Source organism: Mobula birostris, chromosome 3 (genome assembly GCF_030028105.1).
Source record: "Mobula birostris isolate sMobBir1 chromosome 3, sMobBir1.hap1, whole genome shotgun sequence".
Lineage (NCBI taxonomy): Eukaryota > Metazoa > Chordata > Chondrichthyes > Myliobatiformes > Myliobatidae > Mobula > Mobula birostris.
In genome coordinates, this window is record NC_092372.1 from 223369776 (window position 1) to 223436330 (window position 66555).

The 66555-nt window shown below is 49.2% G+C and overlaps 1 protein-coding gene across 3 annotated transcripts; it reads right to left on the bottom strand.

Annotated features, from left to right (window-relative positions):
* Positions 1 to 12009: 12009 nt before the first annotated feature.
* On the bottom strand, positions 12010 to 59572 carry naprt (nicotinate phosphoribosyltransferase). 3 transcript variants are annotated; one of them, XM_072254214.1, is made up of 13 exons: positions 59116 to 59572; positions 55738 to 55865; positions 51797 to 51879; positions 49542 to 49672; positions 40045 to 40160; positions 37459 to 37655; positions 35290 to 35430; positions 35121 to 35205; positions 34559 to 34639; positions 27939 to 28041; positions 25919 to 26076; positions 17352 to 17459; positions 12010 to 13040 (listed from the first exon to the last, which is right to left on the bottom strand). In XM_072254214.1, exons 1-13 carry the CDS (start codon positions 59321 to 59323, stop codon positions 12951 to 12953), a joined length of 1629 nt encoding a protein of 542 aa, XP_072110315.1. In that variant the 5' UTR covers positions 59324 to 59572; the 3' UTR covers positions 12010 to 12950. The 3 variants fall into 3 exon arrangements, with proteins under 3 accessions (XP_072110315.1, XP_072110317.1, XP_072110318.1); XM_072254216.1 differs by lacking the exons at positions 25919 to 26076; positions 27939 to 28041; XM_072254217.1 differs by lacking the exons at positions 12010 to 13040; positions 17352 to 17459; positions 25919 to 26076 and adding an exon at positions 27147 to 27346.
* Positions 59573 to 66555: the final 6983 nt, after the last annotated feature.

The window sequence follows — 66555 nt, forward strand, 5'->3', positions numbered from 1 at the left end:
AACCTACATCCCAAAACTCTGACCCCTCATCCCCAACCTACACTCCCCCTCCTCACCCCTCATCCCCAACCTACATCCCTGAACTCTGACCCCTCATCCCCAACCTACATTCCCCCTCCTCACCCCTCATCCCCAACCTACATCCCTGAACTCTGACCCCTCATCCCGATCCTACACTCCCTGACCCTTCATCCCCAACCTACACTCCCCCTCCTCACCCCTCATCCCCAACCTACATCCCTGAACTCTGACCCCTCATCCCCAACCTACACTCCCCCTCCTCACCCCTCAACCCCAACCTACATCCCTGAACTCTGACCCCTCATCCCGATCCTACACTCCCTGACCCCTCATCCCCAACCTACACTCCCTCTCCTCACCCCTCATCCCTATCCTACACCCTTGACCCCTCATCCCTATCCTACACTCACTCTCATCACCCTTCATCCCCATTCTACACTCCCTGACCCCTGACCCCTCATCCCAATCCTACACTCCCTGACCCTTCATCCCTATTCTACACCCCTGACCCCTCATCCCCATCCTACACTCCCTCTCCTCACCCCCAACCTACACTCCCTCTCCTCACCCCTCATCCCCATCCTACACTCCCTCTCCTCACCCCTCATCCCCATCCTACACTCCCTCTCCTCACCCCTCATCCCCATTCTACACTTCCTGACCCCTGACCCCTCATCCCCATCCTACACCCCCTGACCCCTCATCCCCATCCTACACTCCCTCTCCTCACCCTTCATCCCCATCCTACACCCCCTGACCCCTCATCCCTATCCTACACCCCTGACCCCTCATCCCCATCCTACACTCCCTCTCCTCACCCCTCATCCCCATTCTACACTCCCTGACCCCTGACCCTTCATCCCTATCCTACTCTCCCTCTCCTCACCCCTCATCCCCATTCTACACTCCCTGACCCCTGACCCCCATCCCCATCCTACACTCCCTCTCCTCACCCCTCATCCCCATCCTACACCCCCTGACCCCTCATCCCCATCCTACACTCCCTGACCCTTCATCCCTATCCTACACCCCTGACCCCTCATCCCCATCCTACACTCCCTCTCCTCACCCCTCATCCCCATCCTACACCCCCTGACCCCTCATCCCTATCCTACACCCCTGACCCCTCATCCTCATCCTACACTCCCTCTCCTCACCCTTCATCCCCACCCTACACTCCCTCTCCTCACCCCTCATCCCCATCCTACACTCCCTCTCCTCACCCTTCATCCCCATCCTACACTCCCTCTCCTCACCCCTCATCCCCATCCTACACTCCCTCTCCTCACCCCTCATCCCCATCCTACACCCCCTGACCCCTCATCCCCATCCTATACTCCCTGACCCTTCATCCCTATCCTACACCCCTGACCCCTCATCCCCATCCTACACTCTCTCTCCTCACCCTTCATCCCCATCCTACACCCCCTGACCCCTCATCCCTATCCTACACCCCTGACCCCTCATCCCCATCCTACACTCCCTCTCCTCACCCCTCATCCCCATTCTACACTCCCTCTCCTCACCCCTCATCCCCATCCTACACTCCCTCTCCTCACCCTTCATCCCCACCCTACACTCCCTCACCCCTCACCCCCACTCTACATCCCTGACCCCTCACCCCTCATCCCCACTTGTAGCTCCTCACCACATACAAATCCTCACCATCAATAGTAACAGGAAGCAGTGCAGTTAGTCTTCCTAAAGTCCATCACCTTCCCCTTTGTCTTACTGATGTGGGGCTGCAGATGATTCAGCTTGCACCATTTGACAAAGTCCCACACCAGAGCCCTGTATTCATCCTCCTGTCCTCCCTTTATACACCCAACTATTGCTGCGTCATCAGAGAATTTCTGCAGATGACATGACGCAGTGTTTTATCTAAAGTCCAGAATAAACAGGAAGGGAGTCAATACAGTCCTCTGTGGGGCCACAGTGCTGCTTATAGTCATGTCTAACACACTGCTCTGAAGCCGCACGAACTGTGGTCTGCTGGTCAGGTAGTCCATTATCCGGGATACAATAGAAATGCCAGCCTGCACGGAACGAAGCTTTTCCCCCAGCAATGAGGGCTGTTATGGTATTGAAGGGACTTGAGAAATCAAAAAACACGATCCTCACAGTTCTGCGCTGCTTATCCAAATGGGAGTGAGCTCTACTCAGCAGGTAGGTGACAGCATCGTCAGCCCCAGTGTACTCCAGGTAGGTAAACTGCAGAGATTGAGGGCTAATCTGACCAGGAGTCGGAGATGAGCCAGCACCAGCCTCTCCAGGGTCTTCATGATGTGTGAGGTCAGGGTCACTGGAATGTAGTCATTCAAGACTTTCTGTTGGCCCTTCTTGGGTACTGGGACCACACATGTTGTTTTCCACACAGTCGTGATCCTTTCCAGGCTGAGACTCAGACTGAAACTGTGCTGGAGAACTGCACACAACTGCTCAGCACATTCCTTCAAGACCTTGGGGTTCACACCATCCGATCCCAATGCTTTGCCGTGTCTGAGTTTCCCCACCTGCTTAAGCATGGTTGGGACTAATGCCCTTCAATACAAGGAACATTGTAGGAAAGGCGGTTGAGCTGAGGTCTTGAATCAGCATGTGGAATTATGACATTGTAGCCATTAGTGAGACCTGGTTGCAGGAGGGGCAGGACTGGCAGCTCAATGTTCTAGGGTTCTGTTGTTTTAGATGCGACAGAATGGGAGGGATTGAGGGAGGAGGTGGTGTTATTAGTCAGGGAAAATGTCGTAACAGTGGTCAGACAGGACAGACTGGAAAACTCGTCCAGCGAGGTTTATGAGTAGAACTGAGGAATAAGAAAGGTATGATCACATTATTGGGATTATATTATTGACCACCCAGCAGTCCACAGGATTTAGAAGAACAAATTTGTAGAGAGATTCCGGACTGTTGTATGAAATATAAGGTTGTGCTAATAGGTAATTTTAAATTTCCACATATTGACTGGGACTCCCATACTGTAAAAGGACTATATGGGATAGAATTTGACAAATGTGTCCAGGAGCGTTTCTTTAATCAGTACCTAGAAGTCTCAACAAGAGAGTGTGCGACACTGGACCTGCTATTAAGGAATGAGAGGGGACAGGTGACAGAAGTTTGTGTTGGCGAAAACTTTGCATCTAGTGATCATAGTGTTGGCGCGTGGCCAAGTGGTTAAGGCGTCAGTCTAGTGATCTGAAGGTCGCTAGTTCGAGCTTCAGCTGAGGCAGCGTGTTGTGTCCTTGAGCAAGGCACTTAACCACACGTTGCTCTGCGACAACACCAGTGCCAAGCTGTATCGGCTCTGGTGCCCTTCCCTTGGACAACATCGGTGGCGTGGAGAGGGGAGACTTGCAGCATGGGCAACTGCCGGTCTTCCAAACAACCTTGCCCAGGCCTGTGCCCTGGAAAGCTTCCAAGGCAGAAATCCATGGTCTCTCGAGTCTAACGGATGCCTATATAAGAAGTGATCATAATGCTATTAGTTTCAAAGTAAATATGGAAAAGGATATATGGAGTCCTCAAGTTGAGATTCTGGAAATTGGAGAAAGGCCAATTCTGATGGTATCAGAAATGATCTGGCAAGTGTAATTGGGACGGGCTGTTTTCTGGCAAAGGTGTACTTGGTAAGTGGGAGGCCTTCAAAAGTGTAATTTTGAGAGTACAGAGTTTGTGTGTTTCTGTCAGAATAAAAGGCAGGAGTAACAGCAGGCAGGAACAAATGAGGTTTGAGGGTATAAGACAAGGGTCCCCAACCTCTTTTGCACCGCGAACCGGTTTAATATTGACAATATTCTTGCGGATCGGCCGACCGGGGGGTGGGGTGGGGTGTTCAAGTAGGGTTAAACTCACCTCAACATGTCTTTTACAGTTAGGGTTGCCAACTTTCTCACTCCCAAATAAGGGACAACAGTGGCAGTCAAATCCCGGGACACTTTACCCCAGGAAAGATTACCATGACCATGAAGCCTTGCGTGGGTTCCTATGTGCGCATGCGTGTACGTGCCGATTTTTCTCCTCCCCACCCCACAAATCGGTTTTGCCTTCATCTTCCAGACTAGACTGTATATACATTATGTCTACTTTATATAGGCTGTGTATTTATCATATCCTTCCTGCTTTTACTATATGTTAGTGTTATTTTCGGTTTTATGTGTTATTTGGTATGATTTGGTAGGTTATTTTTTGGGTCTGGGAATGCTCAAAAATGTTTCCCATATAAATTAATGGTAATTGCTTCTTCGCTTCACGCCATTTTGGCACGAAAGGTTTCATAGGAACGCTCTACCTTAGCGGGAGAAATACAAGACAAACCAATTTAGCCCAATATACGGGAAGTCCCGGCAAATACGGGACAGTTGGCAACCCTGTGTTCAAGTTCAACAGTGTGTGACGGAATGAGGAAAGGTGCAGCTGACTCATATCGTTTCCTCACAGCCTGGTAGCACATTTCTTAAATACTACAAGAAATGCAAGAGATCACTTAGGAAGGAAATCAGGAGGGCTAAAAGAAGACACCAGGTTGCCCTGGCAGAGGGTGAAGAAGGGCTTCCACAGATATATTAAGAGCAAGAGGATGGCAAGGGACAAAACTGGCCCTCTGGAAGATCAGAGTGGTAATCTGCATGGAGCCAGAAGAGATGGGGGCGGGGGGGGTTCCTATGAAACCTTTCATGCCAAAATGGCGTGAAGCGAAGAAGCAATTAAATGGATTTTTTGCATCAGTATTTACTCGGGAGTTGGACAGAGTCTATAGAAGTGAAGCAAAGCAGCACGGTTATGGACCCTATACAGATTACAGAGGAAGACGTGATTGCTGTCTTGAGGTAAATGAGGGAGGATAGATCCTCATGGCTGAGAACATAGACTGAGGGGAGATTTGACAGAGGTATACAAAGTTATGAAGGTATAGACAGGGCGAGGAAAGAGGACCGGGTCGAGACAAAGAGACTTATGGAGAACAGGAGTTCGGTGGGTAATAAAATGGACAAGCTCACAGTGCTAGCCAGGTGTCAGAGAACATTTCGGGAGTGCAGTGTTATGTGTTTCACTGGAACGAGGCTGCACGAGGACATACCTGATCAAAACTTCTCCATGGACGGCTTCCAGACCGTTCGGGCTGACTGGAAGTGCACTGAGAGCGGTAAGCGTAAAGGATTTGGGTGCTCACTGTTCTGGTTAACAACAGATGGTGCAATCCGGGTCATATTACGATCGAGGAACGTGTTTGTAGACCAGATATTGAACTTTTTGCTATTGGACTCCGGCCATATTCCACCGAGATACAACACTGGGCGACAAGGAAGGTTGTTCCTGCCTGGGGCCATCGAACTTTGCAGCTCCTCCCGTGGAGGGTCAGACACCCTGAGCCAATAGACTGGTCCTGGACTTATTTTCCATCTGGCATAGTTTGCATTTTGTTGTTTGATTGTTCGTGGTTTTTGTATTGCTATATTTATGCTCTATTCTTGGTTGGTGCAGCTGTAACGAAACCCAATTTCCCTCGGGATCAATAAAGTATATCTATCTATCTACCTATCTAAGTGCAAGCTCTGTGGTTGGGTGAGAATACAACTAGACGTCACGGGTTAAGGGTGAAAGGTGAAATGTTTAAGGGGAACATAAGTGGGAACTTCTTCACTGGGAGGGTGGTGAGAGTGTGGAACGAGCTGCCAGTGCAAGTGGTGGGTGTGGGGTCGATTTAAGAGAAGTTTGCATAGGTCCATGGATGGGAGGGTTATGGAGGGCTGTCGACTGGGTGCAGGTTGACGGGACTGAGTAGATTAATGGTTTGGCACAGACTAGATGGGCCAAAGGGCCTGTTTCTGTGCTGTAATGTTTTATGACTCTAAAGGCCTATTAAAATAAAAACTTCATGCTATTTTAAAAAGTTTCTTCCCCCAGGCAGTTAATCTAATTCACCATTCTAGTTCCCTCACCCCCCCATCTGTTACCCCATGTCTGCATGTAAACACTTTAACCACTTTTTCTAATGCTGTTGACACTGTAAATAATGCTGTTATTTATGTATTAATACACATTTTATTTCCATATCCATGCTTTAACCCCTAACTTATTTTTATGTAATTCTTTCTAACTGTTGAATGTTGTGGCCGATGAACAGAACTCTGAAATTTCACAGTTGTTCCTCAATCACACTTCATTTACTCGTGCACAAGGAGAGCAGCCAGGCCTCTCACCAAACTCTTCTGAAACCTGAACAGAGAAATGCCATTTTTATACAGAACTGATGAGCATTTATGGGTACTGCTCACTTGATAAAGTGTATATGTTCAAATTCCTTATTTGTATGGCCAATCACCATTCAAATACAGGCTTTAAAATTAATAAAAACTACAAGTTAACAATCAATAATACCTTGAAATCAGTAAAGTAACCGTCCCCCAGTTGGTGTGTGTCTTGCATCGTTTGATTACAGGCGGGTAGGTGGAGATCAGCCATGATCTTATTGAATGGCGGATCAAGCTCAACGGGCCAGATGGCCGACTCCTGCTCCTATTTCTTACGTTTCTTAAGTTCATCCTTATCTTGTCTCAGTATGCCAAATGGCCCCAGTCTCTTGCTCTGCAAAGGGAAGCTATGTTCTTCAAATTCACTCAGACCCCGCGTAACGCTACCCTGCATAGTGCTGATTCATTACAACACAGTTATTCAATTCTTTAGTGAAATTTTTAAAAAAATGACAAAAATCATAAACACTTAAAACTTCTCGAGTGGCCACCCTTACAGTAAATATTCAATCAGCCAATGAGAGCACTTTACACACGCTCTGGGCCATGTACACATATTAGTTCACACTCTGCCTCCCCCGCGTGTGTACACGTTCTTAATCCCTTGCCAATTTATTCCATTTTTTCACCCATTCTACCCGGAAAAAGACCTGTAACTTGCAGTAAGGGTAGTATCTCAGATATGTCAGAAAAGCATCAGCATGGATATGAAGCTGCAAAGTGATATGGCGTTTGGAAGCTGGTGAGTGTCGGGTTGATGTTGGCACCTCTTCGAAATTAGCTATGTCAATGATCAGATTCATTTAAAAAGAAATGCAGACAAGATAAAAGCTTCTGCGACGACGACCTCAAAGTTGTCAGTTAATAGCGAAGAGCTTCGAGAATTGGCAGAGCAGCGCCTCCTGGGTGAATCTGAGGACACGGATGGAGAAGAGGAAACACCAGCAAGGAACCTCACCACAAAACTCCTCAGCACTAGCATCACTACAATCACACAAATGGACCAGTTCATCGATAATGACCCCGACTGGGAGTGAAGCAGTAAGGCAAAGAGAGGTGTTCTTGACATGAGTTCCTGCTACTGAGAACTGCTTCATGTGTTTGTTACTCCACAAATTACTGTGTTTACATAAAATATCATATCTCGGGTTTGGATTTTTTTAAAATCAGGCACACATATCCATTTATGTAATGTTATAATGACTCTGCATAGTGCTGATTTACACAGCACTTCACCTCTGAGGAATACATCCTCAGTGTTAAGCAGGGTCTGAGTGTACCCCCCTTCTCTGGGTTGTCTGCACACTCTCTGTAAACAATCCTTGCCTGGACATTACCGTAACCTTTACTTTGTCACAACTTCCACAGCTGTGCGGCGCACCAACACGTGGGTATCAGTGTGTGGTTGAATGAGAATTAAACTTGAACCTGACCTAGTGTACTGGGATGGATACCAGAGGAGTGCGCGTAATGACTTGTTTATAACAAGTGCGTTATCAAATGGTCAGTGTGCGAGCCACTGGGCGGGCAAGAGGCATAATGGAGGCCAGGGGGCATAATGGGTGGGAGCACTGCCTACTGGGTTGGAACGAGGTGGAATGGAGACCATGGGGCACAATGGGTGGGCACACAGCCTATTGGGTCGAAACAAGGTGAAATGGACAGGGGGCATAATGGGTGGGCACAGGGCCACTGGGTTAGAACGAGTTGGAATGGAGACCATGGGGCACAATGGGTGGTGTACCGTACAGCCCACATTATAATAAGGGACTACTTTATGCTTTAGTAACGCATCATTGCATGCGCTATTAGGCGTGTATGTATCTGTATGTGTGTGTGTGTGTGTGTGTGTCAAAGTTCAGACTCTACCAGTAAAGAATCATGAAACTTAGTTCCAGTCTCCAGCGTTTTTATTAATAACTTATGTAAGGGTTTCTTCTTTCATGTTAACTGCTAAGCCTAATAAAATGGCTTCTCTGTGGTGTTAACTGCTGAGGTAGGGGTTCTCTGTAGCAGCATGTTTGGGTTATACTTAGAGATAACGAGATTTGTACTCAGTTGCTAACCAATGGGAGAGATGTTATTCTTTCTTGTGTATCTGAAAGCTGCTGTTTGCGCAGGATCTGGGGAGAAGGCACCGTGGGGATGAGAGAAGACGCAGACAAGGAGATGCTGTGAGCTGGCCAATGGAACGGACTCCGAGCGGGGGCTCGGGACCCGGCGGAGTTCAGAGGGAATCGAATGGTGGACCGAGGATATTGCATGAGCTCCAACGTGGTGCACAAACTGTCTATTATTCTTGGCGCTTTTTTATTTTATATTTTGGTTCTCCACTAATCCCTTAGTTCAAGTAAGAGTTATAAAATCTTAATTATTTAACCACATCCTGTGTACGGCTTGTCATTACGGGGTACTGATTTGAAACGGGACGCATTGCGCAGCATCCACCCAAACAAGATTTCTAAGGTTTGGCAGAGCAGGGGGTTATCACCCCGAGATCATGCCACTAGGCAAAACGAGTGTTACAATGTGGGGGCTCCTCCAGGATTTGATTCAGTGGGGTGCTGTGTGATCGCCCTGTTTAAATCAGTGCTGAGAGATTTCCTGGTGGTGGCTGATGGAGTAACAGCAATCTGCCGTTGCTCCAACTTTAATTATCTTACTATTTCCAACCTGTCTCGAAACTTATTTTTTAAGTGTGATATTCTTTCATTATGGATACAAGGAGGGCCAGAGGTACTAAAAAGGATGATTTCCTTGCTTCTTTGGATTCTATTATGGACTTGCTGCAAGGTCATACACGAGAAGCCTCTGAGAAGTTTCAACAGTTCAGCTCTGAATTTAGATGGTAAATTTGGATTCTATTCAACAAACTCTTAATGAACACGATAAACATATAATAAATAACGAAGACATTTTGGCGTCTCTGGAAACAGAGGTGGATGATTTGCAAAAGCTTTGTGAAAAGCAATTGAAGTCCAATGAAAAGTTAAGACAGAAGATCATCAACCTAGAAAATTGAAGTAGAAGAAACAACCTACGGGTTCTGGGTCTTGAAGAATTAATCAAAGATAATCATCCTGTGGAATTTTTTACAAGCCTTTTGCAAGAATTATTTCTGGAGGTTTTGACGTCTGTGCATATGATTGATCGAGATGACAGATCTCCTGCATTTAGACCTCCTAAGGGTCAGAGACCAAGATCAGTAATAATCTGTTTTCAGGAACTTAAAACAAAGGAACTCTTAATTCACGTATCTTGTCGAAGAGGCATGATTGATTATAATGGTCGCAAGATTAGAATTGTCAAAGATTACTCGTCTGAGGTTACGCAGGAACATGTTAAGTTCAAAGAAGTTATGTCCAAGCTTTTTAATAAGGGTTTCAAGCCTTCCCATGGCTACCCAGCCCGACTCAGAATCACACTAAAAGATGGATCTTTCGAATGGTTCGGTTCAACTGTTGAAGCACAAAGGTTTTTAAAATCCAAAGGCTAAATCCGAAGGCTAGCTGTTTAGTTTGTCCTTACAAGAAGACACAAGATTAAATGAGAAACTTTTAATTCGCAAATCCCGTTGAAGGGGCATGATTAGTTATAGGGTGGAATATTAAGATTCTCGGAGATTATTCGCTTGAGGTTATGCAGGAACGTGCTAAGTTTAAACAAGCTTTGTTGAAATTTTTTAAACAAGGGTTTTAACCCGTCCCTTGGTGACCCAGTTTGACTGAAAATCTCATTAAAGATGGATCCTTTGAATGGTTTCGTTTGAATACTGGGGGGTTGTCTGTAGTTGTAGATGCCGACTTTCTATTGGTCGGTCTTTCTTTGGGAGGTGGGCGGGGGTATGGTTTTTTTTCTCAGAAGCTGTTTTCGAAGTCTTAGCCAACTTGTTGCTTGGTTACCATTTCTCAAGGTTTATGGCTTGGTTTTACTTCCTTTAAATAATATTAAAAATGGACCAAACTATTAATTTACTTAGTTTTAATGCGAAAGGGTCAAATCACCCTGTTAAACGTAATAAGATTTTTGCTTATATTAGGAAATTTAAGGTCCCTAATATTTTCTTACAAGAAACTCACATACGCAAATGTGATAATCCATGATTTTTTAGCCGTTGGAACGGACTTTGTTTTCATTCTTTTTTTCAGGCCAAATCTAGAGGAGTTTCGATTTTTATAGATAATACACTTTCCTTTGTCCAACATAAATTAGTGTCTAATACTAATGAACATTTTGTTATAGTCTCAGGAAAACTAGATAATAAATTAATAGTATTTGCCAATGTGTGTGCCCCAAATGTAGATGACCCAGGATTCTTTGAGCATTTTTACCAGATCTGAATCTTTATTCTTTGGTGATGGGAGGAGACTTTAACTGTTGGCTAGACCCAATTTTAGACTGATCATCTTCTAAACCAGTGTTTCTTAATAAATCAGTTTTGTTTATTCAATCTTCTCTTAGGAGGTCACAGGTATGACATTGAACACAAGGGGACCAAGCAACATGGCAATGCAGATGGTTTGTCACGTTTACCACTGCCCACTTCAGAGATAACGACACAAATGGTGTTCGTTAGAGGTCTTTCACACAACAATAGTTGAACAATTACCAGTGACAAACAGCCTCATTGAAAGGGAAACACACAATGACCCTACGTTGTCAAAAGTGTATGACATCACGGTAAAGGGATGGCCAGCACGGGGTAACACATTGTTTCTAGCCTTCTCAGCAAGGAAGGAGCAGTTGTCAGTGTGTCGAGGAACACTAATGTGTGGTTCACGAGTTGTGATTCCTCCCAAGCTACACACCAGAGTGCTGGAGGAACTGCACAAGGGGCACCCGGGTACCGTGAAAATGAAAAGTCTTGCCTGTGCTTATGTGTGGTGGCCAGGAATCGATAAGCAGATTGAGAACTTGACCAAGAACTGCTCTGCATGTCGAAAGATCGAGAACTCACCATCACAAGCCCCTCTCCATCCATGGGAGTGGCCCTCATCACCATGGCAACGAGTGCACATCGACTTTGCGGGACCATTCATGGTATCTTTTTAATCGCCGTTGATGCACATTCCAAATGGCCAGAGGTCATCAAAATGAAGACAACCACATCGGAAAAGACCATTACAGTTGTAAGGGTTTCTTCTTTCATGTTACTTGCTATGGCTAATAATGAAATGGCTTCTCTGTAATGTTAACTGATGAGGTAATGTTCTCTGTAGCAGCATGTTTGGGTTAAAATTAGTGATAACGGGACTTCTATTCATTTACTAACCAATTGGGATAGATGTTATTCTTTCTGTCTATGTGAAAGCTGTTAGTTTGTGTGGGCTTGGGGGAGAAGGCACGAGGAGGATGAAGAGAGAAGACGTGGCTTGAGGAGACAGTTGCCGGATCCGCTGGGCCTGGGCTTGGGGCTGGAGCCCAGGGGTCGCTCAGCGAAAGGGAATCCGTGAGCGCCAACGTTTGTGCACTGGACATGATTATGAGATTATTGGCACCTTTTATTTGTTTTCCTTTTCTTTTGTTTCTCTACTAACCCCATACTTAAACATAAAAAAGTTGATACACTATTAAAATAAAAGGGGAGGAGAGTACTGTATAGCTTACATTATAATAAGGGACTACGTTATGTTTTAGTAACACATTGTTGCATGTACTATCAGGCACGTATGGATCTGTATGTGTGTGTGTCAAAGTTAAGACTCTATCAGTAAAGAACCATGAAACTTAGTTCCCGTCTCCAGCGTTTTTATTAATAAATTAGTTGTGTAAACAGGCCACATACACAGCAGGTGGGCACAGGGCCTACCAGGCTAGACCGAGGCGGAATGGGCGAGCCATGGGTCACTGGAGCTGACCACCTGTCACAGGAGCAGGTCAGAGGACAGAGTCGTCATCAAAAGCCCCTCCAGTCTCTGATAATTGGAGGGAATTGGTTAAGGTGAGAGGAAGAAGGTTTAGAGTGACTGACACAGTGGCCATTGCCTGAGGAGGCAGAGACAGTGACAAGCCCACGAATCTCCAAGGGAGGGGCAGCTACAGACCCAATGTGTGTAGACAGGATTGGCGTAGAGAGTGGTGGGTGCGTAGTACACCTGGTCCGAGGTGGTGGTAGAGGCAGACGCATTAGGGACAGTTAAAAGACTATTAGGTAGGCACATGGATGAAAGAAAAATGGAGAGCTCTGTGTTTTGCAGTAGGTAAGAAGCCAGTGAGCTGAGAGGCCTGTAGTGTATAACAACTTTTAACAGACAGTTGGACAGGTACACAAATTGGAAAAGGTGAAAAAGTTGTGTGTCAGACATGGTGAAATGGGTCTAGTTTGGAAGGGGTTTCCTGGCTGGCATGAATCAGATGGGCCGAAGGGCCAGTTTCCCTGCTGAGCAAACCTGACATTTTAGAATCAACCACTGCAGGTGAAATCGCTTGGTTGCGCTCCCATTGGCTGCACTGCTGACCAATGGGGGAGCAGGGAGCAGGGCAGCTGTGGGTTCAGGAAGTCATATGACACCCATTATCGCCAACCCCATGGACAGTGGCGGGGGGTGGGGGGGGGAGGTCGAGCCCCTTGATCTGTGTCTGAGAACCTGGAACAAGTGAGGTGATGACTCCCCTCTCCAGGGGATTGGCTCTAAGGCTCTGAACGCATCTGATTTCACATCCCAGTGGAACCGAACTTTACTCTGCGCAGTGGGACTCCTCAGGGACAGGGGCCCTCTCCTGTGCCAGCTCGCTCAGTAGCCTGTGAAGCTCCATCGAGATGGCAACCTGTAGAAGACAGAGAAAGTCCTGCATTTAAACAGCCGCTAAATCAGGTGGAGGAAAGAAGCTACAACTTTGCAAATCTCCGTCTCCAATTCAGTGGCAGGAGGGTCCTAAATGGAAGTGAAACTGATGGGGGAGGGGTGGCTGGACCTCACTGAAACCTACCAGATACTGAAAGGCCAGGGTACAGCAGACATGGAGAGGACGTCTCCCCCAATAGGAAAGTCTCAGATCGGAGGCCACAGCCTCAGAATGAAGGGAAGTCCCTTTAAAACTGAGGTGAGGAGGGATTTCTTTAGCCAGAGGGCAGTGAATCCGTGGAATTCGTTGCCATGAGCGGCCGTGGAGGTCAAGTGATTGAGGGGGTTAAGGGTTAAGGGTTACAACGAGAAGGCAAGAAAATGAGGTTGCAGCTCCTCTCTGTGTAAAAACTTGCCCCGCAAGTTTTCAACTTCCCACCCTCAACTTAAGTGCATGCTCTCTAGTATTAGAGATTCGTCCCTGGGAAACAGATACCGTCTGTCTGTTCTATCTATACCTCTCATAATCTTATAAACCTCTGTCAGGAGTTAGTCCCAATGAAGGGCCTCGACCTAAAACATCTTCTGTCTACTCCTCACCATGGATAACGCCTGGCTTGCCAAGTTCCTGAAGCATTCTGCGTGTTATTCTGGGATTAGCTAAATTAGTTCGGCACAGCATCGTGGGCTGAAGGCCCTGCTCCTGTTCTTTGTTCTAATTTTAGAATGGATTTTATAAATAATGTCATTTAGGAAGCATTTAATCCTCTATGTTATGTTTTGTAACAGGAAGACATGGGAGTCCTTAATGTTGGTCTAACTTCATGTTTACTTTAAGCAAGGTGCCCAACATGAGGCCCAAACCCTTGACCCTGGGATCGAGAGCCCCACACTCGACCTACTGAACTAGCCGGGCCCATTATTCTTGGCTACTGGGACCAGTGGTGTTGCCCCTGGGCTCCACTCAACCTCAGAAAGAATTCCTCCAGCCTCCGTGCCATCTAGCTCACCGGCCGCTTAATCGCGGATGATGTGAGGAACCGGATGGACTTTTGAAAACTTTGTGGCATCCATTTAAAGTGACACTTTATGATGACATTTTAGACTTGTCTCACTTTAGTAATCTCCCCTCAGTCCCACAGACTGCCCCCCAGGTTCTATCTCCCCCCCACCACCACCTTCACACTCTAGGAACAACCTACAGTGGCTGATTCACCTGCTGACGCACATATCATTGGAAACGCGCGGACACAGCGCCATAGCTCAGGATCGAAACCGGGATCTCGGGAGATGAGAGGTAGCAGCCCGACCCGCCACGCCACTGTGTCAGCCTGGTGAATGTGCCCAGGGTAGGTAACTGGACACAGTCATTTGCTGAGAGTTTTGTACCACTCATTACCGATGACTGTGTCACCACAGCACAGGAACAGGCTGTTCGGCCCAACTAGCTCATGGCTGCAGGACCGGACTGTTCCAGGGTGGGTACTCAGGATGTGCATGGCACAACTGGCTGGTGTGTTTACAGACATTTTTAATCTCTCCCTCCCCCATTGTAGAGTGCCTTCCTACTTCAAAACATCCACCATTGTTCCTGTTCCTAAAAAGACCAAGGTAACATGTCTGAACGACTGGTATCCTGTTGCACTCACCTCAATAATAAGCAAATGCTTTGAGAGGCTGGTCAAGGACTACATCTGCAGTTTGCTACCACCCACACTGGACCCCCTACAGTTCGCCTACTGACACAACCGATTGGCAGATGACACAATAGCCACAGCTCTACATACCGTCCTTACACATCTGGAGAAGAAGGATGCTTATGTGAGAATTCCCTCCAGGCTCGACAAGAAGCTCAGAGAGCTTGGCCTTGACCCTGCCTTGTGCAGCTAGATCCTGGACTTCCTGTCAGATTGCCGGCAGGTGGTAAGAGTGGGGTTCCTCACCTCTGCCCCTCTGACCCTCAACACAGGAGCCCCTCAGGGCTGTGTCCTAAGACCCCTCCTGTATACCCATGAACGTGTCACCACCCACAGCTCCAATCTGCTAATTAAATTTGCCAATGATATTACACTGATTGGCCTTATTTCAACCAATAATGAGGCAGCCTACAGGGAAGAAGTCATCACCTTGACACAGTGGTGTCAAGAAAACAACCTCTCCCTCAATGTCACAGAAACAAAGGAGCTGGTTGTGGATTACAGGAGGAATGGAGACAGGCTAACCCCTATTGACATCAATGGATCAGGGGTCGAGGGGTGAACAGCTGTGTGGTGAAAAAAGCACAACCGCGCCTCTTTCATCTCAGACGGTTGAAGAAGTTTGGCACGAGTCCCCAAATCCTAAGAACTTTCTACAGGGGCACAATTGAGAGCATCCTGACTGGCTGCATCACTGCCTGGTATGGGAACTGTACTTCCCTCAATCGCAGGACTCTGCAGAGAGTGGTGCGGATAACCCAGCGCATCTGTAGATGTGAACTTCCCACTATTCAGTACACTTACAGAGACAGGGGTGTAAAAAGAGCCTGAAGGATCATTGAGGACCTGAGTCACCACAACCACAAACTGTTCCAGTTGCTACCATCCGGGAAACAGTACCACAGCATTAAAGCCAGGACCAACAGACTCCGGGACAGCTTCTTCCACCAGGCCATCAGACTGATTAATTCACACTGATACAATTGTATTTCTACATTATATTGACTGTCCTGTTGTACATACTATTTATTACAAGTTACTATAAATTGCACATTGCACATTTAGATGGAGACATAGTGTAAAGATTTTTACTCCTCATGTATATGAAGGATGTAAGAAATAAAGTCAATTCAATTCATTTCAATTCCCATCTCAAACTGGTCCCATTTGCCTGTGCTTGGCCCATATCTCTCTAACCCCTTCCTATTGTTGTAGCTTTTCAATGGTTAATATACCTGTCCTAGCCACTTCTTCTGGCAGCTCACTCCATATATGAGCCACACTCCATGCGGAAAAGCTGCTTCCTGGGTCTGTTTTAAATCCTTCCCTTCTGGATTGTAATTCCCTTTCCCTGGTGAGTACATCTGCGAGCGTTCACCCTGCCCGACCCAATGATGAGATACGCAGGTGCTGGGTTAACCGCCTGCAGCTTTTGATAGACTATGGATCACGGTCTCTTTGGGGTTTTTGCCATCGCTTGCATAGTGGGGGTTGGGGGGGGGGTCAATGATTCCTCTGGCACAAGTGGGGGGAGGGGGAGGGTTGGTGCTTGTGCATGGGAGGGGGCGGGGAGAGGGAGGGGGGCTTTGGGGTTCTGATGTTCCTATCATTCAGTCTTTGGGGTTTCTTGCTTCGTGGATGTCTGTGAAGAGTAAGAGTTTCAGATTGTATACCGTATATGTTCTCTGATATTCGAGGATGTCTGTGAAGAGTAAGAGTTTCAGATTGTATACCGTATACGTTCTCTGATATTCCAGGATGTCTGTGATGAGTAAGAGTTTCAGACTGTATACCGTATACGTTCTCTGATATTCCAGGATGTCTGTGATGAGTAAGAGTTTCAGACTGTATACCGTATACATTCTCTGATATTCCAGGATGTCTGTGACGAGTAAGAGTTAGAGGTTGTATATTGTATACATTCTCTGATATTAAATGGAGCTATTGAACCATTTTGACTTTATACACCTCTGTAAAGTCACCACTCAGTTCCCCACCTTCTAACAACAAAGTCCCAGCCTGCCCAACCTCTCCCTATAACTCAGACCCTCAAGTCCTGGCGCCGTTTTTGTAAATCCGGTAGCATTGCTGTCAGCGCAATCACTTTACAGCGCCAGCAGACAATGACTGCGGTTTGATTCCCGCTGCCATCAGTAAAGGGCTTGTTTGTTCTCCCTGTCATGTGTGTTTCCTCCGGGTGCTCTGGTTTCCTCCCAAATTCCAAAGACATAGGGGTTATGGTGAGTGAGTTGTGGGCACGTTATGGTGTCCAGAAGCACGGCGACACTTGTGGGCTGTCAACAGCACATCCTTGGACTGTGTTGGTCGTTGACGCAAACGAAACACTTCCCGTGTGTTTTCATGTTTGGACGTACACGTGACAAATAACGCTAATCTTTATCTTCATCTTAAAACATTGCTGGATTGATTTGACAGAAATGATGTACTTCACTGTATGTTTTGATGTACTTTTGATAGATAAAACTAATCTTTCTCATTCAATTCTACTCCGCACTCTGGACAAGGAAGAACGTTCTGAGTAAACACTTCACTGAGCCAACACCGAATCCGGGGCAGCGGCAGATCTGGTCTCCTACCTGGTACGGGACTGGCTCCACAAGGCATTTGTGCTGGGCGGGGAGCTTGCTCAGTGAGTCCTGGGCATAGCTCCTGATCTCCGTCATGCTGGGTGCATCCCTGGACATCTGAAACCAAAAGGGATGCAGAGTTAGAACGGGAGGTGTTGGTTCCATCCTGCCTTCTAAGACCATAAGAGCAGAATTAGGCCATTCGGCCCATCGAGTCTGCTCTGCCATTCCATCCTGGCTGATTTATTATCCCTCTCAACCCCATTCTCCTGCCTTCTCCCCGTAACGGAGATGAGGCTGAGTACAGGGCTACGGTAGGAAACTTTGTCACATGGTGTGAGCAGAATTATCTGCAGCTTAATGTGAAAAAGACTAAGGAGCTGGTGGTAGACCTGAAGAGAGCTAAGGTACCGGTGACCCCTGTTTCCATCCAGGGGGTCAGTGTGGACATGGTGGAGGATTACAAATACCCAGGGATACGAATTGACAATAAACTGGACTGGTCAAAGAACACTGAGGCTGTCTACAAGAAGGGTCAGAGCCGTCTCTATTTCCTGAGGAGACTGAGGTCCTTTAACATCTGCCGGATGATGCTGAGGATGTTCTACGAGTCTGTGGTGGCCAGTGCTATCATGTTTGCTGTTGTGTGCTGGGGCAGCAGGCTGAGGGTAGCAGACACCAACAGAATCAACAAACTCATTCGTAAGGCCAGTGATGTTGTGGGGATGGAACTGGATTCTCTCACGGTGGTGTCTGAAAAGAGGATGCTGTCCAAGTTGCATGCCATCTTGGACAATGTCTCCCATCCACTACATAATGTACTGGGTGGGCACAGGAGTACATTCAGCTAGAGATTCATTCCACCGAGATGCAGCACAGAGCGTCATAGGAAGTCATTCCTGCCTGTGGCCATCAAACTTTACAACTCCTCCCTTGGATGGTCAGACACCCTGAGCCAATAGGCTGGTCCTGGACTTATTTCTTGGCATAATTTACATATTACTATTTAACTATTTATGGTTTTATTACTATTTATTATTTATGGTGCAACTGTAACGAAAACCAGTTTCCCCCCCGGATCAATAAAGTATGACTATGACTATGACTACTATGACTAACCTTTGATGCCTTGACTATCAAGAACCTGTCAACTTCCACTTTAAAAACACCCAGTGACTCGGCCTCCACAGCCAACTGTGACAACGAATTCCGCAGATTCATCACCTTCTGACTAAAGAAATGCCTCCTCATATCTGTTCTAGATGTACATCCCTCTATTCTGAGGCTGTGTCCTCTGGTCCTAGACTCTGCTCTACTCCCACGTTTCCTGCAACTGAGAGGTGTCCAGCAGAATGGGCCCTTTGGCCCACTCTGTCCATGCTAGCCCATCCACACTAATCCCATTTAATCATCACAGCTCCAGAGATACGACATGGTAACAGGGCCACCTGGTCCAATGAGCCCTACTCCTCAGTTACACTCACGTAACCAATTAACCAATGAGCACCTACTGCTAGTTACGCCTGAGTAACCAATTAACCAATGAGCACTACCACTCAGTTACACCCGCGTAACCAATTAACCCACTAACCCGCATGACTTTGGAATGCGGGAGGAAACCAGATCACCTGGAGGAAACCCACGCGGTCACAGGGGGAACGTACAGACGGCGACGGGAATTGTACCCGGATCGCTGGAGATGTCGTTCATTATGGGCCGTGTCGTATGACGTGGGTGATCATGGTCTTTGACCATGATTGCTCTTGGCCAATTTTTCTAAGCAAAGTTTGCTATTGCCTTTTCCTGGGTGAGCCCAACCATTATCAATACTCTTCAGAGATTGTCCGCCTGGCGTCAGTGGCTGCAGAACCGGGACTTGTGATCTGCACCGGCTGCTCATACGACCATCCACCACCTGCTCCCACGGCTTCACGTCACCCTGATCACGGCGTTAAGCAGATACTACACCTAGCCCAAGGGTGACCTGCAGGCTAACGAAGGGAAGGTTCACCTTACACCTCCTTAGGTAGAGACGTATCTCCACCCCACCAGATGTAATAGTGACATGGTCAGATCAGCCATCATCTTACTGAATGGCGGGGCAGGCTCGAAGGGCCAGATGGCCGACTCCTGCTCCTGATTCTTATGTTCTTAAGTTAACCTCTACACTCCTGTGGCAATGTGCCATGAAATTTGTTGTTCTGTCGCAGCAAGACAAGAAAATTACTGTAAGTAATAAACATAAGAATAACAACTGCAAAAGAGGAATAGTGAGGTAGTGATCATGAACTCTTCAGGAATGTGGTGGCGGTGGGAAAAAACAGTTCTTGAAACACTGAGTTCTCGAAATGTCGATTGTACCTCTTCCTAGAGATGCTGCCTGGCCTTCTGCGTTCACCAGCAGCTTTGATGTGTGTAGCCTGAAACACTGAGTGTGGGTCTCCTCTCCAACAGTAAGAATGAGAAGAGGGCATGCCCCAGATGGTGAGGGTCCTTCGCGATGGACATCACATTCTTGAGGAATCGCCTTTTGAAGATGCCTTTGATGGAGCTGGCTGAGTTTACAAGCTTCTGTAACCTCTTTCGATCCTGTGCATTGGAGCCTCCATACCAGGCATCTACTACACCTGGTCCAGAGCTTTAGGTGTCTTGGAGATGGAACCCTTCAACATTCTGCAAGTCTCTGCCTCATCAGGCAGTGTGTTCCAGATTGTAACCTCCCTCTGGGGGAGAAATTCATCCTCAGATCCCACGTGAGGACCTGTGTGTGCCATCTGGGTTTGGACACAATGGGAAGTGTTTGATTACTGCCACACTGGCCCTGCAGACCAGTCACATCAAGGTGGCACAGGGGGAAACAATCACAGAATGCAGAATAGAGCGTTACAGTTGCAGAGACAGTGTAGTGCAGGCACACAATAAGGTGCAAGGCCGTGACGAGATAGACAGTGAGATCAAGAGCTCATCTTTTTGTACCAGGGAACTGTTTGATTGTCTTATAACAGCAGGTTAGAAGCTGTCCTTCAGCCTGGTGCTACGAGATTTCAGGCTTTTGTATCTCCCGCCCAGTGGCAGAGGGGAGAAGAGAGAATGTCTGGGGTGGGAGGGGTCTGTCATTACGTTGGCTGTGTTACTGAGGCAGCGAGAAGTACAGACAGAGACCAGGGAGGGGAGGCTGGGGCCCCGTGACGTGCTGAACTCTGTCCACAACTCTCTGCAGTTTCTGGTGGTCCCAGGCAGAGCAGTTTCTGTACCGAGCTGGGAAGCATCTAGACAGGATTTTTTTATTATGGTGAATCAATAAAAATTGGTGAGGGTTAAAGAGGATGTTCTGAATTCCGTTAGACTCATGGGGAAGTAGAGCTGGCTGTGGATTCTATGTGGTTGGACCAGGAGAGGCAAGTGGTGATATTCACTCCTTGGAATCTACCTCATTATGACCTTGTACCTTATTGTCTGTCTGCACTTTCTCTGTAACAGTAACACTCTACTCTGCATTGTTACTGTTTTCCCTTACGCTACCTCAATGCAGTGATGGAATTATCTGTAAGAATCAAAGTGCAGAGTATGTGTACAATGTTGAGACTCATTTCCCTACAGGCAGCCACAGAACAAAGAAACTCAACAGAGTTCAATTTTTAAAAAAAGACTTGTCAAACACCCAATGTGCAGGGGAGAATAAACAAATCGTGCAAACAATGAAAATAAGCAAATAGGAATCAGAATTGAATTTCACCAAAGTAAGTCCACAGCCACAAAACCAGTCATCACTACATGCTAACGCTCAAATCGAGCAAACCTGGGGTTGATCCTCGCTCAGAGACCCTGGTCCTGTTGCTTGATACACTCTCAGGCCTGGACCCTGCCACCTTTCCAGTTCGGCCCAGCAGTTAAATCGAGCAAACCTCGGGTCTTACCTCAGAACGGCATGGAAAACAAGCTTTTATTTAAAACTGAAGCTCGGTACAGGTGACAGTAATATACAAATTTACCGACGTTATTTAGGGACGGCAAGCAGCCTTGTGTCCTCAACAGCAGTGTGAAGGTTTTCACTGTTGAAGGAGGTTGGGCAGGTTGTTCTCCCCCGAACATGGAGGACTAGGTACGACCAGCAAACTGAAGAATGTCGCAGGGTAGAGAGGGTGAAAAGCTGGTCTGTTTCCCCTGGAGCAGGGGGGATTAGGTGGCGATATCATTGTGATTATTAGCTATACTATCAGGTGTACTGAGGCACAGTGAAAAGCTTTTTCAATATTCGTATAACAGCATGATAGAAGCTGTGCTTGATCCTGGTGGTATGAGCTTTCAGCTTTTGTATCTCCTGCCCAAGGGAGGAGGGGAGAAGAGAGAATGTCTAGTGACGGGCTGATGTTCACATTCCACTCAGACAGATCATGAATGTAAGGAACGACAAGCCAATGATTGAGTACAAATGCAGACAGAGCAAAGACTAATTGTACCACAGAAGCAAAATTCAAAAGGGTGAAGAATGCAGGACTGAAGGTGCTGTATTTAAATGTGCACAGCATTTGGAATAAGGTGGACGAACTCGTGGCGCAGTTAGAGATCGGTCGGTATGATGTTGTGGGTATCACTGAGTCGTGGCTGAAAGAAGGCCATAGTTGGGAGCTTAACATCATAGGATAGACTTTGTATCAAAAAGACAGGCAGGAAGACATAGGCGGTGATGTGGCTCTGTCGGTAAGAGATGGAATTACATCCTTAGAACAAAGTGACAGGGTCAGAGAATGTTAAAGCTTTGTGGGTAAAGCTAAGAAACTGCAAGGGTAAAAAACCATTATGGGAATCATATATAGGCCTCCAAATAGTGGCCAAGATGTGGGGTTGAGACTGCAAAGGGAGCTGGAAAGAGCATGTAATAAGAGTAATGACACAATTGAAATGGGGGACTTCAATATGCAAGGGGACTGGGAAAAAAACAGTTTGGTGTTCAATCGCAAGAGAGGGAATTTGTTGAATGCCCACGAGAAGGCTTTTTAGAGCAGCTTGTGCTCATGCCTACTTTGCCTCAGTCTTCACCGTGGAAGACACTAGCAGTGTGCTGGAGGTCTGTGAGTGTCAGGGAGCAGGAGTGAGTGCCATTGCTATTACAAAGGAGAAAGTGCTGGGCAAACTCAAAGTTCTTAAGGTGGATAAGTCACCTGGATCAGATGGACTACATCCCAGAGTCCTGAGAGAGGTTGCTGAAGAGATAACAGACGCATTGGTCAAGATCTTTCAAGAATCACTTGATTCTGGCATGGTCCCTGAGGACTGGAAGATTGCAAATGTCACTCCACTCTTTAAGAAGGGAAGAAGACAAAAGAAAGGAAATTATAGGCCAGTTAGCCTAACCTCAATGGATGGGAAAGTGTTGGGGTCGATTATTAAGGATGAGGTTTCGAGGTACTTGGGGACTAATGATAAAATAAGTCAAAGTCAGCATGGTTTCTGTAAAGGGAAATCTTGCCTGACAAATCTGTTAGAGTTCTTTGAGGAAGTGGACAAAGGAGAGGCGGTGGATGTTATTTACTTGGATTTTCAGAAGGCGTTTGATTACGGTGCCACACATGAGGCTGCTTAACAAGATAAAATCCTGTGGTGTTACAGGAAAGTTACTGGCATGGATAGCGGAATAGCTGACAGGCACCAATGACTAGTGGTGTTCTTCAGGGGTCAGTATTGGGACCACTGCTTTTCACAATGTTAGTCAATGATTTGGATAATGGAATTGATAGCTTTGTGGCAAAGTTTGCAGATGATGCTGTTATATACCCCTAGGGTTCATTTTTTCTCTGGACTGTCACTTTAAAACAGAGAGAATGAGACTGACTTTTGGGACACTGTTGGATTTCTGCTGACTGCAAAATTGCTTGGTTACTATGGTGAGAGAGGTGGAGTTGTTTGATGGACAATGAATATTTATGGTTTTTCGCAGTTTGTTTTGAATAAGCAAGGTCAGATGATCCTCTTACAGACACACATACAGAGACACAGTTCAGAGTTGAGATGGTTTCGATCAAGGAAAGACACCAGTGAGTGGGGTCGCTGGTTTAAACTTTCAGTAGCCCAAAAGGGGCGAGTTGAGATCGATCCAGAGTATTGATAAACGACTCTCACAAAATACTGCAACTAGAAGAAGTTTGCAGAGAAAGAGGAGGGGAGAGAAAGGTTTGAAACAGAAGAAACCTAGTGATAAAGAGATCACTGTTTGGACTCTCTCCAAGTAGCCCGTAAGGGTGAGTTTGATTCCATTCGGATACGAAAGTGTGATTGTCATGTAGTTAACCCACAGGAGTGGGTTCTCTGGTGAGGGGAAAACCTTTGTGAATACCACCTGTGTGTTACCCTTTGTCTGGGTGTGGTAGTTCACTGAGAAAGGCACCCCTGTGGCAAATCACTGTTGGAGTTATTTCGTATGTCGTGGAACTGGATAAGTGGTTATCACGTTGTGTGTTTGGGGTAACCGTGTGGAATCTACCGGTGTGTCTACCCTTGCCTGGATGGTGGTTCCCTTGAAGATGGTCCCCTTGGTGATAAGCTACTGTTGGTGATAGTTTGTGTGTGGAGTGGAACAACTTCAGAGATAAAACCTACTGCTTTTGTTATTTTGTATTGCTTTCGTGGAATCTGTGGAATCTCGACTTAATTGCCTTCTCACAACATTCGCCTTTGGATTCCAAATATCTCACATTAATTAACCCGAGGATTGAACTGAACTTTCTTATATACCATCGTAGGACTGTAACTCTTGCCATCTTGAGCTTGAATAAGTTTGGGAACTTTATCTCTACACCTATATATGCATAACACTGCTAACTTTTCATCACCTGGTTAAGTTACTATATTTAGTAGTTATAATAAAGGTAGTGGATTTTAACATCAAAAACAGACTCCAGGTGTGTTCCATTGCTGCTGATACTTTTACAGTGTTGCGTGTACGTAACAGATACGAAGATCGGTGGAGGGGTAGGTAGTGCTGAGGAAGCAATGCGATGGCAGCAGGACTTAGACAAAATGGAAGAATGGGCTAAAAAGTGGCAGATGGAATACAGTGTTTGAAATGTATGATAATGCATTTTGGTCAAAGGAACAATGGTGCAGACTATTATCTAAATGGGGAGAAGGTTCAAACATCAGAAATGCAGAGGGTCTAAGGAGTCCTCGTGCAGGACTCCCAGAAGGTTAATTCACGGGTCGAGTCTGTGGTAAAGAAGGCAAATGTAAAGTTGGCATTTATTTCAAGGGGAATAGAATATAAAAGCAAGGAGATAATGCTGAGCCTTTATAAAACACTAGTCAGGCCACACTTGGAGTATTGTCAACAGTTTTGAGCCGCATATCTCAGAAGGGATGTGTTGTCACTGGAGAGAGTCCAGAGGAAGTTCATGAAGATGATTCTGGAATGAAGGGGTTAACACGGGGAGCATTTGGCAGCTTTGGGCCTGTACTCACTGGAATTTAGAAGAATGCAGGGAGAGCTCATTGAAACCTACCAAATGTTGAAAGGACCAGATAAGGTGGATGTGGAGAGGATGTTTCCTCTGGTAGGGCTGTGCAGAACTAGGGGGTGACCTTTTAGAACAGAAGTAAGGAGGAATATTTTAGCAAAAGACGGGTGAATCTGTGGAATGCTCTGCCACAGACTGCGGTGGAGGCCAAGTCCGTCGGTATATTTAAAGCCCAAGTTGGTAGATTCCTGATCGGTTGGGACATCAAGGGATATGGTGAGAGGGCAGGTGTATGGAGTTGAATGGGATCTGGGATCAGCCATGACAGAAGAGCAGAGCAGACTCGATGGGCTGAATGGCCTAATTCTGCTCCCTTGTCCATGGTTTTATGGTCACACTGAGGCAGATTGGGAGATCAATGGTTCATCGTAACTGAAAGAGAGATCCATTCAAGAGACTGGTAGGAACGGGGTAGAAGCTGTCCTTGCGTCTGGTTGTGCCTATTTTCAGCTTTTTCTATCTTCCATCTGAGGAGAGGGTCTTCGTTTAAGCTGGCTGCTTTCTGAAGGCTAGATTGAGGGATCAAGGTTGAGATTATGAGGGGTAAAGATAGGGTAGCTGCAGGAATCTTTCCCCCAAATCAGGGATTGATAAAACTAGAGGGCATAGATTTAGAGTCAAGGGGAACAGATGTCCGATTAGAATAAGCACAAGAGTTTTTGGAAATCCAGAGAACACACACAAAATGCCGGAACTCAGCAGGTCAGGCAGCATCTACGGAGTGGAGTAGCAGTCGACGATCTGGGCCCAGACCCTTTATCCGGTCTGGAAAGGGAGAGGAAGAAGCCACAATAAGAAGGTTTGGGGTGGGGGGTGGAGAGAAAGGCGGCTGAGTGGAGGAGGGGGATGAAGTGAGAAGGTGGAAAAGATATTAGGCTTTAGAATTGTTACTTTCCCTGTAGTTCAACTTTCCTATGCTTGCTTATAATTTGTAATGTGTAATTGTTCGGTGAATTTTCCAGTAATGGTCGTGTAGCCGATTCTGTATCTTTCTAGAAGCTTCTTGCTTTCTCGGTAGCTGTACAAACCGCTCGCCTGCCACAATGCTGGGGTGCCGTCACTCACCTGCCCGCGCTCGTAGTAAACGTGGTGAAGGAGCTCCACTCTGGTTGCTGTCACTGGGACAGCCCCTCCTCCGGGACGCAGGACGTGACACCAAACCTCCTCACCAGCCTCGGGCACCGGCTCACTGGCCAGCATCAACAGGTCGAGAAAGGGGCTTCCTGAGGGCGAGTTAGTGAGAGGGAGAACTCTCATTAACTTTTATTCGATTAGGGTGTACGATTGTTATTTGTTATTGCAGTTTAACTTTCTTACGAACATAGACCAGTACAGGACAGGAATGGGCCCTTCAGTGCACGATGTTGTGCTGAACCAACTGGCCAATCAAACTAACCCCTTCTGCCTACACAATGTCCACATCCTCCATCTCCCTCACATTCATGTGCCTTTCTAAACGTCTCTTAAAAGTCCCTCAAGTATCTGTCTCTGCCACCACCCCTGGCAGCTCATTCCACCACTCTCTGTGTAAACAGAACTTGCCTCTCACATCTCCTTTGAAATTACCCCCTCTCGCCTTCAATGCGTGCCCTCTGGTATTAGATATTTCAACCCTGGGAAACAGATACTGTCTGTCTACTCTATCTATGTCTCCGATAATCTTATAAACCTCTATCCGATCCCCCCTCAGCCTTCGCCGCTCCACAGAAAACAAGCCAACCTCTTGTTACAGCACATGCCCTCTAATCCGGACAGCATCCTGATAAACCTCTTCTGGATCCTCTCCAAAGCCTCGACATCCTTCCTACAATGAGATGACCAGAACTGTCTGCAACACTGCAGATGCAGCCTAACTAGAGTTTTATAAAGTTGCAAAGTAACTTCCTGAGTTTTGAACTCAATGTCTCGACTGATAAAGGCAAGCCTTTTTAACCAAGGGACACCCAGTGCTTGGTTATATTTTTATATAATCACCCCTATGTGTAATTGTTCACTGAATTTTCCAATAATTGTAGCATAGCTGGTTTTGTATTTTTCTAGAAACTTCTTAGTTTTTCTGTAACATGGGTCATGCCACTTGAATCTGGCAATTTCATAGATTAATTGTCGTCGTTGGAATAGTGTCATAGAAAAGTGCAGCACAGAAATAGGCTCTTTGGCCCATCTAGTCCATGCCTAACCATTAAATCTGCCTACTCCCATCGACCTGCACTGGGACCATAACTCTCCATACCCCTGCCATCCATGCACCTATCCAAACTTCTCTTAATTGTTGAAATCGAGCTCACATGCACCGCTTGCGTTGGCAGCTCGTTCGTTCCACACTCTCACGACCCTCTGAGTGAAGAGGTTTCCCCTCATGTTCTGCTTAAACTTCTCATCCTGAACCCTTGGTTGTAGTCCCAACTCAAAAAACAAGAGAAAATCTGCGGATGCTGGAAATCCAAGCAACACACACAAAGTGCTGGAGGAATTCGGCAGGCCAGGCCGCATCTATGGAGAAGAATACAGTCGACGTTTAGGGCTGAGACCCTTCATCAGAACTGGAGAAAAAAAGGTGAGGAGTTAGGGGGAGGAGATGGAGGGAGGGGAGGATGAATCACAAGATGATGGGTGAAGTAAAGAGATAAGCTATTTCAGCAGCCTTTTCCCCAGGGCTGAGGAATCACAGACTAGAGAGTGTAGGCTGGGATCCAACCTGGTTCTCTGGAATTGTGAGGCAATGGCTCTACCCAAGGGAGACCTTGAGGCCACTACCAGGGGCTCTGGGGAAGTGTTGACTCCCCAAGGGGAAAGCACGTCAGGCAGCGTCTGTGGAGGAAGGACCTTGCTTTGGGTCCAAGAGTGCAAAGGGGAGTGACGAGGGGGAGGATGAGACAGGCACTGGCGGATGCTATCACCGAATGGTGCATGAACCCAGGAACACTGCCTCAATATTTTTGCTCTCTCTCTGCACTATATATATTTCTCATTGTCATTTAGAGTACATTTTTGTACTGCACTGTACTGCTGTCGCAAAACAACAAGTTTCACAACTTATGTCAGTGATAATAAACCTGATTCTGATCCGGCCCCGAGCACTCACCGTCAGCCCTGAAAAATCTGTAGGCAGTTTTCTTCCCCGGGAGGGTCATCTTGTCCTCATCCTCAGTAAGCTTCATGCGGGGTTTGCTGTTCACCTGCGTCAGCTGCAGAGGAAGGAGCAGGTCAGCCACTGGAAGGCAGGAACTCCCCCAATCCCGGGGAGCACGGCTGTAGATCACTGGGAAGTGACCCATCAATCCCAAAGTGGGGACTGGCCAAAGAGCGGGCAGCTGAGTGGCCATCTGACCACTGTGTCCACAACCACCTCTCCTGTCCTGTCCCGGACGGGGGGGGGGGGGAGCTGGTCCACAATCCGTCCCAATAAATGAGGGGGCTCCCTTTCCCAGAGCACAATTCAAAATTCAAAGTTATAAATAAATCTTGGCATGTGGCCAAGTGGTTAAGGTGTTCGTCTAGTGATCTGAAGGTCGTGAGTTCGAGCCCCAGCCGAGGCAACATGTTGTGTCCTTGACCAAGGCACTTAATCACACATTGCTCTGCGACGACACTGGTGCCAAGCTGTATGGGTTCTAATGCCCCTCCCTTGGACAACATCGGTGTCGTGGAGAGGGGAGAGTTGCAGCATGGGCAACTGCTGGTCTTTCACACAACCTTGCCCAGGCCTGCGCCCTGGAGACCTTCCAAGGCGCAAATCCATGGTCTCATGAGACTAACGGATGCCTATAAAAAATAAATCTATATTATCTTACCATATACTCTCTTCATATTCATTTTCTTGCAGGCATTTACAGGGGAAAAAAGAAATACTATAGAATTTATGGAAACAACTGTACATAAACAGTTCTGAGTTGTGGTGAGTGAAGTTATCTACATCTGGTGTTGAAGGGTAATAACAGTTCCTGAACTTGCTAAGACTCCTGTACCTCCTTTCTGATGGTAGTAACGAGAAGAGAACAGGGCCTGGATAGTGGCGGTGTAATGAGCTCTTCAGACCTGTGTGGGGCGCTGGAAAGCACTGGGTTCTGACCACCTGAATTGGTTATTTGTTGTTCAATGAGCGTTGCTAATCGTTTATAGAGTTCCCTGTGTTTTTCTTGAGCAACTCGCTCTTCGTAATGCGGTCTGCTACTGCTTTCTGTTTCAGCTCGTTAAGTTTATTTTGATAGGCTCAGGATTCCGTGTTACTTTTATTATTTAAGTGGACGCCTGATTATCGCTAATCACGGAGCACTAGTTTTGAGAATGCTACGTCTCGCGGTGTCGCTTGGCCAAGCCACCGATGTTCTGTTGGAATTCTTATGAATAAATTCTGGTCACCATCTCCATATCGGAGTCTGCCTTTCCTCCGCACTTGGGCTCCAACATTAGCAATGCACATTGTGATGGAGGTGTCTTTGATTACCTATGTTGCTTTCTCGTGACAATGCTCCATTTAAATGAGCCCAGTAGTGGGGAGGGTTTTGCCTGTGGTGGACTGCGTTTATCCACCACTTTCTGTCATTCTTTTCCATTCCTGGGCACCGGTGTTTCCATTACAGGCTGTGACACATCCACTGTGCATCAAAAGAAGTTTCAGCTTGTCTCAGCCTGTCCCAGGAGATCCGGGAGGGAGGGAGCTCTCAACCACAATGTCCCAACCATCAGGCAGGTTCCAGAGCAGAGAAGGTTATTTCCCCAGAGCTCAGAGTAACGTGGCTGGCCACCTGATGTCAACAATCCAAACTTTGGCAAAGTTAGGAAGGATGCAGCAAGGGTTCAGGGGGAGGGTGCCAGCCATGTGTCAGTTTCATAGAGTAATACAAATCAGAAATAGGCCATTCAGCCCCACCGTCCCCATGCTGACCATCCAAACTGGTCTTACTTACCAATTTGGCCCATATTTCTCTACATCTTTCATATCCATGTACCTGTCCAATTTTTTTTAAATATAGGTAGATCATTTCATTAAAAAGCGCATGGGAAAACGGTAACAGAATGCAGTACGTGGTGTTACAGTTACAGAAGTGAAGTGCAGGCACATAAGATGTAAGGTCATAACACGGTAGTTTGAGGTCATCGTAGTTGGAGACCATTCAACAGTCTCATAACAGCATGACAGAAGCTGTCCTTGACCCTGGCGATACGTGCTTTCAGGCTTTTGTATCTGTGGGAGAGGGGAGAAGAGAGAATGTCTCGGCTGGGTGGGGTGTTTGATTATGTTGGCTGCTTTACTGAGGCAGTGAGAAGTGTAGACAGAGTCCAGGGAGGGGAGGCTGGTTCCTGCGACGTGCTGAGCTCTGTCCATAACTCTCTGCAGTTTCTGTACTGAGTCATGATGCATCTGAAAAGGTTATTTTTATGATGAATTGATAAAAATTGGTGAGGGTCTATGTGACGGGGTCCTGAATTACCCCTATGAACTGTGCTTATGAAAAGAGAGAGAGGTTTTTAACACCGACCTCTTGTTTCTAAGAGAGGGAGAGGCGAAGACTGCTCACAGTATGTTTACAAGGATGCTGCCTGTTTGGAAATTCTTACAGACAGAAAAGGGAGGAGCTGTTTGAGAGACAGTTGGTATTCAGCACGGGGAGATAAATAGAAGGTCAGATGATAGATCTCAGACACATGATTTTGGACACTGAATGAGCTTTGTTGGGCCCACAGAAAAAGTGGGTTTTGGAGGATCGATCAGGCGGATCGGTCAGTGGCTCTCGCAGTGTGGAGAAGGTGTGACCGGCGGGAAGTTATTTGTGTGTCCAACCCTCGCCTGGGTTGATAGCTCCACCACAGAAGAACGGTCCCCTTTTGTTGTGGTCACAGTCAGTGACTCTCAAAGGATTTTGGAGGACAAAGGGAAGATCGATGGTGTCAGCTCACCTGAAGACTCAAATCTCTCCCTCTCTCTCTCTCCATCACTACTCAACTCAATACCACAAACTGAACTGAACTTTACTCATCATTGTAAGACTACCTATTTACCTCTAGATGTGAAGAAGCTTGGCTTTCATATATTTCCACATTTACTGATATATATAATCACTGCTAATCTGTTTGATATACCTGCATTTATATGACTGTATTGCATAGTTACTAATAAATACCATTAGTTAATAACAATACCGGACTCCAAAGTGTTTTCCGTTTCTGCTGGATCTTTAACCCGTCACGAGGTACGTGACAGTCTAAGACAGGGGTTCCCAATCTGGAGTCCACAGAGCCCTCTGTTAATGGTAGGGGTCCATGGCATAAAAGAGGTTGGGAGCCCCTGGTCTAAGGGGTCTTCTGAACTTCTTTAGCCTCCTGAGGAAGTAAGAGTCCTCAGTACACGTGACAATAATAAACCAATTTAGCAATGAGTAAAGGCCTCAGAGATGTGTGGAGGGGATTGACCAGGATGCTGCTTGAATTACAGAGCATGTCTTATGAAGATAGTTTGAGTGAGCTAAGAGTTTTCTCTCTGGAGCAAAGGAGGACTAGAGGTGACTTGACAGAGGCGTACAAGATGATAAGAGGCATAGATCTAGTGGAGAGCCAGAGGCATAGAAACATAGAAAACCTACAGCATAATACAAGCCCTTCAGCCCACAAAGTTGTGCTGAACATGTCCCTACCTTAGAAATTACTAGGTTTACCCATAGACCTCTATTTTTCTAAGCTCCATGTACCTATCCAAAAGTCTCTTAAAAGACCCTATCGTACCCGCCTCCACCACCGTTGTCAGCAGCCCATTCCACACACTCACCACTCTCTGCGTAAAAAACTTACCCCTGACATCTCCTCTGTACCTACTCCCCAGCACCTTAAACCTGTGTCCTCTCGTGTTAGCCATTTCAGCCCTGGGAAAAAGCCTCTGACTATCCACACGATCAATACCTCTCATCATCTTATACACCTCTATCAGGTCACCTCTCATCCTCAGTCACTCCAAGGAGAAAAGGCCGAGTTCACTCAATCAATTCTCATAAGGCATGCTCCCCAATCCAGACAACATCCTTGTAAATCTCCTTTGCACCCTTTCTATGGTTTCCACATCCTTCCTGTAGTGAGGCGACTAGAACTGAGCACAGTACTCCAAGTGGGGTCTGACCAGGGTCCTATAGAGCTGCAACATTACCTCTCAGCTCCTAAACTCAATCACACGGTTGATGAAGGCCAATACACTGTACCCCTTCTTAACCACAGATTTTTTCCCATGATGGAAACAACAAACACAGGGGAGATTAATTTTAAGGTGATTGGAGGAAACTGTAGTGGGGAAGTCAGAGACAGGGTTTTTTTTTTAAACACAGAGTGTAGTTGTGCGTGGAACGCCCTGTCAGGTGTGGTGGTAGAGGCAGATACATTAGGGACATTTAAGACACTCTTATTTCACACTTTTTGATATATACATGGTTTCCTCAAGGGAAAATCTTGCCTGATAAATCTGTTGGAATTCTTTGAAGAAATAACAAGCAGGATAGACAAAGGAGATTTAGATGATGCTGTGTATTTGGATTTTCAGAAGGCCTTTGACAAGGTGCCACACATGAGGCTGCTTAACAAGCTATGGGCCCGTGGTATTACAGGAAAGATCCTAGCATGGATAAAGCAGTGGCTGATTGACATGAGGCAAAGAGTGGGAATAAAGGGAGCCTTTTCTGGTTTGCTGCCAGTGACTAGTGATGTTCCACAGGGGTCTGTGTTGGGGCCGATTCTTTTTATGTTATATGTTAATGATTTGTATGATGGAATTGATGGCTTTGTTGCAAAGTTTGCATAAGGTATAAAGATAGGTGGAGGGGTAGGTAGCTTTGAGCAGTGGTCCCCAACCACCGGGTTGCGGACCGGTACTGGGCTGCAAAGCATGTGCTACGGGGCCGCGAGGAAATGATATGATTTGGCGATATGAAACGATAGGAGTCAGCTGCACCTTTCCTCATTCCCTGTCACGCACTGTTGAACTTGAAATAACCTACCTAATCATACCAAATAACACATAAAACCTAAAATAACACTAACATATAGTAAAAGCAGGAATGATATGATAAATACACGGCCTATATAAAGTAGAAATAATGTATGTACAGTGTAGTTTCACTTAACAGAATCGGGAAGATTAAGCCAAAACCGATTTGTAGAGAAAAAAAATCGGCACGTACACGCATGCGCACATCACATGCGCACACAGGTGCCCGCGCAAGGCTTCATGGTAGTCTTTCCTGGGGTAAAGTGTCCCGGGATTTGACTGCTGCTTTTGTCCCTTACTTGGGAGTGAGAAAGTTGGCAACTTTAACTGTAAAAGACATGTTCAGGTGAGTTCAACCCTACTTGAACAAACCCCCCACCCCCACCCCCCGGTCGGCCAGTCCGCAAGAATATTGTCAATATTAAACCGGTCCGCGGTGCAAAAAGGTTGGGGGACCCCTGGCTTTGAGTAAGTACGGAGACTACAGAAGGATTTAGACAGGTTAGGAGAATGGGCAAAGAAATGGCAGATGTAATACAGTGTCAGTAAGTGTGTGGCCATGCACTTTGGTAGAAGAAATGAAAGGGTTGACTATTTTCTAAATAGAGAGAAAATACAAAAAAGTGAGGTGCAAAGGGACTTGGGGGTCCTTGTGCAGGATTCCCTAAAAGTAAATTTGTAGGTTGAGTCTGTGGTGAGGAAAGTAAATACAATGTTAGTATTCACTTCAAGAGGAGTAGAGTATAAAAGCAAGGACGTAATATTGAAACTTTATAAAGCGCTGGTGAGGCCTTACTTAGAGTATTGTAACCATTTTTGGGCCCCTTATCTTAGAAAGGATGTGCTGACACTGGAGAGGGTTCAAAGGAGGTTCACAAAAATGATTCCAGTATTGAATGGTTTGTCATATGAAGAGTGATGGCTCTGGGCCTGTATTCACTAGAATTCAGAAGAATGAGGGGTGACCTCATTGAAACCTATTGAATGGTGAAAGGCCTTGATAGAGTGGATGAGGAGAGGATGTTTCCTATGGTGGTGGAGTCTAAGACCAGAGGACAGAGCCTCAGAATAGAGGAACGTCCTTTTAGAACAGAGATGAGGAGGAATTTCTTTAGCCAGATCATGGTGAATCTATGGAATTCTTTGCCACAGGCAGCTGTGGAGGCCAAGTCTTTATGTATATTTAAGGCAGAGGCTGACAGATTCTTGATTGGTCAGGGCATGAAGGAATACCGGGAGAAGGCAGGAGATTGGGGTTGAGAGGAAAATTGGAGCAAACATTATGAAATAGCAGAGTAGACACGATGGGCCAAATGGCCTTATTCTGCTCCTATATCTTATGGTCTTATAGTCACATGATGGTAGAAAAATGGGGGGCCATGTAGGAGGGAACCTATGTTAGATTGGTCTTGGAGTGGGTTAAAGGGTAGGCACAACATTGTGGGCCGAAGGGCCTGTGCTGTGTTGTGATGTTCTGTGCTATGAGTTTGGAGGGGCATTTGAGCCGGTACATGGGTAAGAAAGGTGCAGATGGGTGGGTAGGGAGAATGTGGGCCGAAGGGCCTGTTAGTTTCACCGTGATTCTCTTAACCCAGTTTTTATCACTCTGATGCTTGTGGAATCTTGCTGTGCCCTGGCATGTCTCTGACCCAACAGTATGGAAGGGCCTGATTGGCTGAAATGCCTATTGGCGGTGTTGAGGAGGACGAAATCTTTGTTGTTTTTTTTTGACTTACCTTGTACACACAGCCCAGCGAGGGCTGAACGGGGCAGGTGACCAGGTGAGTGCCCACTCCCACAGAGTCCACCGCATTCGGCTGTGCGCAGCAGGAGGGACGGGGGGGGGGGGAGAGAGATTGAGGGTGGACGGGGAACGGAGTGAGGGAAAGGCGGAGAGGGGAGTGAGAGAAATGGAGGAGGGGGGGATTGACGGGGAAGGAGAGAGGGATTGTGGGAGAGGGAGGGAGTGAGAGGGAAGGAGTGTAATGCGAAGGGGGAGTGAGGTAAAGAGAAGGGGAAGGGAGTGAGGGGATGAAGACAGAAACCAGCAGTTAAATTGAGGGATATATTTGTTTGCTTTGGAGAAATGTTTCCCCCTTGGTTTCTCTCTCCACTGGCTCTCCCCCCCCCCCATTCTTCCTCTCCAAACCCCCCTTTCTGCCTCTTTCCCCACCCTCTCCCTCCTCTCAGCCTTACTCCTATCCTTTCTCCACACACACACCTCTCTTTTCTTTTATCCCCCGGTCAGTCTTCACCCCCCTCTCTCCCCCTGCATCGTGGTGGATCCCTGCACCTCACCTGCTGCTGGAGATCCATCAGATCCTTCTCACTGATGCTATTGGTCACGATGATCTGCATCTCTGACAACCAGGGCACTCCAAACCTGGAGAGGGGGGTGAGGACAGGGACGGGTGAGACCGGAGCCGGAGACAGGGACCTGGCGGGGGCGGCCGGGGTCTGCCCTTACCTGTCTGCGCAGGCCTGCAGCATGCGTCGGACCACCAGCGACTGCTGGAGCAGGTCCCCACTGTCCAGCCGGAGCCCCAGGGCGCGGTAGCCAAGCTGCTGGAGGGCCAGAGCCACAGCACAGAAATTGGGCACGCCACTCCTGTGGACAACAACACAGATCTCAGCGAGTCCCCACCACCCCTGCACCCGCGACCGGCAGAATCAGGTTCACTGTGTGTAGGTCTGGTCATCCTGTTACAGGACAGCAGAAAGCAATGGCTCTAGGCCCAGAGTTCAAAGTCCATGATCGGGGAGCCCTGGGAATGAAAGGGTTAACGTGTGAGGTGCATTTGATGGCTCTGGGCCTGTACTTGACAGAGTTTAAAAGAATGAAGGGGAATCTCATTTTAACCTATTGAATATTGAAAGGCCGAGACAGAGTGGACGTGAAGAGGATGTTTCCTATAGTGCGGGGACTCTAGGGCTGGAGGGCACAGCCTCAGAATACAAGAACATCCCTTTAGAACAGAGAGGAGGCATTTCTTTAGCCGGAGGGTGGTGAAGCTGTGGAATTCATTGCCCCAGACAGCTGTGGATGCCAAGTCATTAGGTGTGTTTAAAGCCCAGGTTCACGGGTGTCAAAGGTTAAAGAGAGAGGGCAGCGGAATGGTGTTGAGCCATGATTGAATGGCAGAACAGATTCGATGGGCCAAATGGCCTAATTCTGCTCCTATCTCTCATGGTCTAATACCAAAGGTCGAAACAGAAGGTTGAAGTCTGAGGTTGGTGAGTCTGGAGGTCGAGAGCCGATGTCTACGAATCCAGGACAGAACGACCCCCGAGATCAGAGGGGCATGTCTGGTGGCGGCCTGTCTGTCTGCGAGAGTGGGGCGGGGGAGCGGCTTGTTATTGCCGTTGTTCTGCTGAACCGTGTGGGCATGCTACGTTGGCATCAGCAGGTGTGGTGACACTAGCAGGCTGCCCCCAGCACATCCTCCAGGTCGTGTCGGTTAGCGCAGACGAGGCGCCTCACTGTATGCTTCCGCGTACGTGTGACACAGCGTGCGGACGAGGCCGCGAATGCGGGCTCGCTCTGGGAACTCTGCGGCTCATGCTGTCTGCATCGTTGTTGGCTTGTTTGCACCATTTGTTCCTTCTTTTTCACACACGGGACGCTTGACAGTTTTAGTGGCGTGGAGTTTCTGTGAATTTTACTGATCTCTGAACTCCGACACACTGGGCTGTAACTGACCACTGTTACCATGGCGTCGCAGATTAATAAACCTGATTGTGAAGATTCACAAGGACATTGCCTGGATGTTCTCCCTTCTCCTCTCTGCCGCCGGGAAGAAGATGCAAAAGCCCAAAAGCACGTATCACCAGTCTGAAGGACGGCTCCTATCCTGCTTTAAATAAACCCAATGACTTGGCCTCCACAGCAAGTAAACTAATTCCAACTCCAAAGTTAACGGGAACACGCAAGCCACAAATCACCCCCCACCCCCCGCGTTCCAAAAGTATCAGGACTAGCTGTTCTGCTTTGCTGACGTGTCGCTGTAGGTGTATCTGCCTCCATTGCAAACATCGGATTAGGTAACTTACAGTCAGCGTGACGCTATCACCACATTGGCGACCCAGGTTCAATTCCTGCTGCTGCCTGCGAGGAGTTTATACTTTCTCACTGTGACCGCGTGCGTTTCCTCCGAGCGCTCTGGTCTCCTCCCACAGTCCGCGTGTCCGCAGTCCGCAACCTCTGCCCTTGCTGCACAGCCCCCAGTCTCAGCTTCTCGCTCTGCGATCACTGGAGGCCAGCGTGCCGTCTTCCCACGGGGCGTCTGTGCGTGACTTTGTTTAATGTGGGGAGGCTGATGCACGCGGTCCTGGACGGAGATCGGGGTCAGGGTGCAGAAGTACGGAACGCTAGATGACAGGCCGCCCTTCTCTGCGTTCACTGATGTGCCGTCATCTCCTGCCAGCTGCACCATTGGGCTCTCTGTCTGGATCCTCACCCCCAGGGGTGACCCTACCAGGAGCCGAGCTCCGGCTGGCATCGCTCCCGGGATCTCAGGCGCTCACAAGCCTCTCCCCCCCAGGACGAAGTGACGACCCCTCCAGGAGGATCTCAGTGGCCGTCCCTTCCCGCACCGTGACGGGATCATGCCGACTCAGAGTGTCTCCGGCCGCCTACCTTGTCACGTTGTAGGTGTCCACCACGGCAGCAAAGTTCCTGGGCGACGAGGAGGCGAAGGAGGCGAAGGCCGCCAGCTCGGACAGGTTGACCTGGCGCTTGGGAACCTCGAGGACCTCGCAGACCCGGGAGAGCCAGTCTCTGCAGAGAGACGCGAAGTCCAGCGCTGGCGTAGACCCGCACGCAGACCCCAGACCCTGCGAGAGACAGAGAGACACTAAATCACAGGAGGCGGGACATCCTCCTCCTGGGCTCTGTGGGAGAATGGCTTCTTCCCGGCGTGCCCCTCACCAGGGGAGTGCTACGTACACAGAGCTCAGCGGGCACTGCGGCGTAGCGGACAGAGTTGCCGACTACGTAACTCCAGAGCGACAGGTTCGATCCCAGACTGCGGCGCTGACTGCGTGGAGCCCACACTTATCCCCCGTTACCAGGTACCCTCCCACATTCCAACAAAGTGCAGCGTCCGCCGGTTCACTGGCTGCCGTAAGGGGTCCTTAGCGGGTAAATGGGGGGAAGTTAGTGGGAATGTGGGCAGAGTGAAATTCCTCAGGAAGGCAGCATCCACTGTGAAGGAGCTTCACACTCCAGGACATCTCCTCTTCTCATTACTAACATCGAGGAGGAGGTACAGTGACCTGAAGACCCACACTCAACAGCCTCTCCGCCCCCCACCCCGCCATCAGATTTCCCAGCAGCCCGCTATTCCCCTTCTGCACTGGTTATCTACCTGTTCAGAAGTATTTTTTTTATTGGAAGTGATAGTAATTCTCTTTGTCTTGCACTGTATTGCTGCTGCAAAACAACAAACTTCACACCTGGCTGGGAACCTGAACCTGGGCTGCTCACACAAAGTGCCGGTGGAACTCAGCAGGCCAGGCAGCATCTGCTTGTACTTACCTGGTCTATAAGACCATAAGACAAAGGAGCAGAAGTCGGCCATTCAGCCCATCGAGTCTGCTCCGCCATTTTATCATGAGCTGATCCATTCTCCCATTTAGTCCCACTCCCCCACCTTCTCACCATAACCTTTGATGCCCTGGCTGCTCAGATACCCATCAATCTCTGCCTTAAATACACCCAATGATTTGGCCTCCATTGCCGCCCGTGGCAACAAATTCCATAGATTCACCACCTTCTGGCTAAAAAAATTTCTCCGCATTTCTGTTCTGAAAGGGCGCCCTTCAATCCTTAAGTCATGCCCTCTCGTACTAGACTCCCCCATCATGGGAAACAACTTTGCCACATCCAATCTGTCCATGCCTTTTAACATTCGAAATGTTTCTATGAAGTCTCCCCTCATTCTTCTAAACTCCAAGGAATACAGTCCAAGAGCGGACAAACATTCCTCATCTGTTAACCCTCTCATTCCCAGAATCATTCTAGTGAATCTTCTCTGTACCCTCTCCAACGTCAGCACATCCTTTCTTAAATAAGGAGACCAAAACTGCCCGCAGTACTCCAAGTGAGGTCTCACCAGTGCCTTATAGAGCCTCAACATCACATCCCTGCTCCTATACTCTATTCCTCTAGAAATGAATGCCAACATTGCATTCGCCTTCTTCACCACCGACTCAACCTGGAGGTTAACTTTAAGGGAATCCTGTACGAGGACTCCCAAGTCCCATTGCATCTCGGAACTTTGAATTCTCCCCCCATTTAAATAATAAATATAAGGGCGAGGTCCAGACAGAAAGTGACCTGACCAAGGCCTCAGCAGTGGACCTGACAGAAGATGATGACACGTCACAACACAGCGACGGTGGAGGAAGGCTGCGGCTGTCAAGGGTCCCCAGTCATCTTGCACTCCGTGCCACTGGACCCTGACCCTGACCCTGACACGTCCAGGACTGTGTAGTGGCAGCCCGAGCCTCAACCTCCCCTTGTTAAACAAAGACACGCACAGGCGTTCTCCATTCCCTCAGGAGAGCATTATACCCGTCTCGACTGGGTCTGTTTGTGGGAGGAAACCTGCTGGTCTCCAGTCCCAGCCCAGCATTCCTGCTCACCTGCTGCGTGTCGTGGCCGCCAGGTTAGCAGGCTGCCCAGCCCGTACACACACGGAGCTCACTGCCCAGATGTTACTGCAGCACCCGTGGCCTGAGTTCCATTCCTCCGCAGGGTCACAGCCTCATGGCGTCACGTAAGCAGCTTCAACAGGAGACCAGTATGTAGAAGCACATTACCTACCATGTTCACAAGGGCCACAGTAGAGCAAAGTTATCGAGCTGCTGCTGAACCATGGGGTGGTGTGGTTAGGGTAACACTTCACAGCAGCAGTTACTGGGGTTCAATTCTGCCTGCTCTCCCCGTCACCCCATAGATTTCCTCCGGGTGCTCTCATTCTAAAGACGTACGGGTCGGGAGGCGAATTGGTCGCATAGATGTAACTGGGCAGCTCAGGCTCACTGGACCACAAGGCCTATTACTATGTGCTGTTTCTCAAAATAAAATCAATTAAACCCAGACGGAACATGCCAAAGGCCCTTCCCATTTCCTCTTCGTGCCTTGTGCCGTTACTTCAGACGACAGGCTGTCAGAGAGCCTGGGACAAAAGCCATGGGGGGAGGGGGGTCAAGCACTTACCTGAACTTTCACCTCTGACATTGATGTGAAGGAAGTGATGTAAGAATGTGCCACAGATCCAAACAACGGAATACCATACAGCTTCCCAGCCAGGACATTGCTTGTACCGTCAAACCCTGTGGCGCGGAACAAGGGCAACAATTACTGCAATGTATTTTTGTAAATACGTTTCTAGCAGTGTTGGGATGCCAGACACTGTAACGGAACAGAGGGACCTCGGCGCACATGCGCATCAGGTGACATGGTAACTAGCGGTTAGCATAATGGTTTAGGGTGCCAGTGATCGCTGGTCGGGGTTCGACTCCCACCATTGTCTGTGAGGAGTTTGAACAATTCTCCCCGTCATCGTGTGGGCGCTCTGGTTCCCTCCCATGTTCCAGAGGTGTACCGATTGGCGTTAGTGAGCTGTGATCATGCTGTGCTGCAGCCAGAAGCCTGCTGACACTGGCGGGCTGCCCCCACCACCTCGGACTGCATTGGTCGTTGACATGAGCGACGCACTTCACTGTAGGTTTTGACGTACAAGTGACAAGCAGAGCTAATCTTTAACCTTTAGAAAGCCGTGAGACAGGCAGACAGGCAGTGAAAATGACGCTTGGCATCCTGACCTTCACCAGCCAGGGCACCAACTACAGGAGTTGGGACGTTATGCTGCAGTTGTAGGAGATGTTGGTGAGGCCGCAGGATACCGTTCTACTCACCCTGTTGAGGAAAGATATGGTTAGTCAGGGGAGAGGGAAGAGAAGATTATGAGGACTTTGCCAGGATTAGAGAGCCTGAGTTACAGGGAGAGATTGGGCGGGCTGGGTCTTTATTCCTTGGAATGTAGGACAATGAGGGGGGTCTTACAGAAGTGTTTGAGGTTGCCTGTGGCACAGAAAACATGGAGATAACCATCCTCACTCCAGGGTACCAGGGTACAGTGACAGGTTGGAGATAGGTCTCTTCCAAAGGAGGTGTAAGGCTCTTCTTCCCCCCCGCTAGCCTACAGGTCACCCTGGGGCAAAGTGCAGCACCTGCTTAGCCCCTGAACATGATGCCACAGGAGGTGGTGGATGGTCGTGTGAGCAGCTGGTGCAGATCACAGTTCCTGGCTATGCGATCACTGACACTGGGCACACAATCTCTGAAGAGTATTGATAATGGCTGGGGTCACCTGTCTTGTAAAGACACTGCCCAGAAGAAGACAATGGCAAACCACTTCTGTGGAAAAATTTGCCAAGTACAGTCATGGTCATGGATAAGACTGTGATCGCCCTTGCCATATGACACGGCACATAACGATGATGTCATACCACATGGCACATGATGATGTCATACAACATGACACATGATGATGATCAGGCATGTCTAAAACTAGAAGGCATAGACTTAGGGTGAGAGGGGATAGACTGGTTGGGCCGAAGGGCCTGTATCTGCGCTGTATTACTCTATGACACTAAATGTGAGCTGAAGATGCGGCTCAACACCAAGATGGTGACACCCACCCTCACCTCTGCCTATCCTGGGACAAATCATCATGTACCAGTGACTATCCCGGGAAACTCAGGACGAGGTGACATCAGAGACGGGATTACTATCATTGGAATTTTGTTTTCTGGCAGCTGTACAGTGCATGACATAAAAATTATTATAAATCACAACAAAAATAAATTAAAAAGAACAAAAAAAATGGAATAGTGAGGTAGTGACCATCAGACATAGGAGCAAATTGGGCCATTTGGCCCATCGAGTCTGCTCCACCATTCCATCACGGCTGATTTATTATCCCTCTTAACCTCATTCTCCCCAAAACCCGTAACTCCCTGATTAACCATGAACCTATCAACCTCTGCTTTAAATATACCCAAGACTTGCCCTCCATAGCCATCTCTGCCAATGAATTCCACAGATTCACCACTCTCAGGCATAAGAAATTCCTCCTCATCTCTGTTCTAAATGGACATCTTTCTATTCTGAGGCTGTGTCCTCTGGTCCTAGACTCCCTCAAAACAGGAAATACCCTCTCCACATCCACTCCATCCAGGCCCTTCAATATTCAATAGGTTTCAATGAGATTCTCCTCTCCCGTAATCAGTAGATCTACTTGGGGCTTTGGGTGAGCTGCTGTTCAGGTACGTTCATGGGCTTTCAGCCGTTAGCTGACTGAATGTCACTTCATTCGTGACCTCACAGTCGACCTGGTTGTGACCTTTGCACCTTATAGTCTACCTGCTCTGAAGTGGTGTGGGTGGGCGGAGGGAACAGCACAGACAGAGAGGTGCGAATGGAATCAGTGTGAGGTTGGTATACACCCCTCCCTGTCTCTGTAACCCCTCCAGCCCCTACACTCCTCCCTGTCTCAGTAACCCCTCCGGCCCCTACACCCTCCCTGTCTCTGTAACCCCTCCATCATCTACACCCCTCCCTGTCTCTGTAACCCTTCCGTCCCCTACACCCCTCCCTGTCTCTGTAACCCCCTCCGTCCCCTACACACCTCCCTGTCTCTGTAACCCCCTCCGTCCCCTACACCCCTCCCTGTCTCTGTAACCCCTCCATCACCTACACCCCTCCCTGTCTCTGTAACCCCCTCAATCCCCTACACCCCTCCCTGTCTCTGTAATCCCCTCCGTCCCCTACACCCCTCCCTGGCTCTGTAATCCCCTCCGTCCCCTACACACCTCCCTGTCTCTGTAACCCCCTCCATCCCCTACACCCCTCCCTGTCTCTGTAACCCCCTCCATCCCCTACACCCCTCCCTGTCTCTGTAACCCCCTCCGGCCCCTACACCCATCCCTGTCTCTGTAACCCCCTCCGTCCCCTACACCCCTCCTTGTCTCTGTAACCCCCTCCATCCCCTACACCCCTCCCTGTCTCTGTAACCCCCTCAATCCCCTACACCCCTCCCTATCTCTGTAACCCCTCCATCCCCTACACCCCTCCCTGTCTCTGTAACCCCCTCCGGCCCCTACACCCCTCCCTGTCTCTGTAACCCCTACAGCCCCTACACCCCTCCCTGTCTCTGTAACCCCCTAAATCCCCTACACCCCACCCTGTCTCTGTAACCCCCTCCATCCCCTACACCCCTCCCTGTCTCTGTAACCCCCTCCATCCCCTACATCCCTCCGTCTCTGTAACCCCTCCAGCCCCTACACCCCTCCCTGTCTCTGTAACCCCCTCAATCCCCTACACTCCTCCCTGTCTCTGTAACCACCTCCATCCCCTACACCCCTCCCTGTCTCTGTAACCCCCTCCATCCCCTACACCCCTCCCTGTCTCTGTAACCCCTCCAGCCCCTACACCCCTCCCTGTCTCTGTAACCCCCTCCATCCCCTACACCTCTCCCTGTCTCTGTAACCCCCTCCGGCCCCTACTCCCCTCCCTGTCTCTGTAACCCCTCCATCCCCTACACCCCTCCCTGTCTCTGTAACCCCCTCCGGCCACGACACCCCTCCCTGTCTCTGTAACCCCTCCATCCCCTACACCCCTCGCTGTCTCTGTAACCCCCTCTGGCCCCTACACCCCTCCCTGTCTCTGTAACCCCTCCATCACCTACACCCCTCCCTGTCTCTGTAATCCCCTCCGTCCACTACACCCCTCCCTGTCTCTGTAACCCCCTCCGTCCCCTACACACCTCCCTGTCTCTGTAACCCCCTCCGTCCCCTACACCCCTCCCTGTCTCTGTAACCCCTCCATCACCTACACCCCTCCCTGTCTCTGTAACCCCCTCAATCCCCTACACCCCTCCCTGTCTCTGTAATCCCCTCCGTCCCCTACACCCCTCCCTGGCTCTGTAATCCCCTCCGTCCCCTACACACCTCCCTGTCTCTGTAACCCCCTCCATCCCCTACACCCCTCCCTGTCTCTGTAACCCCCTCCATCCCCTACACCCCTCCCTGTCTCTGTAACCCCCTCCGGCCCCTACACCCCTCCCTGTCTCTGTAACCCCCTCCGTCCCCTACACCCCTCCTTGTCTCTGTAACCCCCTCCATCCCCTACACCCCTCCCTGTCTCTGTAACCCCCTCAATCCCCTACACCCCTTCCTATCTCTGTAACCCCTCCATCCCCTACACCCCTCCCTGTCTCTGTAACCCCCTCCGGCCCCTACACCCCTCCCTGTCTCTGTAACCCCTACAGCCCCTACACCCCTCCCTGTCTCTGTAACCCCCTAAATCCCCTACACCCCACCCTGTCTCTGTAACCCCCTCCATCCCCTACACCCCTCCCTGTCTCTGTAACCCCCTCCATCCCCTACATCCCTCCGTCTCTGTAACCCCTCCAGCCCCTACACCCCTCCCTGTCTCTGTAACCCCCTCAATCCCCTACACTCCTCCCTGTCTCTGTAACCACCTCCATCCCCTACACCCCTCCCTGTCTCTGTAACCCCCTCCATCCCCTACACCTCTCCCTGTCTCTGTAACCCCCTCCGGCCCCTACTCCCCTCCCTGTCTCTGTAACCCCTCCATCCCCTACACCCCTCCCTGTCTCTGTAACCCCCTCCGGCCACGACACCCCTCCCTGTCTCTGTAACCCCTCCATCCCCTACACCCCTCGCTGTCTCTGTAACCCCCTCTGGCCCCTACACCCCTCCCTGTCTCTGTAACCCCTCCATCACCTACACCCCTCCCTGTCTCTGTAATCCCCTCCGTCCACTACACCCCTCCCTGTCTCTGTAACCCCCTCCGTCCCCTACATCCCTCCCTGTCTCTGTAACCCCCTCCGGCCTCTACACCCCTCCCTGTCTCTGTAACCCCCTCAATCCCCTACACCCCTCCCTGTCTCTGTAACCCTCCATCCCCTACACCCCTCCCTGTCTCTGTAACCCCCTCAATCCCCTACACTCCTCCCTGTCTCTGTAACCACCTCCATCCCCTACACCCCTCCCTGTCTCTGTAACCCCCTCCATCCCCTACACCTCTCCCTGTCTCTGTAACCCCCTCCGGCCCCTACACCCCTCCCTGTCTCTGTAACCCCTCCATCCCCTACACCCCTCCCTGTCTCTGTAACCCCCTCCGGCCCCGACACCCCTCCCTGTCTCTGTAACCCCTCCATCCCCTACACCCCTCGCTGTCTCTGTAACCCCCTCTGGCCCCTACACCCCTCCCTGTCTCTGTAACCCCTCCATCACCTACACCCCTCCCTGTCTCTGTAATCCCCTCCGTCCACTACACCCCTCCCTGTCTCTGTAACCCCCTCCGTCCCCTACATCCCTCCCTGTCTCTGTAACCCCCTCCGGCCCCTACACCCCTCCCTGTCTCTGTAACCCCCTCAATCCCCTACACTCCTCCCTGTCTCTGTAACCCTCCATCCCCTACACCCCTCTCTGTCTCTGTAACCCCCTCCGGCCACTACACCACTCCCTGTCTCTGTAACCCCTACAGCCCCTACACCCCTCCCTGTCTCTGTAACCCCCTCAATCCCCTACACCCCTCCCTGTCTCTGTAACCCCCTCCATCCCCTACACCCCTCCCTGTCTCTGTAACCCCCTCTGGCCCCTACACCCCTCCCTGTCTCTGTAACCCCTCCAGCCCCTACACCCCTCCCTGTCTCTGTAACCCCCTCAATCCCCTACACTCCTCCCTGTCTCTGTAACCACCTCCATCCCCTACACCCCTCCCTGTCTCTGCAACCCCCTCTATCTCCTACACCCCTCCCTGTCTCTGTAACCCCCTCCAGCCCCTACACCCCTCCCTGTCTCTGTAACCCTCTCCGTCCCCTACACTCCTCCGTCTCTGTAACCCCTACAGCCCCTACACCCCTCCCTGTCTCTGTAACCCCCTCCATCCCCTACACCCCTCCCTGTCTCTGTAACCCCCTCCATCCCCTACACCCCTCCCTGTCTCTGTAACCCCCTCTGGCCCCTACACCCCTCCCTGTCTCTGTAACCCCTCCAGCCCCTACACCCCTCCCTGTCTCTGTAACCCCCTCCATCTCCTACACCCCTCCCTGTCTCTGTAACCCCTCCATCCCCTACACCCCTCCCTGTCTCTGTAACCCCCTCCGGCCCCTACACCCCTCCCTGTCTCTGTAACCCTCTACAGCCCCTACACCCCTCCCTGTCTCTGTAACCCCTCCATCCCCTACACCCCTCCCTGTCTCTGTAACCCCTCCATCCCCTACACCCCTCCCTGTCTCTGTAACCATGTAACCACCTCCGTCCCCTACACCACTCCCTGTCTCTGTAACCATTCCGTCCCCTACACCACTCCCTGTCTCTGTAACCCCCTCCATCCCCTACACCCCTCCCTGTCTCTGTAACCCCCTCCATCCCCTACACCTCTCCCTGTCTCTGTAACCCCCTCCGGCCCCTACACCCCTCCCTGTCTCTGTAACCCCTCCATCCCCTACACCCCTCCCTGTCTCTGTAACCCCCTCCGGCCCCGACACCCCTCCCTGTCTCTGTAACCCCTCCATCCCCTACACCCCTCGCTGTCTCTGTAACCCCCTCTGGCCCCTACACCCCTTCCTGTCTCTGTAACCCCTCCATCACCTACACCCCTCCCTGTCTCTGTAATCCCCTCCGTCCACTACACCCCTCCCTGTCTCTGTAACCCCCTCCGTCCCCTACATCCCTCCCTGTCTCTGTAACCCCCTCCGGCCCCTACACCCCTCCCTGTCTCTGTAACCCCCTCAATCCCCTACACCCCTCCCTGTCTCTGTAACCCTCCATCCCCTACACCCCTCTCTGTCTCTGTAACCCCCTCCGGCCACTACACCACTCCCTGTCTCTGTAACCCCTACAGCCCCTACACCCCTCCCTGTCTCTGTAACCCCCTCAATCCCCTACACTCCTCCCTGTCTCTGTAACCACCTCCATCCCCTACACCCCTCCCTGTCTCTGCAACCCCCTCCATCTCCTACACCCCTCCCTGTCTCTGTAACCCCCTCCAGCCCCTACACCCCTCCCTGTCTCTGTAACCCCCTCCGTCCCCTACACTCCTCCGTCTCTGTAACCCCTACAGCCCCTACACCCCTCCCTGTCTGTGTAACCCCTCCAGCCCCTACACCCCTCCCTGTCTCTGTAACCCCCTCAATCCCCGACATCCCTCCCTGTCTCTGTAACCCCCTCCGGCCCCTACACCCCTCCCTGTCTCTGTAACCCCCTCAATCCCCTACAGCCCTCCCTGTCTCTGTCACCCCTCCATCCCCTACACCCCTCCCTGTCTCTGTAACCCCCTCCGGCCCCTACACCCCTCCCTGTCTCTGTAACCCCTACAGCCCCTACACCCCTCCCTGTCTCTGTAACCCCCTCCATCCCCTACACCCCTCCCTGTCTCTGTAACCCCCTCCATCCCCTACACCCCTCCCTGTCTCTGTAACCCCCTCTGGCCCCTACACCCTTCCCTGTCTCTGTAACCCCTCCAGCCCCTACACCCCTCCCTGTCTCTGTAACCCCCTCAATCCCCTACACCCCTCCCTGTCTCTGTAACCACCTCCATCCCCTACACCCCTCCCTGTCTCTGCAACCCCCTCCATCCCCTACACCCCTCCCTGTCTCTGTAACCCCCTCCAGCCCCTACACCCCTCCCTGTCTCTGTAACCCCCTCCGTCCCCTACACCCCTCCGTCTCTGTAACCCCTACAGCCCCTACACCCCTCCCTGTCTGTGTAACCCCTCCAGCCCCTACACCCCTCCCTGTCTCTGTAACCCCCTCAATCCCCGACATCCCTCCCTGTCTCTGTAACCCCCTCCGGCCGCTACACCCCTCCCTGTCTCTGTAACCCCCTCAATCCCCTACACCCCTCCCTGTCTCTGTCACCCCTCCATCCCCTACACCCCTCCCTGTCTCTGTAACCCCCTCCGGCCCCTACACCCCTCCCTGTCTCTGTAACCACCCCCGTCCCCTACACCCCTCACTGTCTCCGTAACTCCCTCTGTCCCCTACACCCCTCCCTGTCTCTGTGACCCCCTCTATCCCCTACACCCCTCCCTGTCTCTGTAACCCCTCCATCCCCTACACCCCTCCCTGTCTCTGTAACCCCTCCATCCCCTACACCCCTCCCTGTCTCTGTAACCCCCTCCATCTCCTACACCCCTCCCTGTCTCTGTAACCCCTCCATCCCCTACACCCCTCCCTGTCTCTGTAACCCCCTCCGGCCCCTACACCCCTCCCTGTCTCTGTAACCCTCTACAGCCCCTACACCCCTCCCTGTCTCTGTAACCCCTCCATCCCCTACACCCCTCCCTGTCTCTGTAACCCCTCCATCCCCTACACCCCTCCCTGTCTCTGTAACCATGTAACCACCTCCGTCCCCTACACCACTCCCTGTCTCTGTAACCATTCCGTCCCCTACACCACTCCCTGTCTCTGTAACCCCCTCCATCCCCTACACCCCTCCGTCTCTGTAACCTCCTCCATCCCCTACACCCCTCCGTCTCTGTAACCCTTCCATCCCCTACACCCTTCCCTGTCTCTGTAACCCCTCAAACCCCTACACCCCTCCCTGTCTCTGTAACCCCCTCCATCCCCTACACCCCTCCCTGTCTCTGTAACCCCCTCCATCCCCTACATCCTTCCCTGTCTCTGTAACCCCCTCCGTCCCCTACACCCTTCCCTGTCTCTGTAACCCCCTCGGCCCCTACACCCCTCCCTGTCTCTGTAACCCCTCCATCCCCTACACCCCTCCCTGTCTCTGTAACCCCCTCAATCCCCTACACTCCTCCCTGTCTCTGTAACCCCCTCCGTCCCCTACACCCTTCCCTGTCTCTGTAACCCCCTCCGGCCCCTACACCCCTCCCTGTCTCTGTAACCCCTCCGTCCCCTACATCCTCCCTGTCTCTGTAACCCCCTCCGTCCCCTACACCCTTCCCTGTCTCTGTAACCCCCTCCGTCCCCTACATCCCTCCCTGTCTCTGTAATCCCCTCCAGCCCCTACACCCCTCCCTGTCTCTGTAACCCCCTCCCTGTGTCTGCAACCCCCTCCATCCCCTACACCCCTCCCTGTCTCTGTGACCCCCTCCGGCCCCTACACTCCTCCCTGTCTCTGTAACCCCTCCATCCCCTACACCCCTCCCTGTCTCTGTAACCCCCTCAATCCCCTACACTCCTCCCTGTCTCTGTAACCCCCTCCGTCCCCTACACCCTTCCCTGTCTCTGTAACCCCCTCCGGCCCCTACACCCCTCCCTGTCTCTGTAACCCCTCCGTCCCCTACATCCTCCCTGTCTCTGTAACCCCCTCCGTCCCCTACACCCTTCCCTGTCTCTGTAACCCCCTCCGTCCCCTACATCCCTCCCTGTCTCTGTAATCCCCTCCAGCCCCTACACCCCTCCCTGTCTCTGTAACCCCCTCCCTGTGTCTGCAACCCCCTCCATCCCCTACACCCCTCCCTGTCTCTGTGACCCCCTCCGGCCCCTACACTCCTCCCTGTCTCTGTAACCCCTCCATCCCCTACACCCCTCCCTGTCTCTGTAACCCCTTCCTCCCCTCATCCTGTCCAGGATGGGTGTGGTGTGATTGCTCTGACACACAGTTCCCATGGTGCGGGTTGAAATAGACTCTCCCTCCGTCGTCCTCACCTCCAATGTATGAGTACCTCGAGGCCGAGATCCCCCCGTCCGGGCCCTGGGCTCTCCGCAGGCCCAACTCCAGGAGTCGCCTGTCTGGTCCAGCAGCAATACGGAACCTGGCTGCGTTGGTGGCCACCAGGCTAGGGGAACAATATGGTCAACACACTCTCATCTCCCTGTCCCGTCTACTCCCCACCATATCCCCTCCCCAATCCACCTACCCCTGCCCAAAACCCTCCCTTCCCATCTCATCTCCGTCCCATCTACCCCCACCATATCCCCTCCCCAATCCAGCTACCCGCTACCCAAATCCCCCTTTCCCATCCCATCTCCCTGTCCCAACTCCTCCCTCTCTCCCCAACCCTCCCTCTCCCCTCTACGTTCCCTCCACCATCTCGTTTCTCCACCCCCACCCAGTCCTACGCTTCCAGTTGAAAGATTCACCATTTCTCCTCCCACCACTCACCACTCTCTCCCTCACCCTACACTCATTCCTGGTGCATTTGGACGATAAAGATACCTACACCCAGAGGCCACTATATTAGGTAGACCTGCTCACTAGTGCAAAAATCTAAGCTGCCAATCAGGGGGCTACAACTCAAAGCATAAAAGCATGCAGACATGGTCAAGAGGTTCAGATGTTGTTCGGACCGAAAATCAGAATGGGGAAGAAATGTGATCTAAGTGGCTTTGACCTTGGAATAATTGTTGGTACTAGATGGGGTGGTTTGAGTATCTCAGAAACTGCTGATCTCCTGGGGTTTCCACACACAACAGTCTCTAGAGTTCACAGAGGATGGTGAGAAAAACAAAGAAACATCCAGTGAGCAGCAGTTCTGTGGGTAAAAATGCCTGGTTGATGAGAGAGGTCGGGGAGAATGGCCAGACTGGTTCAATCTGAGAGGAAGGTGACAGTAACTCAAATAACCACGCATTACAACAGTGGTGTGCAGAAGAGCAGCTCTGAACCTTGTCAAACTTTGAAGTGGACGGGCTACACTGGCAGAAGGCCAGGAACATACACTGAAAATTCTCCGGACACTGGGAGTCAATGCCTCCCTCTGCAAATGTATCCTTGACTTCCTGACCAATGAACACAATCAGTAAGAACAGGCAGCAACACCTCCGCTACAATTATTCTCAACACTGATGTTCCACCAGGTTGTGTTCTCAGCCCCCTACTCTACTCCCTGTGTACTCATGACAGCCAGGACAGGTCCTGCTCTACCTTTGCAGATGATACCACTGTGGTACCCAAGCAACGATGAGTTGGAGTACAGGATGGAAATAGAGAACTTACTGACACGTTGTCATGACAACCTTTCTGCCAAGGTCAACAAAACCAGAGCTGGTCATTGACTTCAGGAAGCGGGGTAGGGCACATATTCCTGTCTATATTAGCAGAGTTGAAGTTGCAAGCTTCAAGCATGTGGTGACAACATCACCAGCAGTCTGTCCCAATCCAACACAGAGACACCACAGCTAAGAAAATTCACCAACACCTCTACCTCCCCAGGAGGCTGAAGAAATTTAGCCTGCCCCGATCGACCTTTAAAAAACTTTTAATTGCGGCGGAACCTTAGAAAGCATCCCATCCAGATGCATCACAGCAACGGCTCTACACGTGACCGCAAGAAACCGCAGAGAGTTGCGGACACGGCTCAGCCTCCCCTCCATAGACTCTGTCTGCACCTCTGACTGCCTCAGTAAAGCAGCCGGCAAAATCACAGACCCCAGCCACCCAGACATTCTCTCTTCTCCCCCCTCCCACCGGGCAGAAGATACATACCACCACGATCGGGGACAGCCTCAATCCCACTGTTAGAAAACTACTGACTGGTTCCCAGTATGATAAGATAGGACTCTTGACCTCACAGTCAACCTTGTTATGATCTTGCACCTTATTGTCTCCCTGTGCTGCACTTTCTCTGTAACACTCTATTCTGCATCTGTTTTTGTTTTCTGCTCTACGTTGTGCACTGTGTAATGAAATGGTCTGTAATGGACGGCATGCAAAATAATATTTTTCCCCTGTACCTGGGTACACGTGACAATAATAAATAAATACCACCCAGCCGGTCAATAATTTCCACATTTTCTGGATCTTCTCCAGATTTCCAGGGTATTTGTTTTTCAGTGCCTGTGTGATTGTTTGACAGTGCGACAGGCTGACCGTGTGGTTGTTGGTCTTGGTGACGGTGGTGTGTGCAAGGCCTCTAACTAACTAGCAGGAGGAGCACAACCCAGAGATGACGAGGCCTGACCTGGCGTAGTTGACCAGAGTGAGCAATGGCGTCTCCAGGATCTGAACAATCGCCAGCGGACCCTCAACTTCCAACAGCGCGACCTGGAGAGAGATTCACAAACAACACCGAGAGAGGGGTTCAGAAGCAATCCCATCAACAGTGGCTCACAGAGAGATTCGTGAATGCTGTCAGTATCCTCTCACAATACCCTTCTCAACCCGCTCAGTCCCCCTCATTAACAAATAGGCTCAGCAGAGGACGTACTTCAGGTAAAACTCCATCTTCCCCAGAACAATTCCACACTGCCATCACAGAGAGCATCCTCATATCGGCCATTACTGTCTGGCTTGACGCAGCACCCTCTCACCATGTACAAGAACCACAGCGAACTCTCAGGCCATCGGCTGCCATCTACCATCGCTGCAAGACTCGTATGTGCCCGGGACAACCAAGTGGGCAGCAGGAAAAACCATTACGGACACTACCCACTCCGCAAACTGCCTTTTGCAAAAGCTCCCTTCTGGAAAGCATAAAGGGCTATGAAAGCAAAAGCTATGCCATTTTAAAAGTTTCTTCCCCCAAGCACGTAATCTGATCAGCCATTCTAGTTAGAACCCCCCCCCACCTCCTCTATCTATTACCCCTGCCAATGCAGCACTCCATAAACGCTTTAAACCATTTTTATACTGTTGTTTGCATTGTAAATACGTGCAGGTATTTATGTATGCATATTTTACTCTATATCCAGACTTTAACCGCTAACTTTATATTTTATATAATTGTCTATGTGTTGAATGTTTTTTTCTGTTAGATGATGTGCCAACACCCCACAGTAAATTCCTAATACATTAATGCAAATGTACACCACACCCAGCAGCCACTATATTCAGTACCTCCTGTACCTAATAAAGCGGCCACTACTCAATGTGCTGTATGCTGGTGATCTGCTGCTGTTGCCCACCCATCTCAAGGTTTGACATGTCGTGCATTCGGAGATGCTCCTCCGCACATCACTGCTGTTACACGTGGTTGTGTGCAGTTTTGGTCCCCTAATCTGAGGAAAGACATCCTTGCCATAGAGGGAGTACAAAGAAGGTTCACCAGATTGATTCCTGGGATGGCAGGACTTTCATATGAAGAAAGACTGGATGAACTGGGCTTGTACTCATTGGAATTTAGAAGATTGAGGGGGGATCTGATTGAAACGTATAAAATCCTAAAGGGATTGGACAGGCTAGATGCAGGAAGATTGTTCCCGATGTTGGGGAAGTCCAGAACGAGGGGTCACAGTTTGAGGATAAAGGGGAAGCCTTTTAGGACCAAGATTAGGAAAAACTTCTTCACACAGAGAGTGGTGAATCTGTGGAATTCTCTGCCACAGGAAACAGTTGAGGCCAGTTCATCGGCTATATTTAAGAGGGAGTTAGATATGGCCCTTGTGGCTAAGGGGATCAGGGGGTATGGAGGGAAGGCTGGTGCGGGGTTCTGAGTTGGATGATCAGCCATGATCATAATAAATGGCGATGCAGGCTCGAAGGGCCGAATGGCCTACTCCTGCACCTATTTTCTGTGTTTCTATGTTTCTATGTTAGTCGAGTTACTGTCACCTTCTGTCAGACTGAACCAGTCTGGGCATTCTCCTCTGACTTCTCTCACTAACAAGCCGTTTTCACCCACAGAACTGCCGCCCTCTGGATTTTCTTTTGTTTCTCGCTCCATTCTCTGTAAACTCTACAGATTGTCACGTGTGAAAATCCCAGGAGATCAGCAGTTTCCAAGATACTCAAACCACCCCATCTGGCACCAACAATTGTTCCTTGGTCAGAGTCACTTGGATCACATTTCTTCCCCATTCTGATGTTGGGTCTGAACAACAACTGAATCTCTTGATCACGTCTGCATGTTTTTATGCTTTGTGTTGGTGCCACATGATTGGCTGATTAGATATAAGACCCAAAGACCATAAGAGATAGGAGCAGAAGTAGGCCATTTAGCCCATCGAGTCTGCTCCGCCATTCAATCACAGCTGTTCCAATTGTTCCAGTCATCCCCACTCCCCAGCCTTCTCTCCAATCCCTTTGATGCCCTGGCTAATCAAGAACCTGTCTATCTCTGCCTTAAATGCATCCAATGACTTGGCCTCCATAACCGCTCGTGGCAACAAATTCCACAGATTTACTACCCTCTGACTAAAGTAATTTCTCCACATCTCAGTTCTAAAAGGATGTCCTTCAATCCTGAAGTTGTGCCCTCTTGTCCTAGAATCCCCTACCATGGGAAATAACTTTGTCATATCTAACCTGCTCAGGCCTTTTAACATTTGAAATATTTCTATGAGATCCCCCCTCATTCTCCTGAACTCCAAGGAATACAGCCCAAGAGCTGCCAGACGTTCCTCATACGGTAACCCTTTCATTCCAGTATTTGCATTAATGAGCAGGTGCACAGGTGTACCTAATAAACTGGCCATTTAAGTGTGTATGGCGAATAAAGTTAATCTTTGATCCTTCGGAAGGTCTGAACCGAGCCTGTTCATTAGCACTCACAAGGGGACACACGCACGGTCAGAAACAGGGACACATGAAATGATGCGCACCCTCACAGTCCTGTGTAAGTACACACACACTCATGCACAGACCAAGACCTGGATACACTCGCTACCATGCGCACACACACCTGTATACATGTACCTATGAGTATACAGATTTATGTCTGTATAGATACACACACATGCTCGAAGTTTCAAAGTATGTAGATGTCATGATATACTACCTAGGGGTCCATTCTCTTGCAGGCAACTACAGGAAAACAAGGAAATACATCGGATTCTGGTTCATTGAATCTTAGAGAACAAAATATAGTCGAGATTCCCTTTGTTTATTTGGAACACAATGCCATTTAATTGGGACGGGAGGCTGTTGCCGAACAGTTTCAAAACTAGCATCATTTGCATGGCCGTTAGACATTACTGTTCAAACAGCAGTGATTTTTGTTACTGATAGTTGGCAAGAAATAAGCAGTAAGACAGTTCAAAACCGTTTTGCTCACTGCAGTTTCAAGCATTCAGGCTTGGAAACGCCAGAAATGACCAAGGATGTCAATGAAATAATTTCACTACTTCAAGAAGTTAGGGCATATGAAGAATTTGAAGGTATCAACAATCACCTTGAAAATTACAATGAGAATGAAGATTTGGTGGATGTAATCACCGAAAGCATTGTATGAAGGCAGTCTATTATCTCACGCGGTGTCTGCATTGATTGTGTTCATTTACAGTCAATGAAAAGAACTGGCAGTGTACACTGGATGAATTTCTCTGTTGATAATTATTAGGAATTAATACAAAGTTTTATAGTACTGTACTACTTTTGATAGTGTTCTAATTTGCTCTGTATTTCATTTAAATACATAATTTGTTATTCAGTTAACAGTAGTTTATCTTTTAAGTATTTTCATGAAGTCAGGTAATTGGGGCAGCTGCTTAATTAGGCCAAAATGTACAGGTCTCAATGTGTCCTAATTTACCAGAATCCACCGTGCAAAGACAAATGCTGATAGACAACCCATGTACAAAAGATGTCCACACACACACACACACAGGCAAATGTGGGTTTCCTCTGGGCACAGTGCAAAGCTGTACCGATTAGTAGAATAATTGATCACTGTAAACTGTCCTACGATTAGGCTATGGTTAAATCGGCAGGTTGCTTGCCGGTGCGAAAGGGCCTTGTTCCGTGCTGTATTTCCAAATAAATAAATATTCTTCTTTCTCTCTGTCACACCCAAAACCCCCTCTCTGTCCCTCACACACGCAATTCCTCTCTCTCTCACACGCACGCAAACATATTACTCTCTCTCGGACACAAGCGTGCGCGCACACGTACCACGCACCAAGAGACCAGGTAGGGGAGGTGTGTTCTGGGGGGTGGGGGGATTGCCGGTGCCCCGCCGCCGGTTACCTGTGGGAAGACGATCGATCCCTCAGGAACAGCACGCACCGCCACCTCGCGGGTGCTGATGCTGAGCAGGTAGTTGAAGAAGCCTTCCTCTGTGGCGGGAGGGAGCACCGAGCGCAGAAACTGTACGTCTGTGGGGAAGAGCGGTGGGGCCCTGTTACCTCTGATCCGAACAGCGACCAGCCCCACCCTCTCCCACAGTCACTGCGGGTGCGAGCCACCCACGTCACTGTTAGGGAGTCCCCAAACGCACCCGGTAACCCTCACCATAGGAAGCATCCTACCCTGGTGCATCACGGCTCGGTACGGAAACTGCAGAGGGTTCTGGAGACAGCCCAGCACATCACGGAAACCAGCCTCTCCTCCACGGGCTCTGTCGACGCTTCCCGCCCCATCTCGGTAAAGCAAAGACCCCTCCCACCCCAGACATTCTCTCGTCTCCCCCCTCCCATCAGGCAGAAGATACGAAAGGCTGAAAGCTCGTACCGCCAGGCCCAAGGACAGCTTCTACCCCGCTGTTATCAGACTTTTGAACAGGCCTCTCACACATTAAAGTTTGAACTCTCGATCGCTCAGCGATGTGACCCTTGGACATGGTGTGCTCGCTCTGCACTTATTAACTGCAAGACTATACAGAAAGTAATGAATACCACGCAGTCCGTCCCACCATTTACATGGAGCGCTGTCGCAGGGAGGCAGCCTCCGCCATCAGGGAACCTCACCCCACCACCAGGACACGGTCTCTACTCGCTGCTGCTACCAGGAAGCCTCAGGACTCGCACCACCAGGTTATTGACCCTCAACCATCAGGCTCCTGAACCAGAGGGGACGACTTCACTGGCCCCAACACTGAACTGTTCCCACAACCCATGGACTCGCTTTTCAGGGGCTCTTCATCTCGTGTTCTCGATATTTATATCATTTTTTTTGTATTTGCACAGAGTGTCTGCACGCCGGTTGCCTGTCCTGTGGGCGGTCTCTTATAGATTCTTCTCCATATTTAATGTGAATGCCCGCAAGAAAATGAGTCCCAGGATTGTGAACAAACAAATTTACTTTTGAATGTTGAAATTCTGCTTTCTGTTTCCCTCTGTGTAGTCTAAACTTCTCCTGTCTGTGTGTTTATCTATATGCCTTGTTAACGGTGTTAATGTGCCTGCCTCCATCTCTACTTCTGGCAGCTCGTTCCAAATACGCACCAATCTTTGTGTGAAGAATCTGCTCCCCCCCCCCATGTCCGTTTTAAATCTCTGGTCTCTGATCTATGGCTAATTGTCTTTAGCACCCCCCCTCCCTTGGGGAAAATATATGTGCTTTCACCCTATCCATGCCCCTCCTGATCTTACATGGCTCCATCGGGTCATCCCTCAATGCCATATCTTCCCGAGAATAACGTCCTGGTCTACAGTAACTCAGGACCCCTGAGTTCAGAATCTTTTCCCGATCCTGGCTTTGAGTCCCGATGAAGAGCCTTGGCCCGAGACGTTGACACAGCTCGACCCTGAGTTCCTCCAGCATTTTGGCTCTGTTGCTCTGCGTTTCCCGTGTCTCCTCTACTTATGGTAAATCTTTTCTAGTTTAATAACATCTCTCGTCTAACAAGGTGGCCAGAACTGTGCACAGTGCTACGAGTGCGGCCTCACCAACATCTCGTGTGACCTCAACATACAGTGGCTTGCAAAAGTTTGGGCACCCCGGTCAGAATTTCTGTTACTGTGAATAGTTAAGTGAGTAGAAGATGATCTGATCTCCAAAAGCCATAAAGTTAAAGATGAAACATTCTTTTCAACAATTTAAGCAAGATTAGTGTGTTATTTTTGTTTTATACAATTTTAGAGTGGAAAAAAAGGAAAGGAGCACCATGCAAAAGTTTGGGCACCCCAAGAGATTTGAGCTCTCAGATAACTTTTACCAAGGTCTCAGACCTCAATTAGCTTGTTAGGGCTATGGCTTGTTCACAGTCATCGTTAGGAAAGGCCAGGTGATGCAAATTTCAAAGCTTTATAAATACCCTGACTCCTCAAACCTTGTCCCAACAATCAGCAGCCATGGGCTCCTCTAAGCAGCTGCCTAGCACTCTGAAAAGTAAAATAAATGATACCCTCAAAGCAGGAGAAGGCTATCAGAAGATAGCAAAGCATTTTCAGGTAGCCGTTTCCTCAGTTCATAATGTGAGGTCTGGAAGACGAAGAAAACTTTCCGAGAGAACTGCTCACAGGATTGCTAGAAAGGCAAATCAAAACCCCCGTTTGACTGCAAAAGGCCTTCAGGAAGATTTAGCAGACTCTGGGGTGGTGGTGCACTGTTCTACTGTGCAGCGACACCTGCACAAATACGACTTTCATGGAAGAGTCATCAGAAGAAAACCTTTCCTGCATCCTCACCACAAAATTCAGCGTCAGAAGTTTGCAAAGGAACATCTAAACAAGCCTGATGCATTTTGGAAACAAGTCCTGTGGACTGATAAGTTAAAATAGAACTTTTTGGCCACAATGAGCAAAGGTACGTTTGGAGAAAAAGGGTGCAGAATTTCCTGAAAAGAACACCTCTCCAACTGTTCAGCATGGGGGTGGATCGATCATGCTTTGGGCTTGTGTTGCAGCCAGTGGCATGGGGAACATTTCACTGGTAGAGGGAAGAATGAATTCAATTAAATACCAGCAAATTTTGAAAGCGAACATAATACTGTCTGTAAAAAAGCTGAAGATGGAAAGAGGATGGCTTCTACAACAGGATAATGATCCTAAACACACCTCAAAATCCACAATGGACTACCTCAAGAGGCGGAAGCTGAAGATTTTGCCATGGCCCTCACAGTCCCCTGACCTAAACATCATCAAGAATCTGTGGATAGACCTCGCAAGATGCCCCAAGAATCTCACAGAACTAGAAGTCTTTTGCAAGGAAGAATGGGTGAAAATCTCCCAAACAAGAATTGAAAGACTCTTAGCTGGCTACAGAAAGCGTTTACAAGCTGTGACACTTGCCAAAGGGGTGTTACTAAGTACTGACCATGCAGGGTGCCCAAACTTTTGCTTCGGGCCCTTTTCCTTTATTGTTATTTTGAAACTGTAAAAGATGGAAATAAAAAAAGTAATCTTGCTTAAAATATTAAAGAAATGTGTCATCTTTAACTTCATGCCTTTTGCAAATCAGGTCATCTTTCACTCGCTTAGCTATTCACAGTAACAGAAATTTTTGAGCGGGGGGGGGGGGTGCCCAAACTTTTGCATGCCACTGCACCTTTGCATCAGGAGCGAATGAAGGGGAGCATGCCAGACACCGCGTTCAGCTCCTGCCTGTCTGTCTGTGAAAGTGTACCGAGACGCCCCCACGGCGCATCAGCCCCTCCGTGCCCGCCCCCGCCCCGGCGCGACCGACCTTCCCGGCTCAGCTGAAACTCCGACAGGAAGCTCAGGCAGTCCTGCAGCCCCGCGAAGATGGTGAATTCGCCCCCGAGGGGGTTCTTCCTGAAGCAGAGCTCGAACACCGCCCGCTCCCCCTGCCTGCCGCTCTTCCAGTATCCGTAAGCCATGGTGAACTGGTAGAAGTCGGTCAGGAGCGGCTGCACGCTGCGCTTCAGAAACATGCCCGCACCCTTCGCAGACTCGCGGCGCTACCCCCGAACTTTCTCGCCCGCACTCGGCAGCAGGCCTCCACTCCACACTCGGTCACGCCGCACGCCGCCTCTGCACAGACTTCTGGGACCTGTCACCCTGTCGGGTTCCGACACTCGTCCGAGTTGTCTCGGCGTGGCGACCCACAGCGCGCTCAGCCCCCGCCGCCAGCTTTCTCATCTCGCAAAGCAAGCTCGCACAAGTCAAAGTCAAGTTTTATCGTGACACCAACGTGTTCGCGTGGTCACAGTGCAAAACTTTATTGCAACAGCACCGCGGGCACATGGCGTTAGATAAGGAGCATTCACAGGAAAAGATTCGAGATTCACAAGAAAAGATTCAAGATTCACAAGATCATAAGACAGGAGCAGAATTAGGCCATTCTGCCCATCGAGTCTGCTCCATCATTTCATCGTGGCTGATTCTAGATCCCACTCAACCCCTTACACCTGCCTTTTCGCCATATCCTTTGATGCCCTGACTGATGAGGAAACTATTAACTTCCGCCTTAAATATAAGACCATAAGACATAGAAGTAGAATTAGGCCATTTGGCCCATTGAGTCTGCTCCATCATTCAATCATGGCTGATCCTCTTTTCCTCTCCTCAGTCCCACTCCCCAGACTTCTCCCCATAACCTTTGATGCTGTGTCCAATCAAGAACCCATCAATCTCTGCCTTAAATATACCCAACAACCTGGCCTCCTCAGCTGCCTGTGGCAACAAATTCACCACCCTTTGGCTAAAGAAATTTCTCCACATCTGTTTTGAAAGGGCGTCCCTCTATCCTGAGGCTGTGCCCTCTTGTCCTTGACTCCCCCACCATGGGAAACATCCTTTCCACATCTACTCTGTCCAGACCTTTCAATATTCAAAAGGTTTCAATGAGATACCCCCCACCCCTCTGAATTCCAGCAAGTACACACCCAGACCATCAAACATTCCTCGTGTGATAACCCTTTCATTCCTGGAATCATCCTTGTGAACCTCCTCTGGACCCTCTCCAATGCCAGCACATATTTTCTAAGATGAGGGGCCCAAAACTGTTCACAATACTCAAGGTGAGGCCTCATTTACATTTAAGCTTTTTCCTCTGCGAATGCCGTCTATCGGTCACTCTGTGCCTGTGATGCTGCTACAAGCTTTTCATTGCACCCGTGCAGACGACAATGAAGCTCTTTCCCCAGAGCTATAATTGCTCTGAACCAATCGATCAAGCATCATCCATAAATTTGTTATATTGCTACTTTAATAGTGGTTTAATGGCTGTCATGCATCTGAGTTGTGCTTTTGTACTGCTGGACATTGCTTGTACTGGCTGGTTACTTGATTTTATTTATCGTTTATTTATTTATTTGTTGTTTTACAGCATTGAGTAGGAGAGTTGCAAACTCGTTTTTGTTGTATTGGTGCATGACAACTGTACTATGCAATGACAATAAAGATATTTCATTTCATTTCAACTGAATGTTCACTTTGTTAGTGTGGGGCTCCTGCCCAATGGTAGATGTGAGAAGACCGCATGGACCAGATGGTGTGGGTCTTCGATGATCGTTCAAACTGAAGGTCAGGTTTATTGTCATCTGACCTTATTGTCATCAGACCTTGTATATATTGTCATATATACAATCAGATGAAACAACGTCCCTCCAAGACCACAGTGCATCCACATGTATCACACACAGCACATAACACAGAATATTACCACAAATGTCTTGTAGTCTTAGCATCTAAATAAATGTGTTTTGAGAGGGTGGTCATGGAATGCATTATATCCATTTTTCCAGAGAACCTGAACTCACTGCAATTTACCTTCTGGTAAAGCGGGTCCATGATGGACAGTCTTCCAGTAAGATGGTGGCACGCTCAGTCCCTGCAGTCTCCCTGGGTCATCTATGGTGCAATTGTTTGTCCGTTATGTTGTTCTAATGATTGCATACACTGCTGAATATTAAGAACACCAAGTACTGCAAGTCTGCCTCTCTAGCAAGCTGCTGGATAGCAAAGCGGCTGTGTATCATCGGCTTATTGTTTACTGTGCTGCTGCCTGCTGCAGCCAACCTGGTAAGAAGGCATTGGAAGCGGTACCTGGTCCAAGAAATGGAACAAATGTTTGTCTTTGGTGTTTGCCTTATGATCGCAAAACCCTGTATAAAATACTGCAAGTCCAACTCGTTGGAGGGCGAGCTGTGTGGACCAGGCTCTCATGCGTGGTGCCACACAGGGGAGTGAGCGTAGGAGAGAACAGGCAGACTAGAATCCCCACTGGGTTGGTGACTGGCCACTCCCTCCTGTTGGTGCTGCTCTCCAGTTTTCACTCCCAGAAGATGGATTGCCTTCATCTGCAGCTGACCCAGGAGATGAGGAACTGCTCTGGGCTTGTTCTTGCAGAAATGTGGCTCCAGGACAACATCATATACACCATCAGTCTTCAGGCTATGCCATTTAGCAACTTGTGCTAATATTTTTTTTATAACTGTACATGCTTTGCTTGCACCTTGGCCTCATAGGAACATTATACATGTCTAGGTTGATTGACAATTAAACTTGAATTTGACAATCTCTGGAGCATCAGGACTGTAAAGATATTTACCACACCTACATCTGTGTTTATTTACTACAGTTGCACCTTCAATACTATAATTGCAGGCACTCATCAGCAACCTCTAGACCATAGAAATCAATGCCTCCCTCTGCAAGTGGATCTTTGGATTTCCTGATCAACAGATCGCAAACAGTAAGGATAGGAGGAAACACCTCTGCTGCGATTATCCTCAACACTGATGCTCCACCAGGTTGTCTTCAGCCCCCATCTCTACTCCCTGTACTCTCATGACTGACTGGTCAGGTTCTGCTCTAACTCCATCTAGAGGCTTGTAGGTGACACTACAACAGTGAGCTGTACCTCCAACGGTAATGAAATGCAGTCGAGGGTGGAGAGGGAGCCCAGTGACATGGTGTCATGTCAACCTTTCCCTCGCTGTCAAAAAACAAGAGAGCTGGTCATTGACTTCAGGAAGTGTGGGGAGAGGCACTGTTTCCTCTAAGCTATGTGGATGCACAGCTGTACAGTAACAGTAATACTCTCATGCACATAGCCTTTGTTGTCATGCAGCTGGAATTGGAGGCAGCCAGAAAAAGTTTGAAATGGGATTTACCTTCATGCAAACTTTCAATTTTAATTCTAAATATTCAGAGTATGTATATTACCAAAAGAATTTGAGGCACTGAGCAGTGTAAAAATTTCCACACAGCTGACAGAAGATTTAGAGAGCGCTGGGGGAAGGTGCACATACGCTGTCTACATCAACAGCGTTGAGATTGAGAGTTTCAAGATCCACAGAGTGAACATCACCTCAAGCCTTTCCTGTGTAGATGCCACAGCCAAGAAGGTTCATGAACACCTCTACTTCCTCAGGTATAATTTGACTTTTATCGATGCACCACCTTAGAGAGCATCTGACCTGGACATATCACGGCTTGGTACGGCACCTGCTTTGCCCATGACTGCAAGAAACTGCAGTTAATTGTGGACACAGCTCAGCACATCACAGGAACAGTCTCCCCTCTGTGGACTCTTATCTACACCTCACCGCCACAGTAAAGCAGCCAGCATAATTCAAAGACCCCACCTAAAGTCTTTCTTCTCCCCCCTCATAAAGCTGTTCTGGACCTTCTCCAATACCAGCCCATCCTCTCTTAGATATGGAGGTGAGAACTGCCAAACTCCCCTCAAATGTTAACCATTTCATTGCCAGGATCATTCTCACGTACTTCCTCTGGATGGATGTGGTCATCATACAGGCAACATACGCACCCACGTGACTGCCAGTAGCTGTTCCCTCCTCTACACGGTACTTGCTCCCTGGTAGCACCAGCGTCATACACTGTGTGGCCCACTTTTCCTTCCTACCCCCACTCTCGGCAGCTCCCTGTTCGTAGCAACAGAGGCAGCTGGGACTAGATCACGTTCTCCCACCCTGTGGGGCTAGCCTCATGATCCTAGCCTGTCTGAGTGCTGTTATCATTAAAGATGATGCAACAGAGCAGCAGGGAGACGCGCTTATTCAATGAGTGGTTAGGAATTGGGGTTGTGTTCCCAATGGGCATTGACATAAAGGTAAGGATAGACTCATGGCACCTGGTAGCCAGTGGTGTGTCACAGGGTTGGATGCAAATACACTGGCTGGATCAGTAAGTTTGAGAATGCATTTTAGAAAGTCAAACCAGCACAAGGCAATGGTCAGGTGAGAGGGAACCATGAAAAGGGATGTGAGTGGCAACTCTTTCTCTTGCACGGAGGGTGGTGAGTAAAAATGATCTGCCAGAGAAAGAAATTAAGACAGCTACAACAATATTATCTTGGTAGGTTTGGTTTAGCAAAGAATGTCAGTTTTATACACACTTTTTTTTAGTTACAGGAGTGGAACCTGGAGTGGTCTTCTGCTGCTGTAGCCCATCCTCTTCAAGGTTTGGCGTGTTGTGCCTTCAGAGATGCTTTTCTGCACACCGCTGTTGTCATGTAGGGTTATTTCAGTTACTGTTGTCTTCCTGTCAGATTGAACAGTCTGGCCACTCTCTTTTGACCTTTCTCATTAACAAAGTGTTTTCATCCACAGAACTGCCATTCCTAGACGTTTACTGTTTTTTACACCATTCTCTGAAAATTCTAGAGACTGTTGTACATGGATGTCCCAGGAGATCAGCACCAGCAATCATTCCAGTCGGAGTCGCTTATATCACATTGCTTCCCCATTCTGATGTTTGGTCTGAACAACAACTTGACCATGTTGCATGCTTTTATGCATTGAGTTGCTGACACACAATTGGCTGATAGAGATTTGCAATAACAAGGTGTACAGGTGTACCTAATAAAGTGGCCTCTGAGTGTAAACACAAACACCAGGAAATCTGCAGATGCTGGAAATTCAAGCAACACACACAAAATGCTGGTGAACGCAGCAGGCCAGGCAGCATCTCTAGGAAGAAGCACAGCAGCTGTTTCGGGCCCAGACACTTCGTCAAGACCAAATGAAAGAAGAGACAGTAAGAGATTTGTAAGTGGGAGGCAGAGGGGGAGATCCGAAATGATAGAAGACAGGAGGGGGAGGGATGAAGCTAAGAGCTGGAAAGTTGATTGGCAAAAGGGATATGAGAGGATCATGGGACGGGAGGCCTCGGGAGAAAGAAAGGGGGAGGGGAGCACCAGAGGAAGATGGAGAGCAGTCAGGGAGTTATTGTGAGAGAGGAGGAGAGAGGAGGAGAGAGGAGGAGAGAGGAGGAGAGAGGAGGAGAGAGGAGGAGAGAGGAGGAGAGAGGAGGAGAGAGGAGGAGAGAGGAGGAGAGAGGAGGAGAGAGGAGGAGAGAGGAGGAGAGAGGAGGAGAGAGGAGGAGAGAGGAGGAGAGAGGAGGAGAGAGGAGGAGAGAGGAGAGAGGAGAGAGGAGAGAGGAGAGAGGAGAGAGGAGAGAGGAGAGAGGAGAGAGGAGAGAGGGAGATAGATAGATAGATAGATAGATAGATAAAGGAGGATGGGGTAAAAAGAAAGACATCTCCTTCCTCCTGGGATGGCATTTTTGCAAGAGACAGGATGGGAAGAGGAATAGTCCAGGTAGCTGTGAGAGTCCGTAGGCTTATCCTCTTCCCACTCTGTCTCTTGCAAAATGCCATCCCCTTCTTGCAATTCCTCCATCTCCGCCGCATCTGCTGTCAGGATGAGGCCTTTCATTCCAGGACGAAGGAGATGTCTTCCTTTTTTAAAAGGGGCTTCCCTTCCTCCACTATCAACTCTGCTCTCAAATGCATCTCCCCCATTTCACACACATCTGCTCTCACTCCATCCTCCCACCACCCCACTAGGGACAGGGGTCCCCTTGTCCTCACCTACCACCCCATCAGCCTCCGGGTCCAACATATAATTCTCAGTAACTTCCGCCATCTCCAACAGGATTCCACCACCAAGCACATCTTTCCCTCCCCCCTCCTTCTGCTTTCCGCAGGGATTGATCCCTACGTGACTCCCTTGCCCATTCGTCCATCCGTCCCCATCCCTTCCCACCAATCTCCCTCCCGGCACTTATCCCTGTAAGCAGAACAAGTGCTACACATGCCCTTACACTTCCTCCCTCACCACCATTCAGGGCCCCAGACAGTCCTTCCAGGTGAGGCGACACTTCACCTGTGAGTCGACTGGGGTGATATACTGCGTCCGGTGCTCCCGATGTGGCCTTTTATATATTGGCGAGACCCGACGCAGACTGGGAGACTGTTTCGCTGAACACCTACGCTCTGTCCGCCAGAGAAAGCAGGATCTCCCAGTGGCCACACATTTTAAATTCCACTTCCCATTCCGATATGTCTATCCACGGCCTCCTTTACTGTAGAGATGAACCCACACTCAGGTTGGAGGAACACCTTATATTCTGTCTGACTTATCTAACTTCCGTTAATATCCCTCCTCCCCTTCACACCCCATCATTCATTCATTCATTTATTTATTTATTATTTCTTCCCATTTTTCTCTCTCTCTTTCCCGCTCACAACAACTCCTTGCCTGCTCTCCATCTTCCTCTGGGCTCCCCTCCCCCTTTCTTTCTCCCTAGGCCTCCCGTCCCATGATCTTCTCCCTTCTCCAGCCTTGTATCCCTTTTGCCAATCACCTGTCCATCCCTCCCCCTCCTGTCTTCTCCTATCATTTCGGATCTCCCCCTCCCCCTCCCACTTTCAAATCTCTTACCACCTCTTCTTTCAGTTAGTCCTGACGAAGGGTCTCAGCCCGAAACGTCGACTGTACGTCTTCCTATAGATGCTGCCTGGCCTGCTGTGTTCACCAGCATTTTGTGTGTGTGCTGTCTGAGTGTGTATGGTTTTTTAAAATGAGTGTGTGATTGGGAGGGTGGTGACAGGAGTGATATTGGCTGAATGTGGGAAATTGGGGATAGCTGGGTGGCACCATGGACTGGCACGGCCAAAGGGCCCCCATCCATACTGTATTGCTCTGTGACGTTATTCAACCTGACCTGCTGAGTTTTACCATCATTTTCAGGAGCAACACACACACACAAGCAACTGGAGGAACTCAACAGGTCAGGCAGCATCTACGGAAGGGGAATTTCCAGCCATTGAATATCGCGGTCAGAGAGATCCTACCATTGAGCCATGCAACAAATAATTGGGGCATGTTTTACAGGGTAATGGGGGACAGGG

What these genes read in the sequence shown, in the direction of transcription:
- naprt (XM_072254214.1), bottom strand. Translation starts at nt 59,323, where the DNA reads ATGTTTCTGAAGCGCAGCGTGCAGCCGCTCCTGACCGACTTCTACCAG. An exon ending in CTGCAGGCCTGCGCAGACAG is followed by an intron (nt 35,206 to 35,289) that starts GTAAGGGCAGAC and finishes CCCCCTCTCCAG; the next exon opens with GTTTGGAGTGCCCTGGTTGT. An exon ending in TGGAGCCAGTCCCGTACCAG is followed by an intron (nt 13,041 to 17,351) that starts GTAGGAGACCAG and finishes TGTCTTCTACAG; the next exon opens with GTTGCCATCTCGATGGAGCT.